The sequence below is a fragment of the Pinus tabuliformis genome, chromosome 2_1 (genome assembly GCF_031772625.1).
Source record: "Pinus tabuliformis cultivar Carrire ecotype Pingquan chromosome 2_1, CPIR1, whole genome shotgun sequence".
In the NCBI taxonomy this organism is placed as follows: Eukaryota; Viridiplantae; Streptophyta; class Pinopsida; order Pinales; family Pinaceae; genus Pinus; species Pinus tabuliformis.
Genome location: NC_142299.1, coordinates 890969596 through 891041684, shown reverse-complemented (window position 1 = coordinate 891041684; position 72089 = coordinate 890969596). Strand labels below are relative to the sequence as shown.

Here is a 72089-nt window from a genome sequence, read left to right as displayed (position 1 = left end):
TTTTGGTTACAGGTATTTCATGGTTCCTCGACCAAGATTACTAGTTCGATGGGGTGGTGCACCAGAGGTTTCCTCCTCAAGGCATAAAAACGCCTTTTTGGGTGGGAATTTTTAGCAATTTTTTCTTCTCTTTTTTTATGTTGCACCTCTTGAGGTCAGAAAATAAATTCTCCATTTGGAAGCGAAGGAATTTAGAAAGTGTAAATACTTGTTTTATTCAGAGATATGTGGAAGCATTGTTAAATGGATACCATATCCAAGAAAATTTCGGCGAAGAAGGATTCATTTTCTTCATTCCATCACTCACCATTGTCAAATGGAGACACTGCTCAACATGGTTATTCGGGATAAGCAAGTGGACAACTAAAAGCTCTTTGCTAGTTAGTGGAAAATTCTCAATAGTTAGTTTGGTTCAAATTTGTTAACCTCTAGTTATGAATCTAGTATTACATGTAATTTTTTTAGGCATATAAAATTTATAATATTATTATTTCAAAGAGTGTACTATACTTATGTCAGGAATGCATTATGATGGAATGGATTATGATGCAATGACACTTTTCTTTAGTTATTGTTTTGACATTTTTTTTAAGTTATTATGTTGTAGATCATGGATTATGATTGCTCACAATGAATCTTGTTGAGTAGTTTGGTTTATTAATGTTGAGAGATGTAAGTATGGAATGCTTAAATATTCTGCAATAACATGGTTTAATAGTTTTCTCCATAATTTAGCATCGTCTTTAGAATTTTTTCTACTTCATACCTAATTTTTTGTTTGTGTGTATTTTTTAAATACTAGCAACATTTCTAAATTACTAAATTCACGTGCATATACATCAGAACTTAATAATAAATGGTTGGACAATAATTTTCATGGGTACTTTGTGATGTAGGTATATTTATCTCTTTAATATGTGGGTGACTAAATTGCTACGTTGTTTGAAGTAGTGATAATATTATATTTTGGGTTTTATTTATCAAAAAATTAGATGAAGACAAGTGTGGGTGTGATCATTCAAGTTTGTTTTATAAGACATAACAATTGTTGATCATATACTTTGGAGGCTCGATTGTGAGTGTATGTGTGTGATATGTGCAAAGAAATGATATGAACAAGATGCTTTTGTATACCATAGATGCATGCCTTGAAAGTCATAAAGCATGTTTTATTATTTATAATTGTTGACTATAAAGTGTTGTTGTAGTAGTTATTAGATTAACTTATTTTGATGAAGGCTTATCTTCTAAGTGATGTTATTGTTGCTTTAAGTTGTTATTGTCACAAGTAAAGGTCCATCTTAGGCTTATGTGTTATTATTATTATTTTAGCTTTATCTTACACTCCTTCATCGTCATTTTTTTTTGTTATTTTAACTTTTCCCTATAAATTCAAGGCTTTGTCTTTGGCATCATTTTTTTATTGGTTATTTATTTTTGTCAATTCAAGTTTCACCTTTGGCATGGGTTGTCTATTATTTTTTTCAACTTTCTTTTATAAATTCAAGGTTCATCGAAGGCATCATTTGTTGTTTTTTTAACTTTTACTTGTAAATTTAAGGCTTATCTTAAAAATCTATGTTTGTCATTACTTTACAATTTTCTTATCAATTAAGGTTCATCCTTGTCATCATTTGTTGTTTGGATTAGCTTATTCAATTGAAATGAAATTGTGTTAATTCTATGCTATATTGAAAGAAAGATTTATGCCCCTTGCTATACTAAGTTGGAAACACATGGCAAAAGACCCAAGTACCCCTGAATAAGATATATATGCTACAAATTACATGTATGCCTTGAATATGATATATACACATATATCACTAGACTTATTTCATTATTATGATTTAAGTTTGTATAAAACAGTTACTGATATAATGTGGCCATATGCATATCACACATATAAAACAATATTATATTGCATCGCCAATCTCTAAATTCTAAATTAATAAATATAAAATATTTAATAGTAAATGTGCATGTAATGGTTATTGAGGAGTAAGCATGTTATGAAACCAGCTCAAGAAAAGATAGAAAAGATAGATCAACGCCTTATAATTCAGCCTCTTCGAGGGGGCAACCTCCTTTACATTACATAAATGAACAATTCTTTGATGATTCAAATGACAAAACCTCCTTTCTATATATAGGAGTCTAAGGAGTCACAATATAATCCAGCTGACCTAACAATAATAATATAAAGCCACAAAAATAACAATAGAGGGATTCTATGGGGCACAGAAATAACAATATGGGGGTAATAGGGGCACAACAATATAAATAATGGGTATAACTATAATAGTAATGGGGTAATCACTAGTATTATAGGGACCCAACATGCCCCTCTCCTTCAAAAAAGTGTTGTCCTCAACGCTTGAGTAATTCTGGATACTTCTGCATAAAATTCTCATCCTCCCATGTGGAATCTTCAGCGGATAAGTTCTTCCACTTGATAAGATGCTCTGAAATTGATCGATTTCGTAGCTGTCGAGTTCTTGTTTCTGTGACTGCTTCCAGTTCCAATATAATTTTTCCTTCCTCATCAAGTTCTGGCAATATTGTTTGAATTGGGAGCTTGTCACCTATAACCTTCTTTAAACATGAAACATGGAAAACTGGGTGCAATCGAGAAGCTGCAGGAAGCTCCAATTTGTATGCCATAGTACCAATCTTTTGCAACACCTTGTACAGACCATAATACTTTGGTGATAGTTTATTATCCTTCTTAGCTTGCTTTAGGGACATTTGCTTATATGGTTATAGCGGTAGGAATACCCAATCACCTACATCAAAACTTCTTTCACTGCGATGTTGATCTGCCTGTTGTTTTATTCTATTTTGTGCCAACACGAGGTTATCCTTTAAGAGTTGGAGGACTTGTTGTTGATGTTCGATGTGATGTTCCACTGCCTGAACCTTAGAATTTTCTCTTAAATATGATGTGATGGATGGTGGTTGATACCCTTAAAGTGCCATAAATGGGGTCATTTTTGTTGCTGTATGGAAGGAAGTGTTATACCACCATTCAGCCAGAAGCAACCATTTGACCCATTGTGTTTGTTTATCAGATACAAAGCAACGAAGATATCCTTCCAAACATTTGTTTACTATCTCAGTTTGCCCATCAGATTGAGGATGATAAGATGAGCTATGAGCTAACTGAGTACCAAGACAAGAAAATAATTATGTCCAAAAATTTCCAGTGAAAATGGGATCTCTGTCACTTACAATAATCTTTGGGTTTCCATGTAGCTTTTGAACTGTTTCCATAAATGCAGTAGAAATTGTATTGGCTTTAAATGGGTGTGATAATGCACAAAATTGTGCATACTTGGTAAGTCTGTCAACTACTACCATGATGACACTCTTTCCCTCAGACTTGGGTAAACCTGTGATAAAATCCATTGAAACCTCCTCCCAACGTTGGCTTGGAATGGATAAAGGTTGTAATAGACCCGGTGTCTTAATTGTTTCAACTTTATTTTGTTGGCAAACCAAACATTCCACCACAAGCTTTTGAATATCTGATTTAAGGCCATCCCAAAAAAATTCCTTCTTAACCTTGTGGTAAGTTTTTAAAAATCTTGAGTGCCCTCCTAAGGGAGAAGTGTGCAATTCCATAAGAATCTTTTGTTTTAGTTCGGAATTCTTACAGAGGTATAAGCGATCTTTGTACCATAATGAATCATTTTTCCAGCTAAATGTATCAGAAGTACTGGAATCTTGTTGTAGCTTTCGAATAAGTGCCCACACTTCTTCGTCATTCTTCCATTCCTCCCTTGCTTCGTTTATCCAATCTGGTTGGATAATAGAAATGGCACACAACAATGCTTCCACATCCTCATCCTTTCTTGAGAGTGCATCTGCCACCACATTTTGCTTCCCTTTTTTGTAGATGATTTCAAAGTCATAACCCAACATCTTTGTGACCCACTTTTGTTTCTCTTAGAGGATAATATTTGTTCTAAAAAGTATTTAAGGCTATCATGATCCGTTTTTACCTTGAAGTGTCTTCCCATTAGGTAGGGTCGCCATTTCTTAAGTGCATGGAGTATTGCCAACATTTCCTTCTCATAAATAGCTTTGCTTAAAAACTTTCCCTTGATTGGACGACTTTCAAAAGCAATGGGTCTTTCATCTTGCATTAGAACAGCACCAATTCCATTTCCTGAAGCATCACATTCCACAATAAAGGTTTTTGTGAAGTCTGGTGTAGCTAAGACCGGTGCTTGGCACATTGCCTCTTTAATATGTTCAAAGGCCTTTGTTGCTTCCGGAGTCCATGAAAATGAATCTTTCTTCAATAATGTTGTTAGAGGTGCTGCTATTCTCCCATAATTCTTAACAAACTTGCGATAATACCCTTTCAACCCAAGAAATCCTCGCAGATGCTTTATGGATGTGGGGGTTTTCCATTCCTTAATGGCTTTAATTTTGCTAGGGTCTACCTTAACTCCTTCATGAGATACAATATGACCCAAATATTCCACCTCCTGGACTCCAAAGAAACATTTGGATCTTTTTGCATATAATTGTTTCTCCTCCAATAGTTGTAGCACCCTGTCAACATGTTCAACATGATCCTTCCAAGACTTGTTGTAGATTAGTATATCATCAAAAAATACTAACACAAATTTTCTAAGGAATGGTTTGAAAATTGAATTCATCAAACCTTGAAATGTTGAAGGTGCACTGGTAAGGCCAAAAGGCATGACCAAAAATTCATAATGACCCTCATGAGTTTTAAATGTCGTTTTCGGAATGTCTTCAATCTTCATTCTGATTTGATGATATCCCGAACGAAGATCCAACTTGGTGAAGTAAATTGATCCATGCAATTCATCCAGTAATTCATCAATGACAGGAATGGGGAACTTATCTTTAATAGTGAGCTTGTTGAGCTCCCTATAATCCGCACACATGCGCCATGATCCATCCTTCTTGTGCACCAATACTACTAGAGCTGAGAAAGAACTTTGACTCGGTTGAATTATACCAGCCTCTAGCATTTCTGCAACCATACGTTCAATTTCACTTTTTTGGACATAGGGATATCTGTACGGCTTGATGTTTGGAGGAACACTTCCTGGAATCAGATGAATAGCATGATCATGATCACGCATAAGTGGGAGACCTTTGGGAGTCTCAAATACCTTGGAATGATTGTCCAGGACTTTTTGGAGATCTGGAGAAATAGATGATTCCAATGTGGAAACATCTAGCGAACATAATTGTGCAATTACACCTCTTTGCTCCTTTTTTAGAAGCTTAGTCATGCCATTAGAGCTAATTATCTTTCCTGGTTTCCCTACAATACCCATTAATTCAACTCCTTTCCTTCCGTAGAAAATTTGATGAAAAGTTCTTGAAAATTAAAAGCTATTGTACCCAAGGATTGTAGCCATTGGACTCCTAGTACAACATCGACACCTCCCATTGGAATGGAAAGCATTGGGCTAGTCAATACATATTCTCCCATGGATAGCTTGATATTATGGCACTTTCCAGAGCAATTTATTGTTCCTCCATTTGCAATCATCACTTGAAACTCTGGTGTTGGATATAGGAAGCAATTCAATTATTTTGCTACCCTACAATGAATAAAATTGTGGGTGCTTCCTGAATCAATCAACACTATTACCTTTTTCTTCTTGATTTGTCCTTCTATCTTGATGGTTTGAGGAGTGGTAATTCCCGCCAATGCATTACAAGATATGGTCGGATTTATTTGTTCTTCATCTAGGCTTTGTTCCTGGAATATATCCTTTTCTTTTGACCTTTCTTGCTCCTTTTCTTCTTCGTCTTCACAATCTATGCAGAATAATTTCTTCTCAGCACACTTATGACCTTTTGTGTATTTGCTATCACAATTGTAACAAAGCCCTTTTGCTCTTTTTTCTTCCAATTGTTGTGGTGTCAACCTTGTAGGTTGTGGAAGACTAGGGGCAACAACACTTCTGTCTTTATAGTTGTGAGTGGTATGCTTCCTAGTTGCCATAATTTTGCTTTCCATTTTTCTTGCTAACCTGAATGCCTTCTCTAATGAATCAGGTTCCCAAAGGCGAACATCATGTTGGATATTATCCTTTAAAGACCCTATGAACACATCAATCCTATGCTCCTCTGGAATATATTTTACCCTTATGTTCAATTTTTGGAACTCCTCAATGTGCTCCATTATTGAACCCTTTTGTTTGAGACTTATCAATTGGCTAAAAAAAGTGTTGCTTTTTGTATCCTCATAATGTGCTATCAATTCTTCCGTAAAAATTGCCCAAGTGATAAATTGTTTACGAGAATAAAGCCATTGATACCATACAAACTGATTTGGTTCCAAATATACAGTTGCCATACGTACCTTTTGTGCGTTTTGCACATTATTGAGATCGAAGAATTGCTCCATCTGTAATATCCATGTGGCGGGATCCTTGCCATCAAACTTCCTCATATCGATTTTTGGAATATGGTGATTCTTCGATCCAACATTAGCGTCTATGGAATCATGATTAACATTTATTTTGTTCTCATCATGAGTTTCCTTTACTACCTTTTCACCATTAGTAAGTATTTCTTGTAGAAAATTTGTCAAATCTGTCTTCAAATCTGCCATGCCTGTCTTCAAATTTGTGTTCAAATCTATCTTCAAATTGTCCATCTTAGCTTCCATGCCATTCATCTTAGCTTCCACACCATTTATCTTAGCTTCCATGCCATTTATCTTAGCATCTGTTAACTTTTGTGAGCGTGACATTTGTTGCACTTGTTCTTGTAATTTTGATATAGCATGTAGCATTTCTTCCTCTTCTTCATGAGTCATGCTAGAGCTTTCAGGTTCCTTACTAGGTGTTTGCATTTTCTTTCCTCGGGGCATCAGTTACCGATAATAATGGTCTACTATGCCCTTTGAATTCCTTCAAAATAACTTTTCAAACCAAGCTTAAGCAAAAATTTTAAAAAATCTACACACCTTTTTTCACTTTGTAGGAGCTCGATATTTCCTCTGATGTATCTCTGTACTTTCCAATCATCTAGTTCTGAATTTGTGACCTGTAGTAGCTCTCTGTGTCCTCTTTCCAATGCCACCAGTCTGATCCAAATTGGATTCTTCAAGAAAGAGTTATGCACAATCTCCCAAGATGACCTGATTATATACCTTTCCAAAAGAGCGAAGTTGTATGAAGTGCCACGTGTACAATTTTTGATATTTGGTTCTGAAAAAGATATACAAGAAACTACAGTCCGTCCTCTTTCTGTTCCTTCTCACGAAATTTCAATCTGATTCCCAAAGAGAAAGTTATGACAATTTTCCCCAGGTCACCTGTTTTGAATGTAATTCAGGAGTCTGCAAAAAGACCAACTTCCTCAGATCATATCTCCGAAAATATCGCGCGAAAAGCTCTGAAATTTGGACCCAAGGTTCAGCGCGATTTCTTCTCAAATGGGTGTTTTTTGCGACTTCTGAAACGTCATAGAAAAAAAGTTATAGCAAAAATTCCACGATGACCTGTTTGGAGCAGCGAAACCCTAGAATCCAAAGTTGTGATACCAAATGTTATGAAACCAGCTCAAAAAAAGATAGAAAAGATAGATCAACGCCTTAGAATTCAGCCTCTTCGAGGGGGCAACCTCCTTTACATTACATAAATGAACAATTCTTTGGTGATTCAAATGACAAAACCTCCTTTCTATATATAGGAGTCTAAGGAGTCACAATATAATCCAGCTGACCTAACAATAATAATATAAAGCCACAAAAATAACAATAGAGGGATTCTATGGGGCACAGAAATAACAATATGGGGGTAATAGGGGCACAACAATATAAATAATGGGTATAACTATAATAGTAATGGGGTAATCACTAGTATTATAGGGACCCAACAGTGTTGTTGTAGTAGTTATTAGATTAACTTATTTTGATGAAGGCTTATCTTCTAAGTGATGTTATTGTTGCTTTAAGTTGTTATTGTCACAAGTAAAGGTCCATCTTAGGCTTATGTGTTATTATTATTATTTTAGCTTTATCTTACACTCCTTCATCGTCAATTTTTTTTTGTTATTTTAACTTTTCCCTATAAATTCAAGGCTTTGTCTTTGGCATCATTTTTTTATTGGTTATTTATTTTTGTCAATTCAAGTTTCACCTTTGGCATGGGTTGTCTATTATTTTTTTCAACTTTCTTTTATAAATTCAAGGTTCATCGAAGGCATCATTTGTTGTTTTTTTAACTTTTACTTGTAAATTTAAGGCTTATCTTATCTTAAAAATCTATGTTTGTCATTACTTTAAAATTTTCTTATCAATTAAGGTTCATCCTTGTCATCATTTGTTGTTTGGATTAGCTTATTCAATTGAAATGAAATTGTGTTAATTCTATGCTATATTGAAAGAAAGATTTATGCCCTTGCTATACTAAGTTGGAAACACATGGCAAAAGACTCAAGTACCCCTGAATAAGATATATATGCTACAAATTACATGTATGCCTTGAATATGATATATACACATATATCACTAGACTTATTTCATTATTATGATTTAAGTTTGTATAAAACAGTTACTGATATAATGTGGCCATATGCATATCACACATATAAAACAATATTATATTGCATCGCCAATCTCTAAATTCTAAATTAATAAATATAAAATATATAATAGTAAATGTGCATGTAATGGTTATTGAGGAGTAAGCCTAATTTTAAATACCACGAAGTTGTTTCCCACACCATCAAAATAAGGCATGAAATATGCACTCTAAAATGTTGTAACAAATAGCATGTATGATTGCATATATACCATTGGATATGTATCACATGCACATTCAATGGTGTATATGTCATGTCCAGCTTAACCTCCACATCCTCAAGAATGAATGAATAGGAATATAAATATTTGTCTTTATGATTAGATCGACATTATGCATATTATAGTGATGACAAACATAACAATGTATGTGAAACACACTAGAAGTTCAATGGATATACACATCATTATATGTGTAGTGCACATCTAGTCATGCACATGTTCACATTAAATAGGTGTATACATAATTGAATGTGAAATGTTGCACATGCCCAACACTTATGCAATTTGTTTTGTTGCACATACAATAATGTATATACTATTGTATATGCACACTCAACATAAAACTCATTATATGAAAAGATCTATACTTTCAATATTTATGGAGTCTGAACTTAAGATAATAAAGTAGAATAAAAAATTCCTTTTCAATTATCATTCATGTTAAATTTAACTTAACTTCTTCTTTTTCATGAGAAATATATTTATATTTTATATGATGAATATACATGTTTTTGGTACTTGAGGAACTGCTTAGACAACAAGGCTTGAAGGCATTAAAAAAAAAACCATTATTAACAACAAAAATAATAAGAAAACAATTATAAACAAAGATGGGTATTACATGTCATAAAATAACAATAAAAAGAAAATATAAATAAATATAGATGTTATACATCATAATCAACACCAATTAATAAACGTATATTTCAATATTATGCTTCCTTAATATATATAAACATATTAACCCAAAATTTAATGAATGTTTAAGTTATGTCAAGCATGATAAATGCTTTTCATGGAACCCTTCATTTCCTTGTGATCTTAATATTCAATCCCATAACATAATGAGGAGGTAGGGGAGCATAGATAGAGATGGATATTCCTAGATGGGGGTTTTATTCCAATCGTCACTTTTCGGCAAGGGAGATAAAAGGATTCAGATATGCGTCATATGGTGGGCCCCAGTATTGTAGCAATAATGCTACAACTCCTGGGGCTTCCTATCTCTAATTTTATCAACCCGGTAGTTCGTACAAACTTGGAAGCGACGATGCTGTATGCACAAGTACTAGCTCTTGTCGCAGCTGTCACTTGGTCAGCTGGCACAAGTCCGCTAGGGCTCAAGCCAACTTCTATATGCTCTCAGAAGAAGCTTTCTAAATGATGGAAGAAGGCTATCTCAACGGAAAGTAATCTACTTTGCAAAAATGGACTGAAAGCCAACCAAAACATGGAAACCCTAGTAAACCCTAATCTGACTAGTTTAACCTTTATGATGCAATAGTGAGAGTGCAAATGTCTAAAAATGATGCCATTACTTCTAGTGATGTGAAATGCATGAACTCAAACTACTTCCATTAAAAAGAACAGTGTTTTTGTATTTTTGCTTAAGTGGTTGGAGTTATTATGACTTGTTTCTTATTAGGTTTTGACTATGCAGGGGTCGTTTGAAGGGAAAGAAAGCTTGGGAAAGGTGAGGAGGGATAGGAGAGGTTCCAGGGGATCCAAAACATCATTCCACAGAAGTCCACAACGTTCAGGTGCTCGACAACCGAGTGTGCAGGCTTCTACAGGATGTCTGCAGGGGTTTCTACAGGATGTTCAGAGATTTCTATAGGATGTTCTGAAAAGAGGATTTTGGAGCATGGATGGAGGGAAAAAGATGGAGGAATGAGTATGGAGGTGAAATAGGGGTGTGAAGAGGTCTAGGACTTGGTGGATGAGGCTAAGGAGCGATTGGATTTGTTCAAGGATGGAGGAAGCGATGATGCACAAGAATGTAGGAATTAGGGCAAGGTGGGGAAAGTATGGCAAATGAAGGGTACAAATCATGGAATAAGGGTTGGAGCAGATTATCTGATGGATTATGGGTAGATAGAGAGGGATAACAGGTGCTCTGCAAGTTATTTTTCGAATTTAACAAATGAAGACTTGGAAAATCAAGAACCTAATTACCTTGACCTAATCTGACCTAGATAATAGCAACGGAAATGGAACAAAGGTTTATTCGAAATGAAATACGTGAAATGACTATGCAACTAAGCAATCATAAACTGAAACATGCAATCAAAACTGATATCAAGTTCGACAACTAAGAATCCAACACTATTAATTGCATGGTGAAGCAAAGAATGTGTTTTTGTGGGCAGCAAGGTTACATTGGTCCCAGCTCATGATTCCACTGAAGGGGAGGTGAGATCCAAAGTACTTGGTAGCCTTTTTCTGAATATATTCCCTGTGATTAACCTATCAAGTAAATCTGAACATGAAGAACCTTTTTAATCATCAAAAGAAACCTAAATAACAACACAATATTTAAATCTAAATAGCAGATTTTATTCTAAGAATGCAGCAAAACACATAAAGATAATCAAAGGAGGTATTGGGCGCTTGAGATGGGCCCAACCCCAAGAGCTACAGCCTCCTAAGAGAGATTTAGAGCTGGTGCAAAGCTGGATTCATCTTTATTAACCAAGAATGAAGAGTTACATCAAAATTGTCCACAAGGAGAGCTTGAGAATGAGCTGAAAGCAAAACTAATCTATTGCCTAAAAATCGAACTATAAAATGACTACAAAATGAATACAAACTGACTAACTACTGGCTACAAACTAAATAACCACTAGCTAACCCCAAAATGACTAACTGAAATGAGTTCTTTAGCCCTCTTATTTATACAATTTGAGGACCCAACAGTCCTCCTAAAATTTAGGGACTTGGCTGCCTAAGACTTGTAGTTAACAGCAGTCCAACTTGACTTGCTTGGCTGCCCTTGAGCTGATTGATTCGGTGGCCCTTGAACTCCGAGCTGATGGTGGAGAATTCGAGGTAAGGGCCCATAAATGAGGGGGACACCTTCCTACAAATCCTCTAGCTTGTTCTCCCACGAATTTGGCTGCCAAGTGCTCATTAAGACCTTCAATTTTGTCTCCAAGTTGACCAAAAAGGCTACACAAAGCACCCATTAGACTTGTTGGCATAATGACTAACCAAATTCACTCTATTAACATAAAAATAATCAAAAACATGCAATAAACTAATGAGAATGGTGGATTAAGTCAAATTAGGAGGTTGAATGAGCCCAAATAATTGCACATTTTTGGGGCTCATCATCACCCCCCTACTGAAAGTGTTGCTCATCCTCTGAGCAACCAATCTCTCTCCTCATCTGATGGCCCTGGTGGCTTCTTTGGCTAACATCTCGGCTGACTTCTCCTTTGGCTTCCCTCTTTTCAAACTTCCTGTAGAAACAGTTCGCTGGCTTCCTGTAGAAACAGTCCTCTGTCTTCCTGTAGAAACAGTCTGCTAACTTCCTGTAGAACCAATTTTCTCTGATTTTGCTTGCTTGGCTGGGGGTGCCTTCTCCTTGAACTGTGCTGCCTGAAAGCTGACGAATCCAACATGAATGGCAAGTCTAATGTATTATAAAAGCACACAAGTACAATGAACTGCCCGAGAATAGATAGTGCATGCCAAATCTGGATGGGAAAGAGTGTTTCCAGGCCTTTAACTGAATCGAATGGCATTCTTAATCTTGGATTTGAACTCTACTAAGAATTGATAACAGAAGCAGAACAGAACATAAGATAGATCAAGGGCAGAGAAAATATGACTTGCCAACATATCACTGCTATGAATCAGCATTTCCCTTCAATCTGAAATTGCTTCAAAACAGGCCAAAAATGAGAATTCCCAAGTTTTGTTTCAAGCTGTTGTATAACCAGGAGTAGAGAAAAACTTCATACCGAATCACACTTTTAAGAATTCTTTCACATGGAATAATCTGGCTATTGCAAAAGACCTTGTGAACCCCTTGGAAAGTATTGAAATAAACAAATCTAGCCAGAACAACACCAGAACTTTCCAGTTTGTTTCATGGTAGATTCACGTCATGTAAAATCACTGTTTTTCCATTCGTTAACTTTGATTCAAATTTCTGTTCCTAACATGACAATACTTTCCGACTGCGGCAGCTTTCTCTTCTTCATTTGAAGATGTTGAAATAAGTTTTGCTAAACATTTCATATATTTTTCTCCAAGATGTTCTGCTAATTTTCTTTTATCTCCATCTTGAGACAAGATAAACAACAGTTTCACAGCATAAGCTCGCATTTCAGAGTATGTAGCTTCACAAAAAGGGAAGCAATACTTGAATTGCTCCTCCCTCTCTTAAATTTGTCCTTGCCTCAACAGCCGCTGGTACACAACAAATGGCATGGAATGCTCGAACAATGCTTCCATGTATTGAAGGTGGTGTCCAATTTATTAAAGATAATAGCTGGTATATGATCTCATCAGATCCCAATAATGCAGCTGTTGTGTCATTTGTTCTTTGGGGCAATGCTGTAGACATAGCAAGGTTTGCATAGGTATTAGCAGCTTTTTCTCTCAAAGCAAATATAGTTGACAGTGGTGTGCATAGAAGGTCCAAGATGGGTCGGACCACCCCATCTTGGATCATTTGTAAAGCATTCTCAGGTAAACTTGAAAGATTTTGAAGTGCCCCAATGGCTGCTAATTTTGACTTCAAATTAATATTTGAAATCATTTCAAGAAGTGGAAATACAACTCCCTCTTTGAGCAATGCAGCGTTGTTTTGATCTGTTAAACCTATCTCTGACAACTTACTTGCCATAACAATCTTCATTGTTTCAGACCCTTCTCTCAGGTTCTGTATCAAGGGCTTGAAATAGTTCGCCTGTGCCATTTGCACTACATTATGCTCACTGTATGGGAGATTCTCCAGAACTTCGTTTGCATCCTTAGCAGCTTTAGGATTGTCACTATTTGACATTGTTACAAGGAGGAGGATACAACCTTGTACCTTGCCAATCTGTTCACACACAGCCATATCCTTTGAAAGCTCTAAAAGAAATTCCACGGCTTTCATACCCTCTGCAATATCACGTGCAAGTGGACGAACAATAAAATCAATAGCATGATCCACCTCAGCTATTTTCACCTTTCTTCAAGCTCCAAACTTGATGAAGAGAAACTCAGGCTTCTCTGCTCTGCTGCACTTTCCTGTAGAAGACCCCACCCGTTTCCTGTAGAACGTGATTCTGCCTTTGAGTGAGCCCGATGCACGAGTGAAATTCGAACCAGGTAGGAAACTCAGCGGAGGACGATAGGTTAAGTCGATTGTGGAAGCAGAGGATGTATACTTCGAGTTAAACATGATGCAAGTGCAAGTTAACAGCAGTCTATGAGTTTCAGCTGAGCGCTCAGATTTCTGCGTGATTTTTGGAGTGAGGTGGCAGAGACATGTGTTGGCCATGCAGACAGTTAGGCTATCATGAACTGTTTGTTTTCTTCTTGATCTGCTGCACTGGAGTTCAAGCAGCCGACACTAACTGTTTTTTTTTTTAATTTTCACGTGAATGACTGATCATGCTGCGTGATTTTTGCCTTGATGAGTGCAATTGACTTAACCTTGCTATATTCGTGGCTTAATTCCACCATTCCATCAATTCATGCAGTTTTCAAATTAAATCTATGCAATAGAAGAATGAGATCAGTCACATACCTCGAAGTTGAATGGTTGCCGTGAGCTGCTGTGGGCTGTCAGTGCTGCATGCATTTGATTTTATGGTTGCATGATGGCTTGGTTGCTGATTCATGGTTGGTTTCCTTGTGCAGGTGTCCTCTGGCCAGATGCATGCAACAAGAGTTCATTTCCACATTCAGATCTGCACCCTCAAACTGCTGCCATTGAATTTTCACAGGACCAGAACTCGTTTTCGCCATTTCTCCCAAACGGTGAAGCGGATTGATCTGAAACTCAGTGAGCATGTTCCTATCATCATTATGCATCTCCCATAGCAAATTCGTGATCAATGGATGCATGGATTTCGAGAAAAATGGAAAATGGCTGAATATTTCAGAGGTCAATTTCTCAGAAACCGTGCATCGGAATTGGCTGAAACTGCTTGGGTAGGTTACTATCACCCATGTGCATCTCCCCATGAAACAGGTTTTGAAACGGATGCACGGTCATGGAGAAAATGCAAAAATGGCTGATGGTGATGGAGGTTGATTTCTTGGAAACCGTGCACCGGAATTGCATGAAACTGCTCAGGCATGTTGTCATCAACCTTGTACAATTCCCCATAAAACGGTTTGTCAAATGGATGCATGGTTTTCAAGTTATGGCAAAAACAAATTCTGCTCTATGTGTTTTTGCTTCAAGGCACTTTGCATTTTAGTTGCATGGTATGACAAAATGAATTTTGGCTGTGATGCAGGTATGGAGATGATGGAGGAGGAGTTGGACGATTGCAGGAGGACTTCTGAACCTTTGAGGAAGCTGCCATGCTTGCCAAACCACTTTTTGAAATGCATGCCTAGTTTCCCACAATTTCTACTGGAAGTTCCTGTAGAAGCACAACGAGAAGCACAAGGAGGTGAAAAAATGATGGAGAAAGGCAAGGGATGGACACACAAGTGCTTGTAGGCCTGATCAACAGATTCCCACCATCAGATTCACTTTTGAAATTGGATTTGGCTCGTCCAAAGGTTCTATAGGATGTTTCCTGTAGAAACACAGAGCTTCCTGTAGAAGGCACAAGAACAATTACTTTGACCTTGATTTGAGTGCTCCTCCTGTCATGAAACGTCCTTCTTGCAACCTGCAATGTCATTGCTGCAACATGAAATTATTCAATGGAGATTAGCTTTATTTTTCTTTTTCTTTTTCTCTTTTTTTTTTTGAAAAACAACTAGGGCGCCTCATGGAGGTTTTCACCCTAATTGCCTGCCTTGGGCGCCTCCAAGGGAGGTTTTCACCCAAGGATCTTATTCTCTTTTCTCTTTTTTCCCAACCCATTGACCGCCTCATGGAGGTTTTCAATCAATGAGCCAATCTAAGGCGCCTCCAAGGAGGTTTTCACCTTAGATTTTTATTTTTCTCTTATTTTCATTTTTTCCTTTTTTTTTCCTTTTTTTTTTCTACCCTACCCTACTTGAAAAACAAAATCATTTTCAAGTATAAGAATACTTCCAATGGAGCAATGTGCACATCGAGATTAGAGAAAAAATGATGTGAAGGCTCGAAATGCATGCTTGGACAAGTATCCAGATCTCAGAGACCAAATGATCTGGCGTTGAAGGGATCAAACAAAGCTGAGGAAGAAAGTACTGCTGCAACTTAGTGACCTTCTGAAACCATATCTCAATATAGCTTTGATATCCTTGGTTCTTTTGCTGATCTGGATCATCCTTCATGTCACCTTCTATCATGACCTTCTGATCTTCCTCTTTTTGTTGATCTTTCTCTTGAATACATGGAAGATTTGATGGTAACCATGAGGGAACTCTCTCGATCTCTGATTCTGATCTCTCCTCTTCATCAAGTGCAGCCCATGGTTCTTTGATCTCCTCTTTGGACTCTTCTTTTGCTTTTGGTCCTTCAATGTTGTCAATAGAATCTCTTCTTTGCAACACTCTTCCCGAGATTTGGTGAAGATCATTGGGCTCAAGAGGAGTCATTTGCACATGTTGTGCCTCAGATTTGCAATGGGGTTGAGCTGCTCCATTGTATGGCTTTGGAAATGGTGGTATGGGTAGTTGAGGGGAGGTGTGAAATTGAGATGGATATGGATGGCATTGTGGTTGGGTAGGCATTTGGGGTTGCCTTGGTGGAGGAGGAGGCGATGGTTGTGGATGAGCAGGTGGTGGAGGAAAATGAGCGGGATGAGAGTTGTACTGGGGCCTCCACTCCTGATAAGGTGCATTCCACTGAGGCTGTGGCTAAGCATAAGAGTGAAATGAATGAGCAACTGGTAGGGCATAATATGGATCTGTGAAGGAACAAGGAGAATATGACCAAGGAGGAGGTGTAGACCAGGAAGGATGAGTAGTGGGACCCCAAGAAGGCATGAAAGTGGCTTGATAGGGGTCATAATAGGTCTCGGATGTCCCTTGCAGTTCCTGCTGGTAAGATCTAGGTTCATGTGGCCTCCTTTGGTTCATATAATAGAGTGATTCAGTGGCTCCTTTGGCTCTCTGATATGCAGCTTTGAATCTGGGTAAGGAAGGGCACTGATCTGTAGGATGGTATTCTTCACAGATGAAACACACTTCTAGGGAGTGCATTGGACATTCGTTCCTAGGATGCTTTCTAGTGCACCTGGGACAAAAGATGACCAAAGCCCTCTTGGCTTCCTCTTGCTTCTTTTGGATCCACAGGGTATCCAATTGCATGGCAAGAAACTGCCTCATATCACTCTTGAAATCTTCCAGCTGATTTTCAAATTCATCTTTGGACAAGATGTTGCTCCCAACATTTCTGCTTGTAGCCATTTGCTCTAGAGGAATGTTTTCTTCTTCTTCTCCCCTAGAGGTTCTTCAAATATGTCTTGATGTCCACCCAGGGGTTCTTCAATCACAGCCATTGAAGAAGACAGAAGGCTGTGTGAAGCAGTGGGGGTGTTTTGCAATCATTTTTCTAACTTATCTCTACTCCTACAAGGCATGAAATGAAATCTTTTTGGTTGATTTTTGCTTTTTTCTACTTCTACTTGCAAAACTGAAATAGATTGAACTGCAACTAACTATCTTGCTAAAATGAAAATGCGGAATTGAAATGAAAGCAGGAAAGGACTAATCTATTTTGCTCAAATGAAATTGCAGGAATGAAATGCTAGTCTACGCTTGCGGAATTGAAATGCTAATCTACGCTTGCAGAATTGAAACACTAATCTACGCTTGCAGAAATGAAATGCTAGTCTATGAAAGCAGGAAATGCTAATCTACAAAAGCAGGAAATGCTAATCTACTTTTGCATAAACGAAATTGCATAATGGAAATGAAATAAACTACTTAGCAAAAGATTGTAGTGGAAAATAGAAGAAAAGCGACAATCACCAATACTCTGACGCTTCCCCGGCAACGACGCCAAAAAGATGGTGGGCCCCAGTATTGTAGCAATAATGCTACAACTCCTGGGGCTTCCTATCTCTAATTTTATCAACCCGGTAGTTCGTACAAACTTGGAAGCGACGGTGCTGTATGCACAAGTACTAGCTCTTGTCGCAGCTGTCACTTGGTCAGCTGGCACAAGTCCGCTAGGGCTCAAGCCAACTTCTATATGCTCTCATAAGAAGCTTTCTAAATGATGGACGAAGGCTATCTCAACGGAAAGTAATCTACTTTGCAAAAATGGACTGAAAGCCAACCAAAACATGGAAACCCTAGTAAACCCTAATCTGACTAGTTTAACCTCTATGATGCAATAGTGAGAGTGCAAATGTCTAAAAATGATGCCATTACTTCTAGTGATGTGAAATGCATGAACTCAAACTACTTCCATTAAAAAGAACATTGTTTTTGTATTTTTGCTTAAGTGGTTGGAGTTATTATGACTTGTTTCTTATTAGGTTTTGACTGTGCAGGGGTCGTTTGAAGGGAAAGAAAGCTTGGGAAAGGTCAGGAGGGCTAGGAGAGGTTCCAGGGGATCCAAAACATCATTCCACAGAAGTCCACAACGTTCAGGTGCTCGGCAACCGAGTGTGCAGGCTTCTACAGGATGTCTGCAGGGGTTTCTACAGGATGTTCAGAGATTTCTACAGGATGTTCTGAAAAGAGGATTTTGGAGCATGGATGGAGGGAAAAAGATGGAGGAATGAGTATGGAGGTGAAATAGGGGTGTGAAGAGGTCTAGGACTTGGTGGATGAGGCTAAGGAGCGATTGGATTTGTTCAAGGATGGAGGAAGCGATGATGCACAAGAATGTAGGAATTAGGGCAAGGTGGGGAAAGTATGGCAAATGAAGGGTACAAATCATGGAATAAGGGTTGGAGCAGATTATCTGATGGATTATGGGTAGATAGAGAGGGATAACAGGTGCTCTGCAAGTTATTTTTCGAATTTAACAAATGAAGACTTGGAAAATCAAGAACCTAATTACCTTGACCTAATCTGACCTAGATAATAGCAACGGAAATGGAACAGAGGTTTATTCGAAATGAAATACGTGAAATGACTATGCAACTAAGCAATCATAAACTGAAACATGCAATCAAAACTGATATCAAGTTCGACAACTAAGAATCCAACATTATTAATTGCATGGTGAAGCAAAGAATGTGTTTTTGTGGGCAGCAAGGTTACATTGGTCCCAGCTCATGATTCCACTGAAGGGGAGGTGAGATCCAAAGTACTTGGTAGCCTTTTTCTGAATATATTCCCTGTGATTAACCTATCAAGTAAATCTGAACATGAAGAACCTTTTTAATCATCAAAAGAAACCTAAATAACAACACAATATTTAAATCTAAATAGCATATTTTATTCTAAGAATGCAGCAAAACACATAAAGATAATCAAAGGAGGTATTGGGCGCTTGAGATGGGCCCAACCCCAAGAGCTACAGCCTCCTAAGAGAGATTTAGAGCTGGTGCAAAGCTGGATTCATCTTTATTAACCAAGAATGAAGAGTTACATCAAAATTGTCCACAAGGAGAGCTTGAGAATGAGCTGAAAGCAAAACTAATCTATTGCCTAAAAATCGAACTATAAAATGACTACAAAATGAATACAAACTGACTAACTACTGGCTACAAACTGACTAACCACTAGCTAACCCCAAAATGACTAACTGAAATGAGGTCTTTAGCCCTCTTATTTATACAATTTGAGGACCCAACAGTCCTCCTAAAATTTAGGGACTTGGCTGCCCAAGACTTGTAGTTAACAGCAGTCCAACTTGACTTGCTTGGCTGCCCTTGAGCTGATTGATTCGGTGGCCCTTGAACTCCGAGCTGATGGTGGAGAATTCGAGGTAAGGGCCCATAAATGAGGGGGACACCTTCCTACAAATCCTCTAGCTTGTTCTCCCACGAATTTGGCTGCCAAGTGCTCATTAAGACCTTCAATTTTGTCTCCAAGTTGACCAAAAAGGCTACACAAAGCACCCATTAGACTTGTTGGCATAATGACTAACCAAATTCACTCTATTAACATAAAAATAATCAAAAACATGCAATGAACTAATGAGAATGGTGGATTAAGTCAAATTAGGAGGTTGAATGAGCCCAAATAATTGCACATTTTTGGGGCTCATCATCATATACCACGGCGGTTCATTGACCATGTTATTACATTACACGCATTCTTATAGTATGGACAAAGGTTTGGCGGCCCTCGAGGAGCGAACATGGCCCTACACTATTTCTCACATGCCTTGTGTGTGGCGCATCCACAGTTTATGTATGAAGGCTCACCTATCAAGGTCCTCCCAGATTAAATACTCACAACCAGAGTTCATGGATTTAATACATCTCGGGATCATAAGCGGGATCATTCTTTTTGTCAGCCTAGATATGGTGAGCTCCTTCCATGGTGGATTGGTTACAAGGTTCGATCACTCCAACATGAGATTTATGCTCATTTTTTAGCTCATCATGTGGTATTGTCTTGGGTTTGTAAAGTTCGATCTCCATTGAGACACTTGGACATGGTTGCACAAGTTTCATGGTTTACTTTATTTTTATCGTACCAGGTTTCCCATATGCGAAGTTTGTTATATAGGCCTTAGATGCTCACAGGGTGGCAGAATTATGGTTGTCTGGTCATTAAAGGAGAATTAGTTGGAAATCTCCATGAATCTTTGACCCTACTCAATCAGAGACTACATAGGTTTGTCATGATGTCTATAGGTTAGTGTCTCTTTGTCCACACTCCTATCCCTACACTCTGTTTCAGTTGTGATTAATCTCTTTACAAATTTTCTCAGAATTTAATTTCCTAAGTTGGGTCTTCCCTCAATGTTTTTTGTTTTGTTTTTACATAACACGGGGACTAGTATGTCCTTCAAACTCATGGTGGTTTTATCCCAGGCCTCTTTACAAGCATATGAACCATCTGAAGTTTCTTTTAATTGTCCAGTACTTGTTTATGTGCTTTAGTATCTTGGCATTTTCTCCATTTGGTTATGAATCTAAGTTTAAACTCTCCCAACTCTAGTCTTTGCATAAAATCACAATTGTGATACAGCTACCACATTGGGTTTTCGAAGGGTGTCAATTATTTCCCCTTTAGTACTGCACACTATCTTCTTTCCCAACACTCAAGATTTCCCTATGCATTTGAGTGAGTCTACTTTATTTTTGTCATTAAACTTGGGTCGTTATTCGTTCCTTTATTTTCGTAGGTAATCATTTTGATTGCAAGTATTTCATGGTTCCTCGACCAAGATTACTAGTTCGACAGGGTGGTGCACCAGGTGTGTCCTCCTCAAGGCATAAACACCTTTTTGGGTGGGAATTTTTACCAAATTTTTTTATGTTGCCCCTCTTGAGGTCAGAAAATAAATTCTGAATCTAGAAGCGAAGGAATTTAGAGATTGTAAATACTTATTTTATTCAGAGATATGTGGAAGCATTGTTAAATGGATACCATATCTAGGAAAATTTCGGCGAAGAAGGATTCATTTTCTTCATTCCATAACTCACCATTGTCAAATGGAGACACTGCTCAACATGGTTATTCGAGATAAGCAAGTGGACGACTACAAGCTCTTTGCTAGTTAGTGTAAAATTCTCAATAGTAAGTTTGGTTCAAATTTGTTAACCTCTAGTTATGAATCTAGTTTTACATGTAATTTTTTTAGGCATATAAAATTTATAATATTATTATTTCAAAGAGTGTACTATACTTATGTCAGGAATGCATCATGATGCATTGACACTTTTTTTTAGTTATTGTTTTGACATTTTTTTAAAGTTATTATGTTGTAGATCATGGATTATGATTGCTCACAATGAATCTTGTTGAGTAGTTTGGTTTATTAATGTTGTGAGATGTAAGTACGGAATGCTTAAATATTCTGCAATAACTTGGTTTAAAAATTTTCTCCATAATTTAGCATCGTCTTTAGAATTTTTTCTACTTCATACCTAATTTATTGTTTGTGTTTTTTTTTTATACTAGCAACATCTCTAAATTACTAAATTCACATGCATATACATCAAAACTTAATAATAAATGGTTGGACTTAATAATTTTCATGGGTACTTTGTGATGTAGGTATAGTTATCTCTTTAATATGTGGGTGACTAAATTGCTACGTTGTTTGAAGTAGTGATAATATTATATTTTGGGTTTTATTTATCAAAAAATTAGATGAAGACAAGTGTGGGTGTGATCCTTCAAGTTTGTTTTATAAGACATAACAATTGGTGATCATATACTTTGGAGGCTCGATTGTGAGTGTATGTGTGTGATATGTGCAAAGAAATTATATGAACAAGATTCTTTTGTATACCATATATGCATGCCTTGAAAGTCATAAAGCATGTTTTATTATTTATAATTGTTGATTATAAAGTGTTGTTGTAGTAGTTATTAGATTAACTTATTTTGATGAAGGCTTATCTTCTAAGTGATGTTATTGTTGCTTTAAGTTGTTATTGTCACAAGTAAAGGTCCATCTTATGCTTATGTGTTATTATTATTTTTTTAGCTTTTTCTCACACTCCTTCAACGTCATTTTTTATTTTGTTATTTTAACTTTTCCCTATAAATTCAAGGCTTTGTCTTTGGCATCATTTTTTTATTGGTTATTTATTTTTTTCAATTCAAGTTTCACCTTTGGCATGGGTTGTCTATTATTTCTTTCAACTTTTACTTGTAAATTTAAGGTTTATCTTAAAATTCCATGTTTGTCATTACTTTAAAATTTTCTTATCAATTAAGGTTCATCCTTGTCATCATTTGTTTTTTGGATTAACTTATTCAATTGAAATGCAATTGTGTTAATTCTATGCTATATTGAAAGAAATATTTATGCCCTTGCTATAATAAGTTGGAAACTGTTAGGGTCAAACCCTAATCCCATTATTTATGTAATAGGGTCGAGTCATAGTTATAGTTATTTAAAGAGTCAATAAAGCCCATATTAATAATTGTAAGTGGTTGACCCGCATTTAAAGAAGGGACCACAGTTAGTTGCAAATGGGCCATGGTATTAGATAGATGGGATTAATAAGAACCATGGTACTGACCCATGGTATTGCATGTATGCATCATATATAAAGGATAGAGACTCCCCTCGAGGAGCATCATGTCTTATTTTGTAATTGATCCCAGCTCTATTGGAAGTTGCCTCCTCGAAGAGGCAAGTGAACATTTCTTTCATTTCTAAATAATAAAGTACATGCTGTTATTTCTTATTGTTCTATGTTTTGGGTATATTTCTTCGCATATTTGGTATTCTGGTATCTTCTCGCAGGTCAAGAGCATAACAAGTGGTATCAGAGCTCTTTTCAAAGCCGGTGAGATCTCCATTTTTAGCAGAATTTTTTTGGCTAGAGACGTGTTCCGACGTCTTTAAACCACGGGATCTGTCGTTGAGCGCATAAACCTGCGGATTTGGGTAGGAATGCACGCAGGAAATACAAGAGGTGGCGACACTTGTTGGACTCCCTTGTAACCCCTGTGGGTACCCCTTCGAGTAGTAGCGCATTAGACAGAACCGCGCACGGACTGTCTTCCAAGTACCCTCTGGGTATATCGGAAGCCCCCTAGGCTCTCTTGAAACCTCGCCATAAATAAACCGTCGGCCATCTTGCTGCTACAGTACACCGAGAACAGCACTCGGGGAGATTACTCGTGCGTACAATAGGGTAGTCAGGTTGTACGGCTAAGGGTACTGCTGATCCTCCTTGGTTAGTGCCTTGAAAGATTGGGTCGAGTACTACTGTCGGAGCCTTATGTATTTTGCGATCTATAGCACCTGACACTCCTTGAGACCATAGTTCCCTTGTCTCTCTCTCGATCACACATCATCTTTTCCAGATCAGATCTAGCAGGTTAGGTTCGGTCGCAGCCGCAACAATCAGTTCCGCCATTCAAATCCAGTAGTTTGGGTTCTATAGTAGTCGCAACAATCAGATCTATCAGATCCGCCATTCAGATCCAACGATTTGGGTTCTGTAGTAGTCGCAACAATCAGATCTGCCATTTAGATCTAGCAGCAGGGGTTTGATCACTGCCACATTTCTACTCATGCTCTGCAGTTGATGGTTTCACCGACAGATCTCACTATTTGTGTGGCTTCTATATATGGGCATGATTCTCGTAGGACATTGGGCAGAATTAACTTTTCTGGGAATCGGCTCTTGCAGTATTCCTAAGCAAGGAGTAAAACTCCTTTCGGAGTAAAAAAATAAAAAATAAAAAATTCTGAGACACTCCTAGGACGCTTATAGGAGACTTAGCCCATAAGAATCAAGTCGACGGGCTGAGTAAGGTGGTACCATTCACTTGTCAGTGTCAAAATTTCAGGTGGTCCCAAAATTTTTTCACAGTAACAACAAGTGCACCAGATCTATGCATGGTACAAACCAGAGCTCAAGTTATGGCCAATGAGAAGATAGACACCCTTGAACAAAAGTTGGAGGCATTAACGAAGTAGATCCAGACCTTACATGACACAATCACAAAGGACAAGTCGGAGAAACAATCGAAGGCATATGATTTTAATGAAAACCTTGAGGGCGAGTCTAGCCGTTCTCTTCACTTCTATGGAAACCACCAACAGTCCCAGCCTCAACCACCCACGTTGGACATGTATAAATTTGATGGCTCTCATCCAGCCACATGACTAGCACAAATGGATCTATATTTCACATTGAATCACATCAGAGATGATGCGGCTAAACTAAGTGTGGGAAGCCTGTACTTGGACCAAGAAAGATGGCAATGGTGGTAGTGGCATCAACGCTGCTATGCCATGCCAATGACTTGGCAGATATTCTCAAAAGCCCTTTCTGATTGCTTTGACCATGAATCTAACTTTTTGGGTCGTCTTACTAAGCTTCGACAGACAGGCACGGTGCAAGAATATATTAAAGTCTTTGAAGCATTAGCCTTCTACATAGGAGGTCTAGCAGATAAATTATACTTGGAATGTTTTGTCAGTGGTCTCAAAGACACCATACAAGCCCACGTATGACTACAACACCTAGTCTCATGGCTGGCAGCTTGCAAGATAGCTCGTGAAGTAGAACGTACATTAGTGGCCCAGTCGACTTGTCCAAATTTCATAGCCAAGGGTCACCCCACCCAGGCTCTGAGCACTACCCAAACACTTACGGTTCAAAAGGTGTCACCAACAAAAATGGCGGAAAGAAGAAAGCAAGGATTGTGTTACTACTATGATGAGAAATACTCCCCGGGGCATAAATGCAAGGAACCCAAATTATTTCAAATTGATGCTATTGATCACAGTTCATCTGAGGAAGCCCCACCATTTGAGGGACCAAAGGAGGAAGATGAGGATAACCAACCAAACAATGAGCTCCCAGCTACACCTGAAGAACCAGTTATCTCACTTCATGCTTTGGCAGGAATTTCTTCTCCCCAAACTCTCAAAATCGGAGGTTCTATTAATCATTGCCCTGTAGTAGTCTTGGTTGATAGTGGTAGTACACATAACTTTATCCATTAAAGAGTCACTGAAGCAGTGCATTGTTTTGTCAGAGCAGTCTCTAATTTCCAGGTCCAGATTGTTGATGGGGGGACAATGAAATGTGACGTCCGCTGTGAAAATATCAAACTTCAAATGGGGTATTATCTCCTAAAGACCCACATGTTTGCCATCAACATGGGTGGGTGTGACATTGTCTTGGGTGTTGAATGGCTCTGCACACTCGACCCAATCACAATGGATTTCCAAGAGTTATATATGAGCTTTAAGCAGAATAACCACACACATACCCTCAATAGACTCCAGGCAGGTGCTCCTTCTATCATCAACTCGCATACGATGGAAAAATTGTTTAAAAGGGCCACCATGGAGTTATAGCCCAATTTAATGCCATCCAGGCCTTCGAACCCACTTCTCTTCATATTCATCCTGAGATGCAACAGGTCTTAAACAACCATTTTTCGGTCTTTGCAAGCCGCGTAAGCTTCCAACCTCGAGAGGGGAACATGATCATAGCATTACTTTGGTCCCAAGGGTGTGCGCCCATATAGATATCCTTTTGCCCAAAAGAATGAAATTGGAAAAATCATCAAGGAACTCTTGGAAGCAGGTGTCATTCGTCCTAGCATTAGTCCTTATTCATCGTCTGTGGTCATGGTGCTCAAGAAATATGGGGAATGGCGTATGTGTCCAGACTTCAGGGCCCTCAACAAGCTGACGGTCAAAGATAAATTTCCCATCCTGATTGTTTATGATTTGCTGGATGAACTAAATGGGGCTCAATTCTTTACTAAGCTCGACCTTCGCTTGGGCTATCACCAAATTCGCATGAAATAAGTAGACATTCTAAAGACTACTTTCCGAACTCATGAAGGCCATTATGAATTCCTGGTCATGCCATTTGGTCTCTGTAATGCCCCATCCACTTTTTAGAGCCTCATGAATCACCTGCTCAAACCATATCTCAGAAAATTTGTCCTTGCAATTGCTCTGGAAGCATAAATTATTTGTCAAATTGTCCAAGTGCTCTTTTGGCATGGAAGAAGTTGAGTATTTGGGCCACATTGTAGGGCGTGAAGGTATCAGGGTGGACCCCAAAAAGATCCAGGCAATGTAGGATTGGCCTCAACCAAAGACCTTGAAGAGCTTGAGAGGATTTTTGGGTCTCACCGGCTACTATCACAAATTTGTGTGCAATTATGGTCGCATTGCTAGACCCCTCACTCACCTTCTCAAGAAAAATTCATTCCTCTGGAATGATGAAGCGTACCAGGCATTTATAGCTCTCAAACATGCCATGTGTTCCACTCCCGTATTGGCACTACCTGACTTCACCAAATCTTTTGTGATTGAATGTGATGCTTCAGGTACAGGTATTGGGGCTGTCTTAATGCAGGAAGGTCGACCCTTAGCCTTCACTAGCCAACAATTAAGTGGGACAAATCTAGGACAATCTACCTATGAGAAGGAGATGATGGCCATCTTACATGCAGTGGATACCTAGCAACCATACTTATTGGGGTGGTGTTTCCAAATCCGCACAAACCATCAAAGCCTTAAATATTTTTTGGAGCAACGCCTATCCTCGCCACAACAAAATAAATGGCTAGCCAAAATGTTGAGATATGATTATGAGATAATTTACAAGAAAGGGCGCAAAAATGTTATAACAGATGCTTTATCACACCAATTTGAGGAGGAAAGCACCCTGCTAGCAATCTCTCTTCCCATTCCAGAGTGGATTGAAGAGGCTCGCAAGGAATGGTTTTCACATCCTTTGCTCTCCCAACTCATTAATAAATTGCAGGTGGATCCAAATTCCACAGCGGGCTACTCTTGGTAGGATGAGATTCTTCGCTACAAGGACAAAGTAGTGATATCACCAACATCCACCCTCAAAAGTCGCATTTTGGCAGAGTTGCACTCATCTCCCACTGCAGGCCATTCAGGCTTTCAGAAGACTTATGCTCGCACTCGACATTCATTCTTTTGGACAGGCATGAAAAAGGACATTCTTACTTTTGTAGTTGAGTGTGATGTGTGTCAGCACCACAAAGGAGAAACAGTCAAATCCCCAGGCACATTATAGCCATTTCCCATCCTGCCCTCAATTTGGACGGAGGTTTCTATGGATTTCATTACGGGTCTTCCGAAGTCAGGCAACAAATCAGTCATCATGGTGGTTGTGGACAGACTTTCTAAGTATGCTCATTTTTGCGCCCTACCCCACACTTTTACACCAACTTTGGTGGCTCAATATTTCATGGACCAGATCTTCAAATTGCATGGCATGCCCACTTACATTTTGTCTGATCGTGACTCAATCTTCACCAGTAACTTTTGGTAGGAACTCTTCAGGCTACAAGGTACCCAACTACAACTCAGTACTTCCTATCATCCCCAAACTGATGGTGAAACTGAAGCAGTCAACAAATGTCTGGAGATCTACCTAAGGTGCTTCACTTCAGAAAAGCAACATCTACGGGTACAATGGTTACCTCTAGCTAAATGGTGGTATAATACTAACTATCATGCCACCACCAAAATGACTCCATATGAAGCAGTTTATGATCAACTCCCTCCTTCACCTACTTCTTATATCAAGGGATGCTCGAAGGTACAAGCAGTGGACCAACTCCTACAGAACTGTGCAACCATGCTGGCCCACCTCAAAGAGAATCTCCATCAAGCTCAAAATCGCATGAAGCAACAGGCAGACCAACATTGTTCAGAGTGCAAATTTCAAGAAGGGGATTAGGTACTCTTGAGGCTGCAACCATATAAGAAAACATCACTCAAAGACAAGGGTTGTCAGAAATTATCTCCAAAATTCTATGGACCGTATCAAATACTTCAGTGCATCAAAGAAGTAGCCTACAAGCTAGCCTTGCCACCCACTGCAAAAATCCATTCTGTCTTCCATGTCTCATGCCTCAAGAAAGTGGTTGGGAACCATTGCAGAATTCAAATCAGTCTACCGGAATTGGATGAAGAGGGTTCAATCTAGCTCCAACCTGAACAGGTTCTTGACACGCGAGAACAGCACCTACGCAGCCACACTATCAAGGAAGTCCACATCAAGTGGAAAGACACCTCTCCAGAAGATGCGACTTGGGAACTAGCCACTGTTCTTCAGTAGTTTCCGCAGCTTCAGCCTTGAGGACAAGGCTCTTTTTATGGGGGAGGGCATGTTAGGGTCCAACCCTAACCCCCTTATTTATGTAATAGGGTCGAGTCATAGTTATAGTTTGTTAAAGAGTCAATAAATCCCATATTAATAATTGTAAGTGGTTGACCCGCATTTAAAGAAGGGACCACAATTAGTTGCAAATGGGCCATGGTATTAGATAGATGGTATTTATAAGAACCATGGTACTGACCTATGGTATTGCATGTATGAATCCTATATAAAGGATAGAGACTCCCCTCAAGGAGCGTCATATCTTATTTTGTAATTGAGCCCAGCTCTATTGGAGGTTTCCCCCTCGAAGAGGAAAGTGAACATTGCTTTCCTTTCTGAATAATAAAATACATGTTGTTATTTCTTATTGTTCTATGTTCTGGGTATATTTCTTCGCATATTTGTTATTCTGGTATCTTCTCGCAGGTCAAGAGCATAACAGAAACACATGGAAAAAGACCCAAGTACCCCTGAATAAGATATATATGCTACAAATTACATGTATGCCTTGAATATGATATATACACATATATCACTAAAATTATTTCATTATTATGATTTAAGTTTGTGTAAAACAGTTACTGATATAATGTGGCCATATGCATATCACACATATAAAACAATATTATATTGCATTGCCAATCTCTAAATTCTAAATTAATAAATATGAAATATCTAATAGTAAATGTGCATGTAATGGTTGTTGAGGAGTAAGCCTAATTTTAAATACCACGAAGTTGTTTCCCACACCATCAAAATAAGGCATGAAATATGCACTCTAAAATGTTGTAACAAATAGCATGTATGATTGCATATATACCATTGGATATGTAGCACATGCACATTCAATGGTGTATATGTCATGTCAAGCGTAATCTCCACATCCTAAAGAATGAATGAATAGGAATATAAATATTTGTCTTTATGATGAGATCGACATTATGCATATTATAGTGATGACAAACATAACAATGTATGTGAAACACACTAGAAGTTCAATGGATATACACATCATTATATGTGCAGTGCACATCTAGTCATGCACATGTTCACATTAAATAGGTGTATACATAATTGAATGTGCAATGTTGCACATGCCCAACACTTATGAAATTTGTTACACATACAATAATGTATATATTATTGTATATGCACACTCAGCATAAAACTCATTATATGAGAAGATCTATACTTTCAATAATTATGGGAGTTTGAACTTAAGATAATAAAGTAAAATAAAAAAATTCCTTTTCAATTATTATTCATGTTAAATTTAACTTAACTTCTTCTTTTTCATGAGAAATATATTTATATTTTATATGATGAATATACATGTTTTTGGTACTCGAGGAACTATTTAGACAAAAAGGCTTGAAGGTATTACAAAAAAAACAAAAAACCATTATTATCAACAAAAATAATAAGAAAACAATTATAAACAAAGATGGGTATTACATATCATAAAATAATAATAAAAAGAAAATATAAATAAATATAGATGTTATACATCATAATCAAGACCAATTAATAAACGTATATTTCAATATTATGCTTCCTTAATATATATAAACATATTAACCCAAAATTTAATGAATGTTTAAGTTATGTTAAGCATGATAAATGCTTTTCATGGAACCCTTCATTTCCTTGTGATCTTAATATTCAATCCCATAAGAAAATGAGGAGGTATGGGAGCATAGATAGAGATGGATATTCCTAGATGGGGGTGTTATTCCAATCATCAATTTTCAGCAAGGGAGTTAAAAGGATTCAGGTATGTGTCATATACCATGGCAGTTCACCGACCATGTTATTACATTACACGCGTGCTTCTAGTATGGACAAAGGTTTGGTGGCCCTTGAGGAGCGAACATGGCCCTACATTATTTCTCGTATGCCTTGCATGTGGCGCATCCATAGTTTATGTACGAAGGTTCACATGTCAAGGTCCTCCCCGATTAAATTCTCACAACCAGATTTCAGGGATTTAATACATCTCGGGATCATAAGCGGGATCATTCCTTCTGCCGGCCTAGATATGGTGAGCTCCTTCCATGGTGGATTGGTTATAGGTTTCAATCGCTGTGACATGAGATTTATGCTCATTTATGAGATCATTATGTGGTATTGTCTTGGTTTTGTAAAGTTCGATCTCCATTGAGACACTTGGAAATGGTCATGCAGGTTTCATGGTTTATTTTATTTTTATTGTACCAAGTTTCCCATATGCGAAGTTTGTTATATAGGCCTCAGATGCTGACAAGGTGGTGTAATTATGGTCATCGGGTCACTAAAGGAGAGTTAGTTGGCGGGCTCCGTGACTCTTCGACCCTACTCAATCAGAGACTACATAGGTTTGTCACAATGTCTATAGGTTAGTGTCTCTTTGTCCACACTCCTATCCCTACAATGTGTTTCAGTTGTGATCAATCCCTTTACAAATTTTCTCACATTTTAGTTTCCCTGAGTTGGGTCTTCCCTGAATGTTTTTTGTTTTGTTTTTCATAACACGAGGACTGGTATGCCCTTCAAAATCGTAGTGGTTTTATCCCAAGCCTCTTTACAAGCATATGAACCATCTAAAGTTTATTTTAACTGTCCAGTACTTGTTTATGGGCTTTGGTATCTTGGCACATTCTCCATTTGGTTATCAATCTGGGTTTAGACTCTCCCCACTCTAGTCTTTGCATAAAATCACAAGTGTGATACAGCTACCGCATTGGGTTTTTGGAGGGTGTCAATTATTTCCCCTTTAGTACTGCGCACTATCTTCTTGCCCAACACTCAAGACTTCCCTTCGCATTTGAGTGAGTCTACTTTATTTCTGTCATTAAACTTGGGTCGTTATTTGTTCCTTTATTTTCATAGGCAATCATTTTGATTGCATGTATTTCATGGTTCCTCTACCAAGATTACTAATTCGATGGGGTGGTGCACCAGGTGTGTCCTCCTCAAGGAACAAACGCCTTTTTGGGTGGGAATTTTTAGCAAACTTTTTTTATGATGCCCCTCTCGAGGTCAAAAAATAAATTCTCAATCTGGAAGCAAAGGAATTTAGAGATTGTAAATATTTCTTTGATTCAAAGATATGTGGAAGCATTGTTAAATGGATACCAAATCCAGGAAAATTTCAGCAAAGAAGAATTCATTTTCTTCATTCCATCACTCACCATTGTCAAATGGAGACACTGCTCAACATGGTTATTCGGGATAAGCAAGTGGACAACTACAAGCTCTTTGCTAGTTAGTGGAAAATTCTCAATAGCTAGTTTGGTTCAAATTTGTTAACCTCTAGTTATGAATCTAATTTTACATGTAACTTTTTAGGCATATAAAATTTATAATATTATTATTTCAAAGAGTGTACTATACTGATGTCAAGAACGCATCAAGATAGATTGACCCTTTTCTTTTAGTTATTGTGTTGACGCTTTTTAAAGTTATTATATTGTGGATCATGGATTATGATTGCTCACAATGAATCTTGTTGAGTAGTTTGGTTTATTAATGTTGGGAGGTGTAAGTATCAAATGCTTAAATATTCTTCACTAACTGTTGGAAATAATACTGAGAGGGGGGGGGTGAATCAGTATTATCAAATTCTTTTCAATATGTTTATACTTGGAATTATTCTTCAGATATTGTATGTCATAAAATAATGAGCATAAACAAGAAAAACAGATAGTCACACCAAAGAACACCAGATATAAGGTGGAAACCCAATGTGGGTGAAAACCACCTGCTGCAATATGTCTCTATCTTCTTTCAATTAGAAACTCCTTTTACAATGATTTTGTACTGGTGAAGTCCTTTACCAGTACGCAGGCTGCAACCTGCAGAGAGCTACAACTCTCTCTCGTTTTCCAGTCTCTTCTGGAAGGGAGCTACAACCCCCTACTTCTTTTCTTTCAAGGACCACTTTTCATTAATTTTCAGACTGAATCCAAGAACATCGAATAAACATCAAGTACATGTGAATCAACCAATCCCCTTATACAATCAAACCAATGAGCCACCCCAAACTTCTCAGAATGCTGTAAACAGAAAATCAACACCAGTAACCTAAACCCAGAACACAGCAGCAAATAGAAAACAGGCAGCCAACAAATATTTCAAAACAGGTCCGCAACTTCACCAAAATAAGCCTGCAGATACCCGCACTTCACCTTCAGCTGCGCTGCGTATACACGCACTTCGTCTTCTTCTGTACTGCGTACCCCGCACTGTGCCTTCAGCTGCGCTGCGTATACCCGCAACTGTGCCCTCAGCTGCATTGCGTATACCCGCACTGAGCCTTCAGCTGCATTGCGTATACCCGCACTGAGCCTTCTTCTGTACTGCGTACCCCTGCCCTCACGCTGTAGATCGCCTGCGAACCTCTGATTAGGGCCAAATTAACAGTCCTCCAAAGTACCACAGACAGTCAGATCCACAGATTTGATCATGCGCCCGAGATATCACGACTTAGCAATAGATTCGCCTTTAAATTTTACCTTGATTTAGATCTAGCTTTTAAAACTGATAACCCAAAATTCAGATCTTAAGATATTCAACTTTCAAATATGTGTCAGCCAAGAGATCTCCTTCCCTATTTATAGTCAAGTCCTAATTCATACCATGGGACAAAATCATCAATAATCAATACAAGGGATCCAAACCAGGGCTAAAATAGATCCTATACCATGGGCCAAAACCATAGGATCATGAACGACGGACTAAATACCATGGGCCAAACATAAGAAACCCCACGTGAGCGCACTTCTCTGCCTTGAAGTGAGTGAACTGGGGGACCGCACTTTCTGAACGGGTAACCTGCGAGTATGACCGCACTTCATGAACGACGAACCTGCAGGTCCGCACCTTTTGAACCATTCACCTGCGAACCTCGTAATTTTCATCTTTTTGAGAGCCTGAACAGAGTTTTGCCACTTGAGTGAGTTGCCATCAAGTACAACACTTGTTCCATAGAGCCAAACCAGAATCATAATGCCAACAATCTCCCCCTTTGGACTTGATGGCAACCTCAAGATCCTCAACGTCATTCTCCCCCTTTGACATCAAGGGCAAAGGGTTATGTTCCCCCTAAGAACATGCTCCCCCTGACTATAAACCAGATCTGCAAAGGAAAGAAATTTCTTCAAGAAAAACCATAATCCACCAAACACCATAAATGACCATGAAAGAGATAGAGACATATTGCAGCAATATTCCTTATGTACTTCCTCCATAATGCCAACAATGCATTATATGCTCCCCCTGAACCTGTGCCATTCGATCTTCGATCAATCCGCAACTCAGCAAATGTACGCATATACTCCAGATGAACCTTGCGTACAACCAACAATCAGAAGAGAGTCAACAACAAGATGATGCATCAACAACCCCCAGCTTTTGCCTGAGGTATTCAAAGGTCTCCCTGGGCAATGGTTTGGTGAATATATTAGCAACTTGTTCCTTAGAAGGAACATACTCCAACTTGACCTTTTGTTCAAGCACTTGTTCCCGGAGAAAGTGATACTTGATTGGTATGTGCTTGGTCTTTGAATGCATGACTAGGTTCTTTGAAATGCTGATTGCACTTGTATTATCACATAAGATGGAGATAGGTGGTGTACAAGTGATTTGAAAATCCTGCAAGGTCTGCATCATCCAAAGGAGTTGAGTGCAGCAAGATGCAGCAGCCACATATTCATCTTCAGCTGTAGACAAAGAAATTGAACTCTGTTTCTTGCTGGACCAAGATACTAATCTGGAACCCATAAAGAATGCACCACCACTTGTGCTCTTCCTGTCATCCACGCTTCCGGCCCAATCTGCATCTGTATAAGCATGAAGTGTGAGATCTGTATCTCTAGGATACCATAAGCCATAGTTTTGAGTCCCTTGAAGATATTTGAAAATTCTCTTCACTGCCTGAAGATGAGTTTCCTTTGGATTTGCCTGAAATCTTCCCACTATTCCCACTGCATGCATGATGTCTGGTCGAGTACCTATCAAATAAAGTAGACTTCCAATCATAGATCTGTAGGTTGGTTGATGCACTGTTGCTGATTCATCATTTGCACTGAGGTTACATCCTGTGACCATGGGTGTACATACTGGTTTTGCATCTTCCATACCATATTTCTTCAAAATCTGCTTGAGATACTTGGTTTGAGACAAGAAGATCCCTCCTTCATTTTGTTGGATTTGCAATCCAAGAAAATATGTCAGTTCTCCAAGTAAAGACATTTCGAATTCTTTCTGCATCACCAAGGAAAAGCTTTGACTCATAGCTTCTTCATTGCTGCCAAAGATAATATCATCTACATACACAACAAGTATTAGCAATTTGTCATTTTCAATTTTTATATAAAGATTGCTATCTGTTGATCCTTTTGAAAAACCTTGTTGATGAAGATATTTGTCCAAACGATAGTACCAAGCCCTTGGAGCTTGTTTAAGACCATAGAGAGCCTTTTTCAGTCTGCATACAAGATTTGGATCATTTCCAAGAATGAAACCATCTGGCTGCTCAATGTATACTTCTTCTTCTAAGTCTCCATTCAGAAAGGTTGATTTCACGTCCATTCGAAATACTTTGAACTTTTGAAAGCTTGAGAGAGAAAGGAACATTCGGATGGCCTCAAGTCTTGCAACAGGAGCAAAAGTTTCTTCAAAATCTATTCCTTCTTGCTGGGCATACCCTTTACAAACAAGTCTGGCCTTGTTTCTAATTACTTCCCCATTTTCATTCAACTTATTCTTGAAGATCCATTTTGTCCCTATAACATTTTTATCCTTTGGTCTCGGAACCAACTCCCAAGTGTTATTCTTTTCGATCTGCTCAAGTTCTTCATCCATTGCTTTGACCCAACATTCATCTTTGCATGCCTCTCTTACATTTTGTGGTTCAGTGGAGGAGAGTAATGCCAAATAGCTTGAAGCTTCTGCAATTGTTCTTCTTGTTTGTACACCTACTTCTTTCTGCCCCAAAATCTGAGATTCTGGATGACTCTTCTGAACGTACCTGGATGGAGTCTTCTCTACTATCCTTATCTGGTTCTCTGGTGCTCCTTGAGGTTCTTCTTCTTCATCATTCTGTTTTTGAGAGTAGTCTTCATTTTCTTCGATATTTTCATTATTTGCTTGCCTAGGAATGTATCCTTTTTCATCAACCACTACATCAATGCTGTCAACAATTTTTCCAAGTCTTTTATTGTAGCACTTATATGCTTTGTTGTGTGGAGAATAACCAAGAAGAATGCCTTCATCTACTCTAGGTTCAAGTTTGCCAAGTTGCTCATCAGTATTCTTAATATAGCATTTGCTCCCAAAAATTTTGAAATGCTTTACCGAAGGAGTCTTACCATACCAGAGCTCATGAGGAGTTTGAGTGTTGTTCACTTGGACATTTGTTTTGTTGAGAATAACAACCGCAGCATATGCAGCTTCACCCCAGAAAGTTGTGGGAGTTCCAGACTCATCAAGCATAGCACGAGCCATTTGTTGGACTATTCTGTTCATCCTTTCCACCACTCCATTTTGCTGAGGAGTTCTAGCTGTAGAGAATTCCCTTCTTATCCCATGTTCTTCACAGAAATCGAAAAATTCATTTGAGGTAAACTCCCCACCTCTGTCGGACCTGAGGCACTTAATTTTGTAACCTGATTCATTTTCAACCAAGGCTTTGAAGGATTTGAATTTTTCGAATGCTTCGTCTTTGTGCTTCAAAAGTCCTAACCAAACAAACCTGGAGAAATCGTCAATGAATAATATCAAGTATTCTTCTCCTCGAGGTGACCTTGTCCTGAAAGGACCACATACATCTGTATGGACTAGTTCAAGAGGCCTGCTGGCTGATCCTTCCTTCTCCGGGAAGTTGGTTCTGGTTTGCTTACCAAACTGACATGATTTGCATATGGTGTTGTCTGGAATTTTGATATCTGGAAGACCACGAACTGCCTGATATTTGCATGCCCTCCTTATTTGTGAAAATCTTAGATGCCCCAACCTTCGGTGCCATAACCAATGTTCATCATCCTTGCTCAAATAGCATTGTTGTTGTCCTTCTTCAAATATGTATAGATTATTTGGAGTTCTTCTACCTTTGATCATTGTTTTCCCTGTATCAAGATCACGAACACTACATCCATTTGATCGAAATATTACCTCGGCTCCTTGATCGCACATCTGACTGACAATCAGAAGGTTATGCTTCAAGCCATCAACATACAAAACATTTCCAGCTTTGACCTTTTCTTTCAACTGAGCTGTGCCTTTTCCTTTTATAGCTGTTGGAGTATCATTTCCAAAAGAAACTTTCTTTCCCTTTTCTAAAGCAGAATATGATTCAAGTTTTTCTTTATCACCTGTCATATGCTTCAAACATCCACTATCGATGTGCCATAGATTTTCCTGTCCCTCTGCATAAAAGGCTATCCCACATCTTTCTGATTGTGGTTCCTTTATTCTCCATGTTCTGGTGCTTGAGGCTTGTTCCTTTGTCTGCTAAAATCTGCTCCTGCATTCAGAATCTTCATGACCGAAGTTATTACAAATAGAACATTCAATTTCATTTTCAAGAGCCGAAAAGTTGTTATAGGTCCTTTTCGTAATCCCAGTCATACTTCTTTGTTTTTGAGCTTCTCTAGTCATGATTGCTTTATATGCAACACATTGAACTGCTTTGTGACCAAAGTTATGGCAAGAGAAACATTGGCCATTGAAGAAACTTCTGCGGTTATCAAATCTACCGCCCAAATGATTGTAATTCTTATTGTCATCCATTCTTGAAGCAAATTGAGAAGATTTTACCTGTGGCTGGTTATAGCTTTTGTTCACCCTTAAGACAGATTTCCCCTGGTTTACCTGGTAGTCTTTGTTTTTTCTTGATGTAATTCATCCCTGCTTTACCTGGTGCTTTTGCTCATTCCTTCTTGTTGCATCAAGATAACTCTTTGAGGTGGATGCTTGAGATGTTTCTCCATTATACCCCAGACCTGTCTTGTTTAGCGGAGAACGATGAACATTGATGATCTCATCCAGAGTTTCAGATCCTTTGACAAACTTATGATTAATAGCCTTTGTTTTCTCAATTTCTTTTCTAAGGCCAACAATTTCACATTCTAACTTTTCAAGAAATTTTTCTTTTTCATCAATTTGAAATTGTAGAGTATCAATGATCACATTCTTTTCTTCTATACATGTCTTGAGTCTAGAAATCTCTTCATAAAAATTATCCACATCTATAGCATCCATGTAATCATCATCTTCAAAGGCCATTAAAAGTTTATAGTCATTACCTCGTTCATCTTCATCACTATTTGATAGAACATCATTGTCTTCATGAGTGTAGTAGCTTTTCTTATTTGCATTCTGTTTCTTGTTCCATCTAATAGGTTCCTTTCCCTTGTCGATCTTATCCTTATGAGGACATTTGGCAGCATAGTGACCTACTCTTCCACAACCAAAGCATTTGAAGGGTAACTTACCTCTGAACCGACCAGCACCCCGTTGAAGATTTCTGACAAAATTTGATTCTTCTTCTTCTTCTGACCCATGTCCTGATTCATAGTACTATCCTTTCGTCATTTCATAAGCAATTAGAATTCCATGTAGTTGTGACATTTTAAGATGTTGTAGATTCTCCTTTTCTTCTATAGCAGAAACTTTAGATTCAAACCTAGGTGACAAAGATCTTAGAACTTTTTCAACCACAACAGCCTCTTTTATTTCTTCCCCCAAATTTTTCATACATTTAACAGTCTCATCCACACGAAGAAAATAGTTAGCCACACTTTCATCATTATACATCTTGAGATTTTCATATTGAATCCTGAGGGTTTGAAGTTTTGCACGTTTCACCTGATCATCTCCTTCATAGCTCAGAACAATCTTGTCCCATATTTCTTTTGCGGATTTATACTGCATAACTTTCACAAATTATGATTGAGATAGACATCCTAGAAGAGTATTGACTGCCTTTGTATTTGTTTCATATTTCTTCTTCTCAGCTGGATCTGTAGGAGTAACTGATGGAAAAGTATACCCTGTTTCTACGATGTCCCAGACTTCTGTACCCAAAGATTGAAGATAGGCAGTAACTCTTACCTTCCAATACACGAAGTTTGTCCCATCAAAAATCGGTGGCCTGATTGATGCCTCCCTCTCGTAGTTGCTCATGATGATAGATCTTCCTTCAAGCGATCAAGCTCCTTCAGAAGGACCGGCTCTAATACCAATTGTTGGAAATAATACGGGGGGGGGGGGGTGAATCAGTATTATCAAATTCTTTTCAATATGTTTATACTTGGAATTATTCTTCAGATATTGTATGTCATAAAATAATGAGCATAAATAAGAAAAACAGATAGTCACACCAAAGAACACCAGATATAAGGTGGAAACCCAATGTGGGTGAAAACCACCTGCTGCAATATGTCTCTATCTTCTTTCAATTAGAAACTCCTTTTACAATGATTTTGTACTGGTGCAGTCCTTTACCAGTACGCAGGCTGCAACCTGCAGAGAGCTACAACTCTCTCTCGTTTTCCAGTCTCTCCTGGAAGGGAGCTACAACCCCCTACTTCTTTTCTTTCAAGGACCACTTTTCATTAATTTTCAGACTGGATCCAAGAACATCGAATAAACATAAAGTACATGTGAATCAACCAATCCCCTTATACAACCAAACCAATGAGCCACCCCAAACTTCTCAGAATGTTGTAAATAGAAAATCAACACCAGTAACCTAAACCCAGAACACAGCAGCAAATAGAAAACAGGCAGCCAACAAATATTTCAATACAGGTCCGCAACTTCACCAAAATAAGCCTGCAGATACCCGCACTTCACCTTCAGCTGCGCTGCGTATACATGCACTTTGTCTTCTTCTGTACTGCGTACCCCGCACTGTGCCTTCAGCTGCACTGTGTATACCCGCAATTGTGCCCTCTTCTGAACTGCGTACCCCGCACTGCGCCTTCAGCTGCGTTGCGTATACCCGCACTGAGCCTTCTTCTGTACTGCGTACCCCTGCACTCACGCTGTAGATCGCCTGCGAACCTCTGATTAGGGCCAAATTAACAGTCCTCCAAACTACCACAGACAGTCAGATCCACAGATCTGATCATGCGCCCGAGAGATCACGACTTAGCAATAGATTCGCCTTTAAATTTTACCTTGATTTAGATCTAGCTTTTAAAACTGATAACCCAAAATTCAGATCTTAAGATATTCAACTTTCAAATATGTGTCAGCCAAGAGATCTCCTTCCCTATTTATAGTCAAGTCCTAATTCATACCATGGGACAAAACCATCAATAATCCATACAAGGGATCCAAACCGGGGCTAAAATAGATCCTATACCACGGGCCAAAACCATAGGATCATGAACGACGGGCTAAATAGCACAGGCCAAACATAAGAAACCCCACGTGAGCGCACTTCTCTGCCTTGAAGTGAGTGAACTGGGGGACCGCACTTTCTGAACGGGTAACCTGCGAGTATGACCGCAATTCATGAATGACGAACCTACGGGTCCGCACCTTTTGAACCATTCACCTGCGAACCTCGTAATTTTCATCTTTTTGAGAGCCTGAACAGAGTTTTGCCACTTGAGTGAGTTGCCATCAAGTACAACACTTGTACCATAGAGCCAAACCAGAATCATAATGCCAACACTAACTTGGTTTAAAATTTTTCTCCATAATTGAGCATCGTCTTTAGAATTTTTTCTACTTCATACCTAATTTATTGTTTGTGTGTATTTTTTTCTACTAGCAACATCTCTAAATTACTAAATCCATGTGCATATACATCAAAACTTAATAATAAATGGTTGGACTTAATAATTTTCATGGGTACTTTGTGATGTAGGTATAATTATCTCATTAATATGTGGGTGACTATATTGCTACGTTATTTGAAGTAGTGATAACACAAGATTTTGGGTTTTATTTATCAAAAAATTAGATGAAGACAAGTGTGGGTGTGATCATTCAAGTTTGTTGTATAAGACATAACAATTGTCGATCATATACTTTGGAGGCTCGATTGTGAGTGTATGTGTGTGATATGTGCAAAGAAATGATATGAACAAGATGCTTTTCTATACCATAAATGCATGCTTTGAAAGTCATAAATCATGTTTTATTATTTATAATTGTTGATTATGAAGTGTTGTTGTAGTAGTTATTAGATTAACTTATTTTGATGAAGGCTTATCTTCTCAGTGATGTTGTTACTATTGTTTCTTTAATTTGTTATTGTCACAAGTCAAGTTCCATCTTAGGTGTATGTGTTGTTATTATTGTTTTAGCTTTTTCTCACATTGCTTCAACATCATTTTTTTTTTTGTTATTTTAACTTTTCCCCATAAATTCAAGGCTTTGTCTTTGGCATCATTTTTTTATTGGTTATTTATTTTTTTCAATTCAAGTTTCACCTTTGGCATGGGTTGTCTATTATTTCTTTCAACTTTCTTTTATAAATTCAAGGTTCATCTAAGGCAGCATTTGTTGTTTTTTTAACTTTTACTTGTAAATTTATGGCTTATCTTAAATATCCATGTTTGTCATTACTTTAGAAATTTCTTATCAAATAAGGTTCATCCTTGTCATCATTTGTTGTTTGTATTACTTTATTCAATTAAAATGCAATTGTGTTAATTCTATACTATATTGAAAGAAAGAACTATGCCCTTTCTATACTAAGTTGGAAACACATGGCAAAAGACCCATGTACCCCTTAATAATATATATGTGCTACAAATTACATGTATGCCTTGAATATGATATATACACATATATCACTAAACTTATTGCATTGTTATGATTTAAGTTTGTATAAAACAATTACTAATATAATGTGGAAATATGCATATCACACATATAAAACAATATTATATTGCATCGCCAATCTCTAAATTCTAAATTAATAAATATAAAATATTTAATAGTAAATGTGCATGTAATGGTTATTGAGGAGTAAGCCTAATTTTAAATACCACGAAGTTGTTTCCCACACCATCAAAATAAGGCGTGAAATATGCACTCTAAAATGTTGTAACAAATAGCATGTATGATTGCACATATACCATTGGATATGTAGCACATGCACATTCAATGGTGTATATGTCATGTCAAGCTTAACCTCCACATCCTCAAGAATGAAGGAATAGGAATATAAATATTTGTCTTTATGATTAGATTGACATTATGCATATTATAGTGATGACAAACATAACAGTGTATGTGAAACACACTAGAAGTTCAATGGATATACACATCATTATATGTGTAGTGCACATCTAGTCATGCACATGTTCACATTAAATAGGTGTATACATAATTGAATGTGCAATGCTGCACATTCTCAACACTTATGCAATTTGTTGCACATACAATAATGTATATACTATTGTATATGCACACTCGACATAAAACTCATTATATGAAAAGATCTATACTTTCAATATTTATGGAGTTTGAACTTAAGATAATAAAGTAGAATAAAAAAATTCCTTTTCAATTTATTCATGTTAAATTTAACTTAACTTCTTCTTTTTCATGAGAAATATATTTATATTTTATATCAAGAATATACATGTTTTTGGTACTCAAGGAACTTCTTAGAAAATAAGGCTTGAAGGCATTACAAAACAAACCAAAAAAAAACCATTATGAACAAAAAAAATAATAAGAAAACAATTATAAACAAACATGGGTATTACATATCTTAAAATAATAATAAAAAGAAAATATAAATAAATATTGATGTTATACATCAAAATCAATACCAATTAATAAACGTTTATTTTATTATTATGCTTCCTTAATATATATAAACATATTAACCCAAAATTTGATGAATGTTTTAGTTATGTTAAGCATGGTAAATGCTTTTCATGGAACCCTTCATTTCCTTGTGATCTTAATATTCAATCCCATAAGATAATGAGGAGCTAGGGGAGCATAGATAGAGATGGATATTCCTAGATGGGGGTGTTATTCCAATCGTCAATTTGTGGCAAGGGAGTTAAAAGGATTTAGGTATGCGTCATATACCACGGCGGTTCGCCGACCATGTTATTACATTACACATGTGCTTCTAGTATGGACAAAGGTTTGGCGGCCCTCGAGGAGCAAACATGGCCCTACACTATTTCATGCATGCCTTGTGTGTGGCGCATCCATTGTTTATGTACGAAGGCTCACCTGTCAAGGTCCTCCCAGATTAAATGCTCACAACTAGAGTTCAGGGATTTCATACATCTCAGGATCATAATCAAGATCATTCCTTTTGTCGGCCTAGATATGGCGAGCTCCTTCAGTTGTGGATTGGTTATAGGTTTCGATCACTCTGACATGAGATTTATGCTCATTTATGAGCTCATCATGTGGTATTGTGTTGGGTTTGTAAAGTTCGAGCTCCATTGAGACACTAGGACATGGTCATACAGGTTTCATGGTTTACTTTCTTTTTATTGTACCAGGTTTCCCATATGTGAAGTTTGTTATATAGGCCTCAGATGCTCACGGGGTGGCAGAATTATGGTTGTCTGGTCATTAAAGGAGAGTTAGTTGGCGGGCTCCATGATTCTTCGACCCTACTCAATCAAAGACTACATAGGTTTATCACGATGTCTATAGGTTAGTGTCTCTTTGTCCACACTCCTATCCTTACACTGTGTTTAAGTTGTGATCAATCTCTTTACAAATTTTCTAATAATTTATTTTACCTGGGTTGGGTCTTCCCTCAAAGTTTTTTGTTTTGTTTTTGCATAACACGGGGATTGGTATGTCCTTCAAACTCATGGTGGTTTTACCCCAAGCCTCTTTACAAGCATACGAACCATCTGAAGTTTATGGGATTTGGTATCTTGGCACATTCTCCATTTGGTTATGAATCTGGGTTTAGACTCTCCCCACTCTAGTCTTTGCATAAAATCACAAGTGTGATACAGCTACCACACTGGGTTTTCGGAGGGTGTCAATTATTCCCCTTTAGTACAGCACGCTATCTTCTTTCCCAACAATCAAGATTTTCCTTTGCATTTGAGTGAGTCTACTTTATTTTTGTCATTATACTTGGGTCGTTATTCATTCCTTTATTTCATAGGCAATCATTTTGCTTTTAGGTATTTCATGGCTCCTTGACCAAGATTACTAGTTCGACGGGGTGGTGCACCAAGTGTGTCCTCCTCAAGGCACAAATGCCTTTTTGGGTGGGAATTTTTAGCAATTCTTTTTTAGGCTACCCCTCTTGAGGTCAGAAAATAAATTCTCAATCTGGAAGCAAAGGAATTTAGAGATTGTAAATACTTCTTTGATTCAAAGATATGTAGAAGCATTGTTAAATGGATACTAGATCCAGGAAAATTTCGGCGAAGAACAATTCATTTTCTTCATTCCATCACTCACCATTGTCAAATGGAGACACTGCTCAACATGGTTATTCGGGATAAGCAAGTGGACAACTACAAGCTCTTTGCTAGTTAGTGGCAAATTCTCAATAGTTAGTTTGGTTCAAATTTGTTAACCTCTAGTTATGAATCTAGTTTTACATGTAAGTTTTTTAGGCATATAAAATTTATAATATTATTATTTCAAAGAGTGTACTATACTTATGTCAAGAATGCATCATGATAGATTGACCTTTTTTTAGTTATTGTGTTGACGTTTTTTTAAGTTATTATGTTGTAGATCATGGGTTTTGATTGCTCACAATGAATCTTGTTGAGTAGTTTGGTTTATTAATGTTGGGAGATGTAAGTATCGAATGCTTAAATGTTCTTCACTAACTTGGTTTAAAAATTTTCTCCATAATTCAGCATCGTCTTTAGAATTTTTTCTACTTCATACCTAATTTATTGTTTGTGTGTATTTTTTTCTACTAGCAACATCTCTAAATTACTAAATCCATGTGCATATACATCAAAACTTAATAATAAATGGTTGGACTTAATCATTTTCATGGGTACTTTGTGATGTAGGTATAATTATCTCATTAATATGTGGGTGACTATATTGCTACGTTATTTGAAGTAGTGATAACACAAGATTTTGGGTTTTATTTATCAAAAAATTAGATGAAGACAAGTGTGGGTGTGATCATTCAAGTTTGTTGTATAAGACATAACAATTGTCGATCATATACTTTGGAGGCTCGATTGTGAGTGTATGTGTGTGATATGTGCAAAGAAATGATATGAACAAGATGCTTTTCTATACCATAAATGCATGCCTTGAAAGTCATAAATCATGTTTTATTATTTATAATTGTTGATTATGAAGTGTTGTTGTAGTAGTTATTAGATTAACTTATTTTGATGAAGGCTTATCTTCTCAGTGATGTTGTTACTATTGTTTCTTTAATTTGTTATTGTCACAAGTCAAGTTCCATCTTAGGTGTATGTGTTGTTATTATTGTTTTAGCTTTTTCTCACATTGCTTCAACATCTTTTTTTTTTGTTATTTTAACTTTTCCCCATAAATTCAAGGCTTTGTCTTTGGCATCATTTTTTTATTGGTTATTTATTTTTTTCAATTCAAGTTTCACCTTTGGCATGGGTTGTCTATTATTGCTTTCAACTTTCTTTTATAAATTCAAGGTTCATCTAAGGCAGCATTTGTTGTTTTTTTTACTTTTACTTGTAAATTTATGGCTTATCTTAAATATCCATGTTTGTCATTACTTTAAAAATTTCTTATCAAATAAGGTTCATCATTGTCATCATTTGTTGTTTGTATTACTTTATTCAATTAAAATGCAATTGTGTTAATTCTATACTATATTGAAAGAAAGAACTATGCCCTTTCTATACTAAGTTGGAAACACATGGCAAAAGACCCATGTACCCCTTAATAAGATATATGTGCTACAAATTACATGTATGCCTTGAATATGATATATACACATATATCACTAAACTTATTGCATTGTTATGATTTAATTTTGTATAAAACAATTACTAATATAATGTGGAAATATGCATATCACACATATAAAACAATATTATATTGCATCGCCAATCTCTAAATTCTAAATTAATAAATATAAAATATTTAATAGTAAATGTGCATGTAATGGTTATTGAGGAGTAAGCCTAATTTTAAATACCACGAAGTTGTTTCCCACACCATCAAAATAAGGCGTGAAATATGCACTCTAAAATGTTGTAACAAATAGCATGTATGATTGCACATATACCATTGGATATGTAGCACATGCACATTCAATGGTGTATATGTCATGTCAAGCTTAACCTCCACATCCTCAAGAATGAAGGAATAGGAATATAAATATTTGTCTTTATGATTAGATTGACATTATGCATATTATAGTGATGACAAACATAACAATGTATGTGAAACACACTAGAAGTTCAATGGATATACACATCATTATATGTGTAGTGCACATCTAGTCATGCACATGTTCACATTAAATAGGTGTATACATAATTGAATGTGCAATGTTGCACATTCTCAACACTTATGCAATTTGTTGCACATACAATAATGTATATACTATTGTATATGCACACTCGACATAAAACTCATTATATGAAAAGATCTATACTTTCAATATTTATGGAGTTTGAACTTAAGATAATAAAGTAGAATAAAAAAAATCCTTTTCAATTATTATTCATGTTAAATTTAACTTAAATTCTTCTTTTTCATGAGAAATATATTTATATTTTATATCAAGAATATACATGTTTTTGGTACTCAAGGAACTTCTTAGAAAATAAGGCTTGAAGGCATTACAAAACAAACCAAAAAAAAACCATTATGAACAACAAAAATAATAAGAAAACAATTATAAACAAACATGGGTATTACATATCTTAAAATAATAATAAAAAGAAAATATAAATAAATATTGATGTTATACATCATAATCAATACCAATTAATAAACGTTTATTTTATTATTATGCTTCCTTAATATATATAAACATATTAACCCAAAATTTGATGAATGTTTTAGTTATGTTAAGCATGGTAAATGCTTTTCATGGAACCCTTCATTTCCTTGTGATCTTAATATTCAATCCCATAAGATAATGAGGAGCTAGGGGAGCATAGATAGAGATGGATATTCCTAGATGGGGGTGTTATTCCAATCGTCAATTTGTGGCAAGGGAGTTAAAAGGATTTAGGTATGCGTCATATACCACGGCGGTTCGCCAACCATGTTATTACATTACACATGTGCTTCTAGTATGGACAAAGGTTTGGCGGCCCTCGAGGAGCAAACATGGCCCTACACTATTTCATGCATGCCTTGTGTGTGGCGCATCCATTGTTTATGTACGAAGGCTCACCTGTCAAGGTCCTCCCAGATTAAATGCTCACAACTAGAGTTCAGGGATTTCATACATCTCGAGATCATAATCAGGATCATTCCTTCTGTCGACCTAGATATGGCGAGCTCCTTCAGTTGTGGATTGGTTATAGGTTTCGATCGCTCTGACATGAGATTTATGCTCATTTATGAGCTCATCATGTGGTATTGTGTTGGGTTTGTAAAGTTCGAGCTCCATTGAGACACTAGGACATGGTCATACAGGTTTCATGGTTTACTTTCTTTTTATTGTACCAGGTTTCCCATATGTGAAGTTTGTTATATAGGCCTCAGATGCTCACGGGGTGGCGGAATTATGGTTGTCTGGTCATTAAAGGAGAGTTAGTTGGCGGGCTCCATGACTCTTCGACCCTACTCAATCAGAGACTACATAGGTTTATCACGATGTCTATAGGTTAGTGTCTCTTTGTCCACACTCTTATCCTTACACTGTGTTTAAGTTGTGATCAATCTCTTTACAAATTTTCTAATAATTTAGTTTCCCTGGGTTGGGTCTTCCCTCAAAGTTTTTTGTTTTGTTTTTGCATAACACGGGGATTGGTATGTCCTTCAAACTCATGGTGGTTTTACCCCAAGCCTCTTTACAAGCATACGAACCATCTGAAGTTTATGGGCTTTGGTATCTTGGCACATTCTCCATTTGGTTATGAATCTGGGTTTAGACTCTCCCCACTCTAGTCTTTGCATAAAATCACAAGTGTGATACAGCTACCACATTGGGTTTTCGGAGGGTGTCAATTATTTCCCCTTTAGTACCGCACGCTATCTTCTTTCCCAACACTCAAGATTTTCCTTTGCATTTGAGTGAGTCTACTTTATTTTTGTCATTAAACTTGGGTCGTTATTCATTCCTTTATTTTCATAGGCAATCATTTTGCTTTAAGGTATTTCATGGCTCCTTGACCAAGATTACTAGTTCGACGGGGTGGTGCACCAAGTGTGTCCTCCTCAAGGCACAAATGCCTTTTTGGGTGGGAATTTTTAGCAATTCTTTTTTATGCTACCCCTCTTGAGGTCAGAAAATAAATTCTCAATCTGGAAGCGAAGGAATTTAGAGATTGTAAATACTTCTTTGATTCAGAGATATGTAGAAGCATTGTTAAATGGATACCAAATCCAGGAAAATTTCGGCGAAGAACAATTCATTTTCTTCATTACATCACTTACCATTGTCAAATGGAGACACTGCTCAACATGGTTATTCGGGATAAGCAAGTGGACAACTACAAGCTCTTTGCTAGTTAGTGGCAAATTCTCAATAGTTAGTTTGGTTCAAATTTGTTAACCTCTAGTTATGAATCTAGTTTTACATGTAAGTTTTTTAGGCATATAAAATTTATAATATTATTATTTCAAAGAGTGTACTATACTTATGTCAAGAATGCATCATGATAGATTGACCTTTTTTTAGTTATTGTGTTGACGTTTTTTTAAGTTATTATGTTGTAGATCATGGGTTTTGATTGCTCACAATGAATCTTGTTGAGTAGTTTGGTTTATTAATGTTGGGAGATGTAAGTATCGAATGCTTAAATGTTCTTCACTAACTTGGTTTAAAAGTTTTCTCCATAATTTAGCATCGTCTTTAGAATTTTTTCTACTTCATACCTAATTTATTGTTTGTGTGTATTTTTTTCTACTAGCAACATCTCTAAATTACTAAATCCATGTGCATATACATCAAAACTTAATAATAAATTATTGGACTTAATAATTTTCATGGGTACTTTGTGGTGTAGGTATAATTATCTCATTAATATGTGGGTGACTATATTGCTACGTTATTTGAAGTAGTGATAACACAAGATTTTGGGTTTTATTTATCAAAAAAATAGATCAAGACAAGTGTGGGTGTGATCATTCAAGTTTGTTGTATAAGACATAACAATTGTCGATCATATACTTTGGAGGCTCGATTGTGAGTGTATGTGTGTGATATGTGCAAAGAAATGATATGAACAAGATGCTTTTGTATACCATAGATGCATGCCTTGAAAGTCATAAATCATGTTTTATTATTTATAATTGTTGATTATAAAGTGTTGTTGTAGTAGTTATTAGATTAACTTATTTTGATGAAGGCTTATCTTCTAAGTGATGTTATTATTATTGTTTCTTTAAGTTGTTATTTTCACAAGTCAAGGTCCATCTTAGGCTTATGTGTTGTTGTTGTTGTTGTTGTTTTAGCTTTTTCTCATACTGCTTCAACATCATTTTTTTTTGTTATTTTAACTTTTCCCTATATATTCAAGGCTTTGTCTTTGGCATCATATTTTTATTGGTTATTTAATTTTTTCAATTCATGTTTCACCTTTGGCATGGGTTGACTATTATTGCTTTCAACCTTTTTTATAAATTCAAGGTTCATCTAAGGCATCATTTGTTGTTTTTTTAACTTTTACTTGTCAATTTAAGGCTTATCTTAAATATCCACGCTTGTAATTACTTTAAAATTGTCTCATCAATTAAGGTTCATTCTATTTGGATTAGCTTATTCAATTGCAATGCAATTGTGTTAATTCTATGCTATATTGAAAGCAAGATTTATGCCCTTGTTATACTAAGTTTGAAACACATGGAAAAAGACCCAAGTACCCCTGAATAAGATATATATGCTACCAATTACATGTATGCCTTGAATATGATATATACACATATATCACTAAACTTATTGCATTGTTATGATTTAAGTTTGTATAAAACAGTTACTGATATAATGTGGCCATATGCATATCACACATATAAAACAATATTATATTGCATCGCCAATCTCTAATTTCTAAATTAATAAATATAAAATGTATAATAGTAAATGTGCATGTAATGGTTATTGAGGAGTAAGTGTTGGGAATGGGTTCCCCCAAGAGAAGTTTTGGGGCTAAAAGCCCATATATTTGGACAATTTTGTAATAAAATTGTAAATTCTCTGCATTTTGTGGTCGCGAAGCACGAAGGTGTCAAGAGTCATAAAGGATTATCCACCCTTATTTTTTAAAGTGTTAAGTCGGCTGTAAAGATCTATCCATGGTCCGAGGACCATGGGATTGTATTAAAAACAGCTAAGTAAGCTCGCTCTAGGAAAAGAGGTAGAAGAAGGAAGCATTGGAGTTTTGGTAGAGAAGTCTAAGTGTTTTCGAGTCTTAGCATAGGTAGAGGCTCTGCAACTGAGTGCACAGATGCCTAGGGTGGAAGTCCGCAGCTGAGTACACGGACCCCTGTAGCTGTGTGCGCAGGGCGGATAGAGTCTGTATTAAACTAGAAGATATCAATAAAGAGAAGTACTCTACAATTATTGTGTATTTATTCTCTATTAATGCATCTGATTATATTGTGTTTTGGGTTTAATTTACAATGTTTATTTGATGTGCGAATATGTGTGATTATATCTATTAATTGAACGCAAGTAAAGATATCAGTTTACGCGACGTTAACTATGATTGATTAGTAAGATAAGTAAAACACTTGAGATAACTTGGGAACCTATACAATACATTGTCATAGCTATGCGAAAGTACCTAAACCACAGATTAGGGTTGCGTGAAGGCCAATCATACACCTTCACGGAGGTACTGAAGGGTGGAATAAAGGGTAGATTGATAGAGCCTTAAGTCTTAGCAACCTGCATGAAAGCAGGGGCAGGGGGTATAAACCAACATTATGACCATCTCAGGGTTCAAAAACTCGATTCCAGCATTCCCACATACTGCTTCAATTGAGACTTCGGTTCGCGCTCCGCGGGCTAATGCCGAAAGGGCCAGTAGTGTAGGGATTTGTTTGGCTGACTAACACTGAACCTGGGTCAGGGCCCACAAAGCCAACAAATGGTTCTGTTGTCAGGACCGGAATATGCATGAGAGATGTGTGATGTCGTTTCACTGGGATCCAACTAAGAAGGAGGTCGAAGACTAGTTGGATAGGAAGATCCACGAATTCGCAATGTAGGAGAACAGAAATCCATGCTTGATGAAGGAACAGTGGCTAGAGGGGTACCTGTATATAGAAATCCATGAGATCTTTTTATGTTCCTTTCCAGTTGAGTTATACGAGTGGATCATGAAGCTAGCGGATAGCCAAGGAAGGTGGAGGCTTGACGGTCCTATTGTCTAGACCTCGGAGTTAGTACAAAGACTGGAAGCCTTTGAGGATAAGATCACCCACATTGTTGATCATTGGCTCAATCGTATCATAGGGTGTTTGTGACAGAATTCGCATTCGATACCTTAGTTAGTTACAACGAGGCGAAGCGGCACTTTTTCAAGGGTCCGCGAGGTAAGTACTTGAAGTCTTTAAACACATGGATTAAGATGTTATTGTACGAAAAATGGGTTATTCAGCTACCTTGATGCTCAGAGCTACGCGAAGTGGAAAGACTTACAGGAATGAAGGGAGAAAGGGTCTTGGATATAGCCCATTGATTTCTCCTCCTTTGAGTGACGAAGAGGAAGTAGTGCAGGCTTCTTTGCGAAGTGTAGTTCAGTTTGTTATCTCAAAATCAGGCCCTGGAAGGCTGCAGACCAGGAAGACTTCAAGTAACTATTTCAAACCAACTTTTGGCTGAGGCTTAGCCTCCTCAACCTGAGAGGGCTCTCTCAAAGGTTAATGATTTTGATAAAGATTAGATGGCTAACTCTATGAAACAAGTATGAAAAATATGAATGGTGGAAACACATTAAACAAAACTATCCATTGGGCTTATGGAGTCAACAACACCTCAATATAACAATGAACTCAACCTTACATGGAAGTCAGGGCATTCAGCGTTTAAATATTCAGAACATAAACTCATATGGGACACACAGTTTATGCATGTATACAGGAAGTCAGAGCACATTCAGTGAATTCTGAGTGATTATACATCCATACCACTGTAAGAATTAAGAAAAAGGACAACATCACATATTCTGAACATGAAAAACCCTTCATGAATCCTGAGAAGCAAAGTCAAGCATGTATTATTGAAAATGAGTCATACATATGCCAAATACAAGTTTTCCATAAAAATTTCCAACCCTTTGTACATCAGCTCTTCTGCTATATATAGATCTCTTTACACAACTTAGATTCCTCCTCCAGCATGAGGGAAATTCGAATTCATCCTACTATGACACCTATTGATACTCAAAACTAACTATTAAATGCAAATGACACCTAACTAGCAGTCCTAGAGACCTAATACAACTAGGAGTGTAACTCCTTATCATGATTCAACAACCTTATCTAAGCATTTAAAGCATTATTTGACAACTTGCAACCTCAAGGAGTCGAATTTGATGAAGCCTCCCACGTGGTCACCCAACTGCTGATGACAAACCCTAGAAATTAGGGAACATGTTTCCCTGTTTTTAGGTTTAGATCCTTGAAAATTGCAGAGCCTTTATCTCTTCATCCATGACACATTTTACGACACTGAAGGAGGTTTTTTTAGCCCATGTTGTCTAGAACAAAAACCTCTCCTGGTTTTTGAAAACATTACTCCAACTGTCCAGAAACTGTCCTTGAAAAACATGTGGAAAACAGGAAAAATCCGTTTTCTGAAATTAGGGTTTCAAAGAAAGCTTATTATCTCCCAACTGAAAACACTTATGAAGAAATTTAGATAGGTTATTGTATTAGGGGAGTTGATGAAGATAAACCTCCTTCAGAATTCCAAAATACCCTTTCATGTGACCAGAAACTGATCTTGAAAAAGGCTGCTAAAACAGAGAAATATGCCTGTGGAAAACTTGCACCTACAGCAGTTTCGTAGCGCAAGTTTGATCATAAATTCCTCCCACCTCAGAATGGATTTGAAGAAAATGAAAGAGGTTTTTGTAGTTTGGTATGTTAGGAATAAAAGCCTCTTTCAGTTTTCAAAATTAAGTTTTCAGCTGCTCAGGAACCCTTCTAGAAGTTGACTAGTAAAAGCAGAAAACAGAGTTTTTTATGCTAAAACAGGCTGCTACAGGGGTTTCGTAGCGTGCTACGAAAACTCCTAGTTCAGTGATTTCGAAGCTAGTTTTGAAAATTTCTCCAAATTAATGTGAGATATGACTTCCAAACTCATGGTGAGGCTTCTAGGACATGGAATGAGGCTGTCAAACTTTGATGGAAAAGAGATATGACCTTGAAAGACTTCTAACCTTATGACCTAACTCTTAAAGCATGAAATGACCTAGAGACCCTTTAACACCATGACTAAAAGAAGGGTTTGTAAATGAGAATGACACTAATTGTGATGAGCTGACTCAAAACTTATAAGGCTATGATTAGAAACAAGGCAACTTACCAAAGCTTAGAGACAAAGATTTTAGGGTGATAACACAGTTGATAAAACAAGGGTTCTTGCAACTACCACCTCCACCCACACCACCTGCACCTTCACCACCATCGCCACTTGCGGCTTCGCCCACACCACCACCACCTCCACCCCAGTTCAACATGGTGAATTCAGTGAAGCTGCCTTTGTTTAAGGGCTTGGGAAATGAGGACCTGGACCAGTTTTGGTTCATCATAAAAGTTGTATGGGAAGCTCAGGGCGTCACAGACAATCACATGAAGAAGGCAATGTTGGTTAGTGCTTTACAGGATTGCATGCTAACTTGGTACATCAAGTACTCTACTGATAACCCAAACATTGGGTTGGCAAAGATCTAGACTGCACTGAATAAAGAGTTCAGTAGGCCTAAATCCGAGGCACAGTCGATTGTGACATTCAAGGAAATCGCGATGAAACTAGGTGAGACACCTTAGGAATTGGATCAGAGATTGAGGTGTAAAATCCAAGAAGCTAATATGAACTGAACAGATGGATAGCACCGAAAGTGGTTCATGGCTTCACTCTTGCCTCACCTAAGGGTTGCACTATCACAACAGAATATTATGACTCAGGCAGAGGCCTTGGAGATTGCGATAAGATTGCATGAAACACTGATGCAAGATTTGAATCTGGGGTTTCAGCAGATCCATGCGCAGTTGCAAAATCTTTGCCTCGAAATGCAAAGTTTGAAGCAAGACATAACAATTCGACCGGAGGCGCACGAAGAGATATGGTGCCTGAAATGTAAAGGTCAGGGGCATGACAAAGACCACTTCCCGGTCTTTGCGAACTATATTGCAGGAGGAGGACCGATGCCTTTGAGGCCGGAAGCCCAAGCAGGACCGAGCGCGGGGCCTGCATTGTGGTGCGCTATATGTCAGGTAGCAGGGAAACATATGACTGATAACTGTCATTTGCTGCAGAAGTTTGTACAAACACCGCAACAATTATTTTGCAAGTCGGTAGGGTATGATGAGTGCAACTGCCAAAGTTATGAATTGATGATAGACAGAGCACCCGCTTATAGAGTTCAGGCATAAACGCGCCCGAGACTAGGGCACTGGGATGGCGCGAACAGGGTTTCAGGGGCGCAAACGAGGCCGAGGTGGAGGAGGACCTATTAGAGGCCAGGGACATCTGATTTGTTACAATTTTGGAGGACCAGGACACTATGCCCGTGAATGCGAGAACTATCTTACACTAATAGAGAGGATACGCAACAAAGGGGTGCTACTACCGCAGCCAACTCAAAACCTGCAGATGATGAGGGTTGAGCCTCACGAAGGGGATCCGAATGTGAATATAATGCTCTGAAGTGGAATTGCAACAGGTGCCGATAAGGGGAAACAGCGTGAAGAGAGTGCATGGGTTCGCAAAGCTTCAGCGAAGGAGGCTGAATTTGATTTGGAGCATGCACGCAAAACATTCATGGAAGTAAAGAAGAGCTTCACTGAGGCCTCTACCTCAAGGAGTCGAGATAAACCTACTCAAGAAATGGACCCTTCTATTCTTACGACCTTTCTAGAGACTTGCATGAAGCTATTGCATGATAGCAAGGTTGTGAAGGGGTTATAGGAACTTATAAATAGATGCGTCGGAAACACTCCGGGTGAACCGTGCTTGGTACTGAAGAATTATAAGCATAAAGCAAGGATAGGACATGAGATGAGACTGACCGCGCAGATAGGAGAATACGAAATGGATCAAGTTATTCTGAATCTAAGGTCAAATGCGAATGTTTTTCCAAAGCAGACTTGGGAGCAGATGGGGAGACCCGTGCTGCAGTGGTCTCTGATTCAGTTTAGGATGGAAAATCAGCAAAATATCATCCCCATGCGACGGCTACAAGGAGTAACTGTAGATATTGAAGGCATGAGTGCATTGGTTGACTTTGAAGTAATAGAATTGTGGATGACAGCAACCCCTACCCTATGCTCCTTGGCATTGATTGGGATACTGACATGAATAGGGTAATCAACCTAAAGAAGCAAAAGATAATATTTGAAAATAAATCGCTTCGCGTAATAGTACCCCTAGATCCTGTTGAAGGATCGTGTTATACTAAACCAATGCGTGATTATGAAAGCGATGATGATTTGGACTGCATATATAAGATAATAGCACGATACCAAGATTGGGTGAATCTGACAGCGGATGGACGAATTACATGGGATTGTGAGAGTTCCTGCAACTCAGACTCAGACAAAGAATTAGAGCACTGGCAGAATCGGCTACATGAAGTAACCACGCTGAGCTATAACATGATGACCCGGTCGTTGCATTGTGTGTCGTCAGAGGTAAGAAATTTTCCCACTTATGATGGCTTGAATGATGTGGATGTGTTTTTGGATGCATTTGAGAGGGAAGTACCAGAGAAGCAGCGCTTCCAAGCTTTGGACTAGGCACTGCGCGCTACGCCCGCGAGATGGTGGGGTATGCACAAGGGTAGTTTTGATGATTGGCACGAGTGTAAGAGGATGATGAAAACATGCTTTGGGAAGTTGAAGGTACGAGTGATAGACAAGTATGACAGGAAGGATGATCCACACGCACACTTGGCCAAATGGGCTAAGGCCTATGGAGCGAAGCCCCAACCTGAATGGGTGCACTTGTTTTGTCACACCTTGGATGTCATCCTGACAAAATGGTACTTGGAGATAGAGCTCTGCCATGGAACATGCGAATGGAATATTCTGCAAGAAGGTTTCATAATGACATTCAGCTTCGAAGATGGGTTTGACTGTATTGACGAAGCACTACAAGAAGTTAAAGTAGTGATCTTTAGGATACCACAGGATCCTTTGGATTTGATTCAACCCGATTGGACTACTCAGCTGAGCCCCGCGCTAAAGTGATATAACGTGACTATTGAAGAAGAAGACAGGGACCCATGAAAGATTAATATCCCTGAAACCGAGGGTCCCCGCAAGGTTGAGGGACCGCAAATCGAGAATCATGGTATAGCCCGCCACTGAAAACAAAACAGGTAAATATTGGCACAAAGGCAGAGCACAAATTCGCGAAGATTGGAGATTACTGGGATGGCGTGATGGTAGATAAGTTCGTTGAATTACTCCGTGAATACCAAGATTTGTTCCCTACCAAGTTTACAGAGTTAAAGGGGATAATAGGGTACCTAGGAGTTATGAAAATCATGTTAAAACCCGACGTGAAGCTGGTTAAGAAAATACCTTACCGTCTCAATCCAAAGTATAAGGAGAAGGTCCACTTAGAGTTAGATAAGATGCTTGCGGCAGGCATCATTGAGCTTGCAGAAGAATCTGATTGGGTGAGCTCAATGATGGTACAAGAAAAGAAGCAGAAGGATCAAATAAGGATATGCGGAGATCTTAGGAAGTTGAATGACGCCTGCATGCATGATCCTTTCCTGACTCCATTCACTGATGAGGTTTTGGATAATGTAGGTGGCTAGGAAGCGTGCTCCTTCACTGATGGGTTTCTGGGTACCATCAGATCAAAATCGCACCTGAATATAGAAGCAAGACGACCTTCGCGACTGAATTGGGATGTTTTCAGTATATCGTAATGCCTTTCGGATTAAAGAATGTGCCCGCGATTTTTTCACGCGTAGTCATTGTTGCATTCAAGGAATTCATGCATAAGTTTTTGGAGGTGTACTTTGATGACTGGACTATGTTTGGGTTGGTAAAACTCGATGTGGCAAGTTTGCGCTTAATGCTAGTTACCTGTCGAAGGTACTAGATAGCGCTCAATTTGAAGAAATCTTTGTTTTGTGTTCATTTTGGGAATCTTTTGGGTCATGTGGTTTGTAGATAGGGACTAATGGTAGATCCTGTGAAGATTGCATTGATACTTAACTTGGAGGTGCCGAAGAGTGTGAAACAGTTGCATGCAACCTTGGTACATACTGGGTACTACATGAAGTTTATCAAGTGCTATGTCTAGATCACCGCGCCTATGGAGAAGCTGTTGAAAAAGGATGTCACGTTCTGTTGGAACGAGGATTATCAGAAAAGCTTGGGTGTGCAGAAGGGAAAAATGGTCACCGCACCTATTTTAGTCTTCCCAGATTGGAAGAAGGAGTTTCATGTACATGTAGACGCATCATGTATAGCACTGGGAGCAATACTGACATAGGCCAGCAGAGGAGAATTGGACCATCCTATAGCGTTCGCAAGCAGGAGGTTATCCAAGGTTGAGAAGAACTATTCCACCACTGAGCGCGAAGGATAAACATGGTATACGCACTCCAGAAGTTTAGACACTATTTGTTGGGTGGATATTTTAAGATGTATATGGATCATTCTGCGTTGAAATACTTGGTCAATAAGCCTGTGTTGGGGGGGAGAATTTGTAGGTGGTTGTTATTGTTCTAGGAGTATGATTTTGAAGTTATTGTGAAGCCTGGATGACTGAACACAGGACCAGAACATCTGTTGTGCATCGAAACGGGGGAAGATCCCACTAATTTGGAGGAGGGATTTCCTGATGTGCAGCTCTTTACAGTGCACGTCGCGGATGGTCACTTTGAAGACATCATACACTTCCTAACGACAGGAATTGTCCTTGAAGGCTACACCGTCCAACAAAAAAAGGAGTTAGTGGTGCACGCAGCATACTTTTCTATCATTGTCAGACATCTGTACAAAATGGGGTCTGATGAAGTATTACGACGATATGTACCGGAGTTTGAAAGGAGCAGTATCCTTGCAGATGCTCATGGGGGTGTTGCGGGAGGGAATTACGCAGGAAGGGCAACTGCATAGAAGATTCTACGCGTAGGATTGTGATGGCGAACCCTCCATCATGATTCAAAAGCTTACTGCAAGGCATGCGACGTGTGTCAAAGGACTGGCAGGCCATCGCGGAGAGATGAGCTGCCTATAAACCCACAGATGACGTTACAACCTTTCGAGAAATGGGCAATAGATTTTGTGGGACCCATTCAGCCTCAAGGAAAGAAGACGAGTGCGTGGTACATTATCACCGCGACTAAGTATTTGACTCGATGGGCAAAGGCACAGCTTGTGAAGGACTGCACAGGCGCGACCACTGCAAAGTTTCTCTTTGAGTATGTACTGACGCGATTTGGGTGTCCAAAGGTTTTGATGAGTGATCACGGTACACACTTTCTAAATGAAATGATCAGCGCGCTGATGGAGGAATTTCAGGTATATCACCAGAAAAGCATGCCTTCTCACCCATAGGCTAATGGGACGGTGCAAGCATTCAATAAGGTACTTGAGATGTTGACACCTAATCCGAAACGGATGGGTGAACTGGACAGTCATCTAGAAGATGAACTGATCCGTTTTATTTTTGTATATAAACATGAGTTAGTTAATGAATAAGATTATCAGTTCTTTTCTCCCGCTCAACCTGGAGTTACCCTGGCCTGACATGGTATCAGAGCACAGGTCCCAGAAATAGTTGTAACTCCTCTGCCAGGTTTCTGCTGCCTCATGAAACCTCTGTCCTGAGAGACTGCGCATCCGTTTTCTCTGAGAGACTGCGCATTTTTTTGTATAAATGTTTGCCTGAATTCGCTGCCCCTCTCTGCGCTGCCTCTGACCTGACATATCTGTCCATATTCCAACGCATCTGCGCATCCGTTTTTCTGCTGCCTCTCCACAACGTGTACACCAGGAAAGCCAGGGATGGTCAAGGCGCGGAATTTGGTGGAAAAACTCAAATTTTCCTCTAAAGCGGCTGATTGAAGTTTATTCACGGGTAATGTTTGAGCTGCTGTCTTTTTCATCGTAGAATTGAAAGTTCAAGAAACGCAGTATTAAGTCCAAGGGTAAGAACTTCTTCTTTCTCTTTGTTTCTGGAACTCTTAACGATCTGTTGGCTGCAACATGAGCTGTTCCATTTGGTCGGATTCTTGAAAGCCGTAGGTTATGGTTATAGCTTCGAATCTGGCCTGCGATTTCCCTCGGGGTAGAACGGTGGTATTGACAGCATTCACAAAAGTTGATTGCTGACCGCGCCTCCATAATCCAGTTATTTATATAACTTGGAGAATAAATTTGCCAAGGGAATAGGATTTTGGAAGTTTTATTATGTGATTTCTGTTAATGTTGGGCTTTGAAATGGAATTTGGGATTTTTCATGAGTTTATTATGAAATAGAACGGAGGTATCAGTTGCTGGCGGAGCAATCCTTGTCATATGATTTATCTGAGTCTGTTTGATATTGTCATACTCGGGGCGTAGCTTAAGCTGTTCTTTCTCTTTGTCAATTAAGCCTCCGCTGTAGCACAATCTGAAAAATTGTTGTATATTTTCGTTGAATCAAACAGTTGCATCTATGGTCTCGGATAGATCCGCATAAAGATATTGGTTACTGAGAAAGCGTCGACAGCAGGGTTAAGATGTTTTCATTTTTCTTATTGTCATGATGGTGATCGAAGGCTTCAAACAAAGGCTTTGTCGTTGAATTAGAAACCAAGTTTTATAACATGGATTTGTTGTGTTTTAGTTGATGCTTCATTCACGGCTTTCATGGTGGGTTGAAGACTGTAACTGGGGATTTTTATCATTAAAAAAAAAAAAAAAATCCTAAGCTATCTTCTTTTGCTACAAGGTCTGTTCTGCACAGCCACCAGATTTTGAATAAACTTTTCAATCTGTGTTTAATAGAAACGATACTCAATCTGGTTATGGGCTCAGGGATTTATGGTGATTTTTTAGCCTGAGCGAAAGTTTTTTTTTCAGCAGAAATTTCTTATAAGCAGAAGTTTTTTTAGCAGAAGTATTTTTTTTTACAGAATGCATTCAATCATCTCTATGGTCGGAATAGTTCTCACTGGCAAGGAGAACTATTCTGAATGGTCTCGGATGGTAAAACACACCCTCATCTACAATGAGTTGTGGAAGGGAGTGTGTGTCGGAGAAGAAGACAAAGACCCTGTGCAGCCTACATCAGACAAAGAACTCGCCATTTGGGAAAACAAGAACAGCAAAGCCTATGCATTGATCGCAGCATCTGTAAACGAAGAAGTAAGTCGTCATATTTCATCCTATTCCACTGCCTTTGAAGCTCTACAAAAGCTGAAAGAACTCTATGATACACATTCTGCACTTGAAGTTGTTCAACTCATGATTAAACTCTTCACTCTTGAACTGAAAAATAATGATCCTCTTGCTCTTGCATCTCAAATAAAGTCTATAATGCATGATATTAAATCCACTAAGGTTGAGCTGGATATCTCTCTTATTGCCTTTCTCAAAGCACTCTATCCTACCTACTCTAATTATCTTGAGTCTTTACAAGCAAATGGAAATCTTAAAGATATAACCTTTGACTCTCTTGTGAAAAAGTTTGCTGAAAGAGAAAAAGCCTTTGGAAAGAAAACAGTCCCTGAATCTTCTGAAGAGACTATTTGCCTTGCTCATAAAGAAAAGCATCCTGCTCAAGATTCTACAAGAGGAAGAGGTGGACGAAGAGGAAGAGGAAGATACTTCAGAGGCAGGGGGGGCAGACATCCTCAAGCAGAAAAGGCAGATCTGCATTGCATTCGCTGCAAACGAAATGGATCACATGATGCTTCTACATGCAAGCTACCATGGGACAAGATTGAGCAGAGAAGAACTCAGCAGAAAGGTAAAACTGATGACACAGACAAAGGTAAAGCACCTGAATCCGCTCACTATATTGAGGCACAATGTAACATTGGAGTAAATGAAGATTTGTTTAATGCTTCACTTGCTTCTTAGAAAAATGACTGGTTGCTTGATTCAGGAGCAACCTGTCATATGACTCATAGGAAAGATTTCTTTGAAGATTTCACTGACAATGTTGATGGAGCAGTATACTTTGCAGATCAGTCAAAAATCAAGCCATCAGGGCTTGGCACAATCAGGCTTAAACTGCCTGGTCTTCCAGACTTTCTTCTGGATCATGTTCTATATCTCCCACAGCTCAAGAGAAACTTGCTGTCCCTGGTCCACATCCGCCAGCAAGGTCACTCCATTCACATGTTTGATGGCAAGATTGAGGTAAGAAAGGCATCTGACCACTCACTTGTCATGAGGGGTATAGAAGAAGAAAGACTTCTTAAACTGCAAGGAACCTCTGCTCATGCACAACATTTCTCATATATTTCTCATCATGAAGAAGGTGCACTTCCATCAAGTTTATTATGGCATGCTAGATTTGGACATTTAAACTATGATAGTCTCCGCTTGTTGAAGAAAAATGGTGTTGCTGGTTTGCCTACAATTCCTAGAAAACATAAGCAATGTGATGCTTGCATTCTAGGAAAGCATAGCAAACAATCTTTTCATGATTCACATTCAAGAGCACATAGGAAGCTTGAACTCATTCATTCAGATTTATGTGGTCCAATGCCTGTTTCTTCTGCAAATGGAAATAAATATATCATGACATTTATTGATGATTACACCAGAATGTGTTGGGTTTATTTTTTGAAGAGCAAATCTGATGCTTTTCAAACATTCAAGAATTTTCATAAATGGATTGAAAATTATGCACAATCTCATATTGGGTCTATTCGCACTGATAATGGAAAAGAATATACATCAAATGAATTTGAACACTATCTTCGCCAACATGGGATTAAACATCAAACCATTGTGCCTTATAATCCTCAACAGAATGGTGTAGCTGAAAGAATGAACAGAACAATTTTGAATATGGTACGATCCATGCTTTTCTTCAAAAATGTAAAGACAATGTTTTGGGCTGATGCTGTTCTATGTGCTGCATATATAAAGAATAGATGTCCATCTAATGCTATAAGAAACAAGACTCCTTATGAATTGTGGTATGGACATGTTCCTTCGGTAAGACATCTCAGGATTTTTGGTTCCACCTGTTATGCTTTAATACCAAAGGTACATAGAAACAAACTTGGTGCTAGAAGTCGTAAGTGTATCTTCCCGGGGTATTCAAACACATCTAAGGCATACCGCCTCTATGATGAAGTAAATAAAAAGTTTGTTTTATCTAGAGATGTCATTTTTCTTGAATCATCCAAATCTGACAGTGTTGTTGAGCGGCAACTTGATCGCTTGGATAGACTCACAAAACCGAAATCATTCCAAGAGTTTGATAATCAGATTCCACATCTTGAAGGGGGGATTCCTATACTAGATCAACATGTGGAATCTCCTTCTGAAGAACAATCTCCCCTGCATGACACTCCAACAACGGATGATGCTTTAAGTGATGTAATTGATAGAATTGGGAGGCTTAATCTTGATTCAGTCCCAACTCAATCAAAAAAACAGCCTGGACCATCTCAGAAAGGTCCCCCAAAGTGGCTGACAAAGACACTTGAAAGTGTTCATCCTGATGAAATTCGAAAAACAGGAACCAGAAATAAAAACCGACAAGATGGAGGTGATGTAGATAACTCTAATTCACCTGTTGATATGGATGTTACTTATGATTGTGAATTGAACTTGTCTACAGATTTTGAACCAACTTCCTTCAAAGAAGCTGCTTCTCATGATGAATGGAAAGAAGCGATGCAGAAGGAGTATGATGCCCTCATAAAGAATGGCACTTGGAAGCTGGTTGATCCTCCATTTGGAACCAAACCAATTGGCTGCAAGTGGGTCTACAAGAACAAGTACAAAGCTGATGGCTCACTTGACAAGCACAAAGCTAGGCTTGTGGCAAAAGGTTTTGCACAGAAGGAAGGGGTCGATTATGAGGAAACTTTTGCTCCCACAGAAAAATGGGCCACCATCTGGACACTCTTTGCACTAGCTGCTCAGAACGGTTGGAAAGTCCATCAAATGGATGTAAAAACTGCATTCTTGAATGGAGACCTAAAAGAGAATGTTTTTATGTCCCAGCCTGAAGGATTTGCTGTGAATGGACATGAACACAAAGTATGCAAACTTGTGAAGTCCTTGTATGGCCTCAAGCAAGCACCACGAGCCTGGTATGAAAAACTAACTGAGCATCTTCTGAAACTCAACTTCAAACATTTTGATCTTGATGATGCAACTTTATTTGTCAAGAAAGTTGGCAAAACAGTTGTATATCTTGTGGTATATGTAGATGATCTTTTAATGACAGGGAACAATGAAAGCTATATTGCATCCATAAAGAAAGAATTAGGAAAAAAATTTGAAATGACTGATTTGGGCTATGTTCATTACTATCTTGGCATTGAAGTAACCCAACATCCAAAGTCCATATTTCTTTCTCAAAAGAAATACATTGGAGATTTGTTAAACAGATTTGGCATGACAGAGTGCAATCCCCTTTGTACTCCAATGGAACAAAACTTGAAGCTCACATCTATTGAAGGAAAGGAATTTGAGGATGCAACAAAGTATAGACAGCTTGTAGGAAGTCTCATCTACCTCACTACTACCAGACCAGACATTTCATTTGCTGTTGGAATCCTCTCCAGGTTCATGCAAAAGCCTTGTGAGGGACATTGGTCTGCTGCAAAAAGAGTTCTAAGGTACTTGAAGGGAACTCAAGACCTTGGAATCAAGTATACACAGGTGGACGACTTCAACTTGATTGGATACTCTGATTCAGACTTCGATGGAGACAAAGAAACTGGGGTATCTACTTCAGGATATGCTATGAGTCTTGGATCAGGAGTTGTCTCCTGGAGATCACGCAAACAATCAGTACCAGCAGATTCCACAACAGAAGCAGAATATGTGGCAGCAGCTGAAGCAACGAAAGAAATTGTGTGGCTCAGGAAAATTCTTGAAGATTTGCAAGTAAAACAAATACAATCAACTCCACTCATGATTGATAACACATCTGCAATAAAGTTGGCCAAGAACCCAAAGTTCCATGATCGTACTAAGCACATCAATACTAAATATCATTTGATCCGACATCATGTTGAGGCCAAAACAATCCATCTCCGTCATTGTTCCACAAACGAGCAAATTGCAGACATCTTCACCAAAGCGCTTGGAAGAGAAAAGCTTGAAAGATTTAGAACGATGCTTGGACTCACCAACATCCCTTCAGATTAAGGGGGGGAATGTTGACACCTAATCCGAAACGGATGGGTGAACTGGACAGTCATCTAGAAGATGAACTGATCCGTTTTATTTTTGTATATAAACATGAGTTAGTTAATGAATAAGATTATCAGTTCTTTTCTCCTGCTCAACCTGGAGTTACCCTGGCCTGACAGAGAACACGTTGACCAAGGTTTGCAATGCTCATCAAAGTGATTGGGACCTGTGCACACCCGCAGTACTATGGGCATATCAAATGACATGTAAAAAGTTGACTAGTCAGACATCCTTTAAGCTTGTATATGGTGTTGAAGTAGTGATGCCCATGGAACACATTGTGCCTAGTCTGTGCATAGCGGCACTCACGGGTATGACGAATCGCAGAGCCCTAGAAGAGAGGCTCACGCAGCTTGCTAAGCTTGAGGAAGAAATATTTTTGGTTGGATTTCACCAACAGGTCCAAAAGCAGCGTGAAAAAGCATGGCATGATCGGCACATTAAACTGCGCACATTTAATGTAAATGATCTGGTTTTGTTATATGACAGCAAGTTTGATCAATTTCAAAGGAAATTTAGGATGCAATGGCTAGGGACCTATGTCATTAAGGAGATTACCAACGGTGGAGCAGTTAAATTGGTTAAATTGAACGGGCATCCCTTCCCAGGCAAGGTGAATGGCAGCCGATTGAAGACATACACTGGTGATCCAACCAGGTGACTATATGAAGGTAGCATAGTCTTAGTGCTCTAGGAAGCTGAAAGAAGGCGCGGGACTATAAACTACACTACCTGAGTTGGGAAATGCACGATTGGAGGATTGTGCAGAACAAGGAGATGTCACAGGGTTCGCGATAACACGAAGTGAGCTGCGCTACACAGGGAGAAATCGTGCAAGTTAGCCGGAAATTGACCATTAAAGTCACTATTCATGATTTGATGATAAGAATGCAACCAAATGGAGCGGGTGGCTGACATTTAAGATAAAATTTATGGGTAAGATCCTTGAAAAGTTGCCACCAATCCGGCATTAATGAACCGAATGTGGGGGAAATGGTCAGATTTGAATTTAAAATGGCCTATAAATTACAAGAGGAGGACCAACAAAAAACACTCGGCATTTTGAAAATTGAGTTGGTGAGCTCTAAGATGGTTCTGCGTGAGCTTCAGATCCACTCATCACAGGCTAGCGCAGTGTCCACCAGCCTCGCCATCGGTACTTCAGAAGGTGCCGAGATGTTGCGTGTGAAGGACTCCCGAGCGATAGTATTGCCGGATGGAGCACTGACCACTAAAAACGAAGTTGACATGCTTGCTTTCAACGCCCTTAAGGGAGTGGGGTTGAACTTGGCAGTTCCTCCCTGGTGAGGTGCTCCACCTACTGCACGATGGGGTGATTGCGGAGCTGAGGGCCTGCGAACAACGCGCTTTGTAGTAATCAGTGAACAACAAATCAATAATGTGCAGCTGGCCCTACAGTGAGACTCTTCCATCACCACCGTGACTGAGGTAACCGGCTGAAACAAGTGAATAGTTCAGGTCATGGAGGAAGCATGTCGAATGGTCCTAGAGTTGGCCATTCCTAAGGGAGAACAGGTCGAGGTGTGTGTTCGCAAGCTTGCTACAAGGATGCACGACGCTCACACACAGTTGGCTAAGGTTCAGCTGGAGCTGAACCTACATATTAAAGATTTGCAGTTGAAGGCCCAGCCTTCAACTCCACCGGAAGTAAAGGAGAAGTGCGCAACCGCTGTCACAGAGGCAATAGCAGCAGTAGACAATGTAGTAGCAGACTGCACACGGCTGTTTGAACAATTGTTCGAGGTCTTGACGAGTCTACAGGAGGATCCTAATGTACAGCGGTTGGAGACAGAGGCACGAAAATTGCAGTAGCGCTATGACGAAGTAAAAGGAACAGCATGCGTCGTCACTATCACACAGAGATTGGCGAAGCTACAGGAGGCCAAAACATTGAAGGAACAGGTAGATGCAGCGCAGCACAAAGAGGCAGTGTTGAAGGCACGCTTGAAGCCCTTGTTGGACGAAGCTTATTCGGTCACAACCTCCATTGAAGGAAAGCTTGCTAAAATACAAGTGACTCAATAGAAGCTTCAGGCTGACAATTTAGGACCAACGATAAAGCAGTTGGTTGAAGAAGTGAAGCAGGTGACCGCACAGTGCACCGTCGAGGTTGCCATCATACAGGTTGAGCTGCGAGATCTTTGCACCAAGATCTCTGTACCCGCAAAGTGACTCGAGGGCGAGTCACCATGTTTGTGTTGGGGGCCTGTTGGGAACGAGTTCCCCCAATAGCATTTTTGGACTAACAGCCCATATTTTGGGACAATTTTGTAATAAAATTGTAAAGTCTCTGCATTTTGTGGTCGTGGAGCGTGAGGGTGTCAAGAGTCATAAAGGGTTGTCTGCCCTTATTTTGTAAAGTGTCAAGTTAGCTGTAAATATCTACCCATGGTCCGCGAACCATGGGATTGTGTAAATAAGAGCTAAGTAAGTAAGTTATAGGAAAAGAGGGAGAAGAAGGAAGAATTGGAGTTTTGGTAGAGAATTCTAAGTGTTTTTGGATTAGTGTAGGTAGAGGCTCTGCATCTGAGTGCGCAAAGGCCTAGGGTGGAAGTCTACAGCTGAGTGCACGGACCCCTGCAGTTGTGTGCACAGGGCGAATATAATCTGTATTAAACTAGAAGATATCAATAAAGAGAAGTACTATGCAATTACTGTGTATTTAGTCTCTGTTAATGCATCTGATTATATTGCGTTTTGGGTTTAATTTACAATGTTTATTTGATGCGTGAATATATGTGATTATATCTGTTAATTGAATGCAAGTAAAGATATCAGTTTACGCAATGCTAACTGTGATTAATTAGTAATATAAGTAAAACACTTGAGATAACTTGGGAACCTATACAATACATTTGCATTGCTACGCGAAAGTACCTGAACCACAGGTTAGGGATGCAAGAAGGCCAATCGTACACCTTTGCAGAGTTACTGAAGGGTGGAATAAAGGGTAGATTGATATAGCCCTAAGGCTTAGCGACCTACGTGAAAGTAGGGGCAAGGGGTATAAACCAACATCACGACCATCTCAGGGTATGGAAACTTGGTTCCAGCATCCCCCCATACTGCTTCGCATGAGACTTCGGTCCGCGCTCTGTGGGATGATGCCGAAAGGGCCAATAGTGTAGGGATTTGTTTGGCTAACTAACGTTGAACCTGGGTCAGGGCCCACAAAGCCAACAGTCAGCTTAATTTTAAATACCACAAATTTGTTTCCCACACCATCAAAATAAGGCATGAAATATGCACTCTAAAAAATTTTAACAAATAGCATGTATGATTGCATATACACCATTGGATATGTAGAACATGCACATTCAATGGTGTATATGGCATGTCAAGCTTAATCTCCACATCCTCAAGAATGAATAAATAGGAATATAAATATTTTTCTTTATGATGAGATCGACATTATGCATATTATATTGATGACAAATATAACAATGTATGTGCAACACACTACAAGTTCAATGGATATACACATCATTATATGTGTAGTGCACATCTAGCCATGCACATGTTAACATTAAATAGGCGTATACATAATTGAATGTGCAATGTTGCACATGCCCAACACTTATGCAATTTCTTTCACATACAATAATGTATATACTATTGTATATGCACACTCGACATAAAACTCATTATATGAGAAGATCTATACTTTGAATAATGATTGGAGTTTGAACTTAAGATAATAAAGTAAAATAAAAAATTCCTTTACAATTATTATTCATGTTAAATTTAACTTAACTTCTTCTTTTTCATGAGAAATATATTTATATTTTATATGAGGAATATACATGTTTTTGGTACTCGAGGAACTGCTTAGACAACAAGGCTTGAAGGCATTACAAGAAATACACATTATGAGCTCAACATGTCACGTCCAATAATTGAACTTGGCTAGGGAGGATAACAACATTTCTCCCAACCACCCAAACCAAACCCAATTGACAAAATTTAACTTAACTTTATTAACACATATTAACTTATTATTAATGCAAGTTGGTTTCAATAATGCATGAAACCTTATTAATAAAAAGGATAATTTTAAAGAGAATAGGATGAAGTGGAGGTTATTCTCTTACTATAGTTAGGGTTTCCTAGCTGTTTTGGCATCACTTCAGGTCCATAGCGCTTGTAGATAGTTTACTTTTGCTTTAGATTCAAGGATAATAGTCGTCATTTTTCCTCAAGAGAATCCAAAAAATTGCAGTATCTCAATGCATATTCAAGGGATCCTTGTCTCGCAAATTGCATTCCCTCAATGTAGATTCGAGGGTTTTTCATGCATTCGCAATGGAAATCTCTTCTTCTGGGGGCAATCCCATCTCTGAAAATATAAAATTTTCAAAAAATCAGATGTCAATCCCAAGCTAGTCTTAGGTTCTTTTGCAATGTTTAACGAGGACGTGTCTTCCAAGGTCGGGTGCACATGCCCCTCGTACCCCATGCACTTGCGACGAGGGTATGTATGGGGGTGCATTTCCCTACACACCCTTTTTGGGGAGTCATAGAGAGACCTAGGGGGGTATGTTTCTCCAATGTGGGGGGCGTGGCTCACCAAAAGGGGTGCTTTGGGGAATCCCCTTTTGAAGGGGGATACACACCCCCCCCTTGAATTTTCCTAATAACCCCTTATAAAAAAAAAAGAAAATCATGTATTAAAAAAAAATAAAACAAAACAAAACTTAAATAATATATATATATATAGAGAGAGAGAGAGAGAGAGAGAGAGAGATATTGAACATTAAAAAGTTACCTAGTTTAACTTACCTATTCATTTCCCAAATTTCCTTTCCCGTCATTGTCCTCTGTTATGTTATCTTCTATCGTTGTCGAACTCTTTTTTCCCACCGAGCTCTTCTCTCTTGTCATCAAGCTCTGCTCCTCCAACATCTTTTGCCCTCGGGCCTCGAGCTCATTCATTTACTATTTTAGTCTTCAAACTTCAATATCTCGTATATAGTATATAGTAATACTAATATTAATATACTAGTTTGTTTTGCTTTCAATTTAGATTCTAGAATGATGAATGATGAATTTAATTGTTAAATCAATGTAGATTGTAGAATGATGAATGATGAATGATATGGATCAATGTATTTGAATATTTCATTATTAAATATTTTTTTTGAATCTCACGGTATGGATGAATGATGAGTATGTCCTATGAATGATGTATGTATCAAAATGAATGATGAGGATGGATCAATGTATGTCATTATTTAATTCAATTATGAATTTAAATTTTATGTGTGGATCAAATTTCAATGTATTACTATTAGTCTATTTATGCTTTCATTATTGAATATGAACTTGAATTTTATATATATATATATATATATATATATACCCCGACGCACACCCCTCACCCCCAAAAATTCCCAAAAATGTTAGGGTACTCCCACACATCCCCCCACCCTCCCCCCAACCCCCCCTCCCAATGCATCTACCTGCACTAGAGTCTTGGTGGAAAATTTTTCTTTTGTGCCACCTTGTAATATCAGTATCTTGAAGGAGATAGGGTTATTAGGTACATATATAGGGATTCAGACTAGTCTTAACATTACCTTCAAATGGTTTCTAAGAATTAGGGTGATCATGATCCTATTTCAATGTTTAATTATGGTAAAGGTTTGTTTATCTTTACTTTTTAAAGTAGTGAATCTAGAGATTTGATCCTTACTCCATGGGCTCCAACAAAATGTTCTTATCCCAATAGACCCTTGATTTTCAATCTGAACATGGAAATCTACTCAACCATCATTTGGGTTAGACTTTTGCATCTCCCCATTTTATTTTGGGGTGAGGATAACTTTAAATCTATAAAAAAACAATTTGGATCATTATATAACCCATGCAAAGCCTAAACACAGTGTTCTCATTTGTGCTAGAACATGCATGGAAATAAATTTTGATAAGGGATTTACTAAGGCTATCCACGTTGAATTGGAGGCTTGGAATCACATTCAATCTCTTGATTATGAGTAGGTTCCTTTAAATGTAACATTTGCCATGATTATGGGGTCTTTGCAAAAAAAAAAATCAATCATCAAATATTATTTGTGGCTTTCTAAGTTGAATCCAAATCCTCTGAATAATGATGAGCAAGGCTTTACACAAGTTTCAAGAAAGATAAAGAATTAGATTCTAATGGGGTGTCAACTTGCTTTCAGGCCTCAACTTCCCTCCAACCTTGAATCTCACTCCAACAACAAATTTGGAGCTCTACACTCTTGGGAGGAAGTAGAAGATGTTCAACATCTTGAGCCATCATCAGTTTCAATACAATTAGAGAATGCATGTTTTTCAAAATCAAATGTAATTCTCACTCAAGGTTCTTCAAAAACTTCTCAAGATAAGGCCTTGGTATTAGAAAAATAATTTTCAGAAAGCGATAATGCCCCCTCCTATCCATATTTTTTAGAAGTATTAAAGGAAAACTCACATCCCTCCCCTCCTCTAACATAAGCTAGGAAAGGCCACAAAAAAATAAATTTAAGCTCTCAGGAAACTCTAAACTCCCTTGGCTTTAGTGGGATGTGAATTTTGATCAATTCTTGATTAAGCTATGTTTTTGTATCATTTTGTGTAAGAAATTTGTAACAATTTACTTTTGTAACCAGGATGCAATAAGATTAAGATTTGGAAGATTTAGGTTTTATGAATATTTGAGCCACATCACTGGCCCAATTTGTCGATTTGGGAAAAGTCCCCTAAAGAAGAAGAAACTTTGTTATGCTTTTAACCTGCAAGACGATACCAGAATACCAAATATGCGAAGAAATACACCCAAAACATAGAACAGTGAGAAATAACAACAATTATTTTATTATTCAGAAAGCAATGTTCACTTGCCTCTTCGAGGGGGCAACCTCCAATAGAGCAGAGCTTGATTACAAAATAAGACACGATGCTCCTCGAAGGGATTCTTATTAATACCATCTATCTAATACCATGGCCCATTTGCAACTAACTGTGGTCCCGTCATTAAATGAGGGTTAACCACTTACAATTATTAATATGGGCTTTATTGACTCTTTACTTAACTGTAACTATGACTCGATCCTATTACATAAATAAGGGGGTTAGGGTGGGACCCTAACATGCCCTCCCCCATAAGAATAACCTTGTCCTCAAGGCTGAAGCTGCGGAAACTGCTGAAGAATAGTGGCTGGTTCCCAGGTTGCATCTTCCGAAGAGGTGTCTTTCCACTTGACGAGGACTTCCTTGATCATGCGGCCACGCAGGTGTCGTTCTCATGTGTCCAGGACCTATTCAGGTTGGAGCTAGATTGACCCTTCTTCATCCAGTTTAGGTAGACTGGTTTGAATTCTGCAATTGTTCCCAATCACTTTCTTGAGGCATGAGACATGGAAAACTGGATGGATTTTTGCAGTGGGTGGCAAAGCTAGCTTGTAGGCAACTTCTCCAATGCGCTGAAGTACTTGATACGGTCCGTAGAATTTTGGAGATAGTTTCTGACAACCCTTGTCTTTGAGTGATTTTTGCTTATATGGTTGTAGCCTCAAAAATACCTGATCCCCTTCTTGAAATTGGCATTCTGAGCGATGTTGATCTACCTGTTGCTTCATGCGGTTTTGAGCTTGATGAAGATTCTCTCGAAGATGGGCCAACATGGTTGTGCAGTTCTGTAGGAGTTGATCCACTGCTTGTACCTTCGAGCACCCCTTGATATAAGAAGTAGGGGAAGGAGGGAGTTGACCATAAACTTCTTCATATGGAGTCATTTTGGTGGTGGCATAATAGTTGGTGTTATACCACCATTCAGCTAGAGGTAACCACTGTACCCAGAGATTTTGATTTTCTAAAGTGAAACACCTAAGGTAGGTTTCCAAACATTTGTTGACTGCTTCAGTTTGACCATCAGTTTGTGGATGATAGGAAGTACTGAGTTGTAATTGGGTACCTTGTAGCCGGAAGAGTTCCTGCCAAAAGTTACTGGTGAAGACTGGATCACG

At 38.3% G+C, this 72089-nt stretch overlaps 1 protein-coding gene across 1 annotated transcript; it reads right to left on the bottom strand.

The window, feature by feature from the left end:
* Positions 1 to 12938: 12938 nt before the first annotated feature.
* On the bottom strand, positions 12939 to 58811 carry LOC149203506 (putative U-box domain-containing protein 42). Its single transcript, XM_089401898.1, has 2 exons — positions 58626 to 58811; positions 12939 to 13643 (listed from the first exon to the last, which is right to left on the bottom strand). Exons 1-2 carry the CDS (start codon positions 58809 to 58811, stop codon positions 12939 to 12941), a joined length of 891 nt encoding a protein of 296 aa, XP_089258024.1.
* Between the last annotated feature and the right edge of the window lie 13278 nt (positions 58812 to 72089).

Coding starts and splice junctions, on each gene's coding strand:
- LOC149203506 (XM_089401898.1), bottom strand. CDS start 58,811: ATGAAAAAGACAGCAGCTCAAACATTACCCGTGAATAAACTTCAATCA. Junction 13,644..58,625: donor AATATGGACAGATATGTCAG/GTCAGAGGCAGC, acceptor GTGTGTGAACAG/ATTGGCAAGGTACAAGGTTG.